The sequence below is a fragment of the Cydia pomonella genome, chromosome 20 (assembly GCF_033807575.1).
Source record: "Cydia pomonella isolate Wapato2018A chromosome 20, ilCydPomo1, whole genome shotgun sequence".
NCBI lineage: Eukaryota > Metazoa > Arthropoda > Insecta > Lepidoptera > Tortricidae > Cydia > Cydia pomonella.
Genome location: NC_084722.1, coordinates 12,793,904 through 12,865,281, shown reverse-complemented (window position 1 = coordinate 12,865,281; position 71,378 = coordinate 12,793,904). Strand labels below are relative to the sequence as shown.

General features: G+C 37.9%; 6 protein-coding genes across 9 annotated transcripts; 3 read left to right on the top strand and 3 right to left on the bottom strand.

The window, feature by feature from the left end:
- Nucleotides 1–8,288: 8,288 nt before the first annotated feature.
- Nucleotides 8,289–34,812, bottom strand: LOC133529155 (fatty acid synthase-like). Of its 2 annotated transcripts, XM_061866798.1 has the most exons (40): nt 34,717–34,812; nt 31,577–31,728; nt 31,008–31,200; nt 30,797–30,917; nt 30,513–30,716; nt 30,312–30,428; nt 29,970–30,148; nt 29,680–29,822; nt 29,290–29,493; nt 29,025–29,211; nt 28,636–28,798; nt 28,378–28,547; nt 28,148–28,299; nt 27,670–27,853; nt 27,436–27,584; nt 26,718–26,902; nt 26,523–26,642; nt 26,342–26,451; nt 25,741–25,931; nt 25,207–25,364; nt 24,807–25,064; nt 22,879–22,999; nt 22,330–22,575; nt 21,810–22,238; nt 21,557–21,706; nt 21,354–21,475; nt 20,970–21,120; nt 20,041–20,212; nt 18,943–19,055; nt 17,752–17,916; nt 16,934–17,109; nt 15,668–15,811; nt 15,370–15,588; nt 14,815–14,914; nt 13,926–14,055; nt 12,465–12,627; nt 10,992–11,139; nt 10,123–10,305; nt 9,896–9,998; nt 8,289–8,980 (listed from the first exon to the last, which is right to left on the bottom strand). In XM_061866798.1, the coding sequence occupies exons 2-40, from the start codon at nt 31,721–31,723 to the stop codon at nt 8,388–8,390; spliced, it is 6,963 nt and encodes a 2,320-aa protein (XP_061722782.1). In that variant the 5' UTR covers nt 31,724–31,728; nt 34,717–34,812; the 3' UTR covers nt 8,289–8,387. The 2 variants fall into 2 exon arrangements, with proteins under 2 accessions (XP_061722782.1, XP_061722783.1); XM_061866799.1 differs by lacking the exon at nt 34,717–34,812 and having other exon boundaries at nt 31,577–31,901.
- Nucleotides 34,813–43,996: 9,184 nt separating this feature from the next.
- On the bottom strand, nt 43,997–45,226 carry LOC133529159 (uncharacterized). The gene is made up of 3 exons (XM_061866805.1): nt 45,059–45,226; nt 44,864–44,923; nt 43,997–44,562 (listed from the first exon to the last, which is right to left on the bottom strand). The coding sequence occupies exons 1-3, from the start codon at nt 45,092–45,094 to the stop codon at nt 44,050–44,052; spliced, it is 609 nt and encodes a 202-aa protein (XP_061722789.1). The 5' UTR covers nt 45,095–45,226; the 3' UTR covers nt 43,997–44,049.
- A 2,613-nt stretch (nt 45,227–47,839) lies between these two features.
- On the bottom strand, nt 47,840–49,992 carry LOC133529158 (formin-2-like). 2 transcript variants are annotated; one of them, XM_061866804.1, is made up of 3 exons: nt 49,751–49,898; nt 48,378–48,903; nt 47,840–48,200 (listed from the first exon to the last, which is right to left on the bottom strand). In XM_061866804.1, the coding sequence occupies exons 1-3, from the start codon at nt 49,820–49,822 to the stop codon at nt 48,151–48,153; spliced, it is 648 nt and encodes a 215-aa protein (XP_061722788.1). In that variant the 5' UTR covers nt 49,823–49,898; the 3' UTR covers nt 47,840–48,150. The 2 variants fall into 2 exon arrangements, with proteins under 2 accessions (XP_061722788.1, XP_061722787.1); XM_061866803.1 differs by lacking the exon at nt 47,840–48,200 and having other exon boundaries at nt 48,208–48,903; nt 49,751–49,992.
- A 3,225-nt stretch (nt 49,993–53,217) lies between these two features.
- Nucleotides 53,218–55,718, top strand: LOC133528768 (uncharacterized). Its single transcript, XM_061866228.1, has 4 exons — nt 53,218–53,356; nt 53,738–53,787; nt 53,873–53,898; nt 54,369–55,718. Exons 1-4 carry the CDS (start codon nt 53,264–53,266, stop codon nt 55,196–55,198), a joined length of 999 nt encoding a protein of 332 aa, XP_061722212.1. The 5' UTR covers nt 53,218–53,263; the 3' UTR covers nt 55,199–55,718.
- A 148-nt stretch (nt 55,719–55,866) lies between these two features.
- LOC133528767 (uncharacterized) lies at nt 55,867–67,585 on the top strand. Of its 2 annotated transcripts, XM_061866225.1 has the most exons (10): nt 55,867–56,091; nt 56,931–57,073; nt 59,364–59,499; nt 60,230–60,420; nt 60,891–61,024; nt 61,418–61,579; nt 62,268–62,458; nt 63,372–63,586; nt 64,160–64,372; nt 67,083–67,585. In XM_061866225.1, exons 1-10 carry the CDS (start codon nt 56,010–56,012, stop codon nt 67,410–67,412), a joined length of 1,797 nt encoding a protein of 598 aa, XP_061722209.1. In that variant the 5' UTR covers nt 55,867–56,009; the 3' UTR covers nt 67,413–67,585. The 2 variants fall into 2 exon arrangements, with proteins under 2 accessions (XP_061722209.1, XP_061722210.1); XM_061866226.1 differs by lacking the exon at nt 56,931–57,073 and having other exon boundaries at nt 67,083–67,584.
- A 754-nt stretch (nt 67,586–68,339) lies between these two features.
- On the top strand, nt 68,340–69,857 carry LOC133528769 (uncharacterized). Its single transcript, XM_061866229.1, has 3 exons — nt 68,340–68,497; nt 68,848–68,896; nt 68,970–69,857. The coding sequence occupies exons 1-3, from the start codon at nt 68,414–68,416 to the stop codon at nt 69,791–69,793; spliced, it is 957 nt and encodes a 318-aa protein (XP_061722213.1). The 5' UTR covers nt 68,340–68,413; the 3' UTR covers nt 69,794–69,857.
- The last annotated feature ends 1,521 nt before the right edge of the window (nt 69,858–71,378 follow it).

The window sequence follows — 71,378 nt, the reverse complement described above, 5'->3', positions numbered from 1 at the left end:
ATAGGACAACAAACGACGGTAGTAAGTACATCAGAAATACAAAATACAATAGAACCCATTAGAATCACACAAGTAAGTACAGTAGAAATACACAATGACATAGAATCCCTTAGTACCACACAAACTACTCATGTAGAACAAGGTATACAGCAGACTCAGACAGCAGAGCAACTGATCGAAATGACATCCAACGTAAATACAAATGAAGAGCAAGACCCAATCATATTAGACTTTCTCCAAGCTCTAGCAGAAACAAAAGATACACCCATAGAATTAAGACAAAATTTGCCCAAACCCAAGTTCAATAAATGCTTTTACCAAAATTTGCAAAAACTCAATGAATTTCTACCAAACATACTAATTACAAGTCAGACCTTGCGAGAAACGAACAACGTAATATATGCCGCAGCTAGGACATTAATAGTAGCCAACAATCAAAAACCATTCTCAACACCAACAAATATAAATCCACCGATGGACCCTCCCTGGAAGCGCCGACTTAAAGTAAAAATAGACAAAATTAGAAAAGAACTAGGACAATTTACAGAAATAGGTAAAGGAGTTAGTAGCAGACATATGATTAAAATAAAAAATAAGCTTTATGATAGATACAACATATTCACTCAACAGGATCACGATAACATGGTAGAGATGCTTAAGCAGAAGCTGAAGGCAAAGGCTGGAAGGCTGAAGCGGTATGAGGATACTAATAAAAGGAAGGAGCACAATAAAATATTCAAAGAAAATCAGCACACATTTTACAGGAACTTGACTGACGGACCAAAGACAACAAATAATATACCAACAAAAGAAGCCATCGAAGAGTACTGGTCAAATATACTATCACAGCCAACACCGTTCAATCACACAGCAACATGGATCAAGGATGTAGAGGACGAGATGTCAAATATAACAGAATGCAATTTCGAAACCATTAGCATAGATCAAGTAAAGGTAGCAATAAAAAAATTGCACAACTGGAAAGCACCTGGACCTGATAAGATTCAAAATTATTACCTTAAGTATTTCACAAGCACACACGAACATATAGCAAAGCTATATACTAAAATCATAAATGGCGCAGAACCAATAGAAGAACGGTTTACTACTGGACGCGTCATATTAATACCGAAAGATGATAACACGGGAGATCCTAAGAACTGGAGACCAATTGCTTGCTTACCAACCATGTATAAAGTACTAACTTCAGTAATAGCCAACGAACTCTATATCCATTGTGACAACAATATAATAGCTCCGGAACAACGAGGCTGTCGTCGTCGCGCCAGAGGCTGCAAAGACCATCTCATGGTAAACAAGGCCATTCTTGAAGACGCGCACAAGTGCCAAAAAAACTTGAGTATGGGGTGGGTCGATTATCGGAAAGCTTTTGATAGTATTTCACACGAATGGCTTCTAAAAATTGTAGACCTGTATAAGTGCCCGAGGACTATTAGAGGCTTTCTCAAGATAATCATGCCTACTTGGAATGTTACCATGACAGCTTATGGCGCGAACGGCGCAGTCACTACAGACCCTATCTACATCCGACGCGGAATATTTCAGGGAGATTCTCTATCACCTTTACTGTTTTGCTTAGCGATAAACCCTCTCTCACAGATCTTAAATAAATATCAATCGAAAGGATACTTATTAAAAGATAGTATACACATCAATCATCTGCTGTATATGGACGACCTAAAAGTGTATGCAAACAATAAAAATAATTTAAAAGCTTTACTGGATAGTACGGAGGTATTTACAAATGACATAGGTATGAGTTTTGGACTAAATAAATGCAACATATTACACTTAACTGCAGGAAGAAGGAGTAGAACTGAAGGACAGGGACACATACTACTTAGCGGAGAAGAATTCCAGTATTTGGGAATTACAGAAAGCTACAAGTATTTGGGCATCAGTGAGTCAGGAAAAATTGATCACAGTGAACTTAGACAACAGATACAAAAAAAATACTTCAAGAGAGTGAAGCTCCTAGCTAACACCCGCCTAAATTCACGAAACCTAATTAAATCTATTAACACTTACGCAGTTCCCGTTTTGTTATACTCCTTTGGTATAGTCAACTTCAAATTAACAGACTTGAAAATAATAGATACAAAAACAAGAAAAATTTTAGCCATGAATAAAGCTCAGCAACAAAAAGCAGATGTTAGTAGACTTTACTTACCAATAGATAAGGGAGGCAGAGGATTAATGAATATGGAATATGTATACAAAACACAAATAATTAAATACAAATAATATCTACAAAATGAAAGTGACCACTTAATAAAGGCAATAGTAACACATGATAGAAACCGGAACAAATACTCAATCCAAAAGGACGCGTTAGAATTCTGTACAGAGCTGGAAATTACAGGAGATGGGAACTGGACCGATGAAGAAATCAAATCAGCTGTAGTGAAGAAGAATATTAATATATGGAAGAGCAAGCCTCTTCACGGCCAATTCCTTAAGTCAGTACTAGAAAAGACAAACATAGACGCCGAGTACTCATTCAGATGGCTAAAAAGGCAACCGATATCTCCTACACTAGAAGCATCCATATTTGCCATTCAAGATCAAGCTGTAATTACCAATCAAATCGAGAGAGACATACTTAAAAAAGACGTAGATGGTAGGTGTCGGCTTTGTCTTTCGAAAGATGAAACCGTTCAGCATATAGTTTCAGGATGCGAGAGGCTGGCTGGCTCTTATTATACCAGACGACACAACAACATTGTTCAATATGTACACTGGTCACTAGCAAGAAAGCACAAATTCAATGTCAATAGCCTTTGGTGGAAAGAAATTTTAACACAACCACAAGTAATAGAAAACGATACTGCAAAACTAATGTGGGAGATACCGGTTCAAACAGACGTAACAGTAGCTCATAATAGACCCGATATTATATACATGGATAAAATACAAAAGCACGTATACTTAATAGACGTTACTGTTCCATCAGACTACAACATAGGACCAAAAGAGGTTGAAAAACTTAGCAAATATCACCTACTAAGAACAGAAGTAACGAGATTATGGAAAATGCCTACCACAGTTATCCCGATAGTAATAGGAGCCACAGGTATTGTAGCCAAAAACATACACAGATATATAGACAAATTAGATGCACAAATAAATATACATATTATACAAAAGCAAGCAGCCATCCATACAACTACTATTCTATCTAAAGTACTGGGAAACACCATAGGTATATATTGGGGAAGCCGATGCTCCTCTTCCCTGAATGTCTCAGGGCGGGACATCGACTAAATACCGACTTTTAAAGTCGAGAAAAGACATAATAAAACTTAGTGCACTTACAAATAGACTTCGTAGATACAAGCTTACAACCCTGCGCCAAAAACAAAATAAACAATTTATTAACAATGAAAAAGTATTTTACAGAAATCTTCAGAACAACATTACAAATGAAACTGGACAAAATTCAGGCCCTGACGGTGAATCCCCAACTGCTGAAGACTTGCACCATTTCTGGTCCAAGATCTGGTCCCAGCCAGTTGAACATAGAAATGCTGAATGGATTGAGGCTGATAAAGAATCTCTCAAATCCGTTCCTGACATGGTTTTTGATCAGATTACCATCGATTTACTACAATCAGTAATAGGTAAAACGCATAACTGGAAAGCCACTGGGTCAGATAAAATTCACAACTACTGGCTAAAAAAGTTTACTTATTTGCACCCAATATTGCTCAGACAAATTAATGAATTCATTAACGCTCCAGAAACACTACCGAAATATATTACCCAAGGCGTAACATATATGTTAATTAAAGATAAATCAGACAGAACGAATCCCGCTAAATATAGACCTATTACCTGCTTACAGACCATCTACAAAATTATAACATCATGTATTAGCAAAATTATTTACCATCATGTAGAAGCACACAATATATTGGCCGATCAGCAAAAAGGATGCCGCCAAAACAGCCAAGGCTGCAAAGAACAGCTTACAATAGACGCCGTCATCTCCAAACAAGCCAAAAGTAACAAGAAAGATATCTACACTATGTACATAGATTATAAAAAGGCCTTTGACTCAGTGCCGCATACTTGGTTAATCCATATTCTTAAGCACTACAAAATACACAGCTCTATCATACTCTTCCTAGAAAATACTATGTTACATTGGTCAACTGTTTTGAAAATAATCAGCAGTACCACTAGTGTCGAAACGGAACCCATCAACATTCGCAGGGGCATTTTCCAAGGGGATGCCCTGAGTCCACTTTGGTTTTGTCTTACGCTCAACCCGCTATCCACTTTACTGAACAACAGCAAATCTGGATATAAAATCCACTACGAAGATACCTCGTACACAATATCGCATTTGATGTATATGGACGATATCAAACTCTATAGTAACAACATAGATAATATTCATAAGCTTGCTGATATCACACAATCATTTTCATCAGATATACACATGGAGTTTGGCATTGACAAGTGTAAAATCCAGTCAGTTCGAAATGGTAACATAGAACGTAATAGCTACACCCTCAACAATGGAGAAATAGTAGATCCTGTCGACGAAAAAACTGGCTACAAATACCTCGGTTACCAACAAACACAGCAAATCCACCATAAAATAACTAAAGCTTCACTTAAACACAAATTTACAGGCAGGCTCCACAAAATTCTCAACACTTACCTTAATTCACGTAACACCATCAAGGCCATTAATACATATGCAGTTCCCATTCTAACCTACTCTTTCGGTATCATACAGTGGTCACAAACAGACCTGTGTAATCTTCAACGAATAATTAACACTTTAATGACCAAATACCGAAAGCACCACCCGCGAAGCTGTATCCAAAGACTGACTCTACCAAAATCTGAAGGCGGAAGGGGCTTAATTGACATTCAAAATCTTCACAACAGACAGGTAAGCTCACTTAGGAAATTTTTCCACAATAGGTCTACCCATTCCGTAATACATCAAGCTATTGTAACCGCCGATCAAAGATATACCCCATTGAACTTAAAGGACCGTAGGACACAGAAAAGTGAGGTAATAGTAGATCACCAGCAAAAACAACAAACATGGATCCAGAAGTCACTCCACGGTAGACACCGACTCGACCTGATCAACCCTAGTGTCGACAAGCTGGCGTCCAACATGTGGCTAAAGAGAGGTGAGTTGTTTCCGGAAACCGAAGGATTTATCATAGCCATTCAAGATCAAATAATAGATACAAAGAATTACAGAAAATATATAATCCGCGACCGTAATATACAAACAGACCTGTGTCGACGCTGCCATGCTGCGTCCGAGACAATACAACACATTACAGGAGCATGCCGATCCATAGCTCAGACCGATTACAAACACCGCCATGACCAAGTTGCAGCTGTCATTCATCAATATCTTGCATTTAAATACCACCTTATTAATAACAGGTCCCCTTACTATAAATACATCCCACAAACTGTGTTAGAGTCTACCAACTACAAACTTTATTGGGACAGAACTATCATCACCGACAAAACAATACATTACAATAGACCTGACATTACCCTCCACGATAAAGCTGCAAAAACTGTGTAGATGTAGCCATACCCAACACACATAACCTCACCCCAACTCACACTGAAAAGATCAGTAAGTACACAGATTTATCAATAGAGATAAAAGCCCAATGGCGGGTGAATACCGTAAAGACTATCCCAATAATAATTTCATCGACCGGTGTTATCCCTCGTACTCTACATGCCAGCCTCAAAACCCTCGACATACATCCACTCACCTACATCCTTCTTCAGAAAGCTGTCATAATGAACACATGTAGGATAGTACGCAAATTTTTAGTTTTAGAAAATTAGGGGAAAATATATCCTTCTATATTCGTTTGGCCAAAAGCCCGCGAATATGGAAGTAAAATCACCTCCAATTGGAGAGAAAAACAAATATTGGAAAATAATAATAATAATAATATTCTTTATTGTGCACAACGAAAACATGATTAAATACAGTAATTAACATAAAAAACTAAGCAACAACAGGCGGTCTTATCGCTAAAAAGCGATCTCTTCCAGACAACCTTCAGGTAGTAGAAATTACTGTAAGGAAGAAATATGTATAAGGGTAGCAAATATAAATGGAGAACCAGAACAGAGGAAAAAAATAAAACAGCACAAATATATGTATAACATATAAATATATACATAAATATGATAAATATATATATATATATATATATATAAACATATACATACATATTTCACACAACACAGAATCAAAGAGACTGAATCGAATGATTAACGAGTTTGAGGAAGGGACAGATAGTGTATTTTGAGTTGAGCCTTAAAAATGGGGAGCGATTTAGCATGTCTTATCTCAGACGGCAGGGCATTCCATAACCGAATCGCTTTGAAGGTAAAAGAATCGTTATAGAATTTTGAAGAAGAAGAAATTTGGGCAAGCATATAATTTTGGGAGCATCTCAAAGAAGAGAGGTATTTGAAGCGCTCCTTCAAGTAGAGTGGGGTAGAGGGGTTGAATAAAATACCGTACAGGTGAGCAAGAATATGTGAATTGCGTCGCAAACGTATGGGAAGCCACTTGAGCTGCGAACGGTAATAGGAGACATGATCATATTTTCGCAAGCCATAAATGAACCGGATGCATAGATTTTGAAGACGTTCGAGTTTATTTAGTTGTTCTTCAGTAAGATCGGGATAACTGATATCCGCATAATCTAAAATGGGGAGAAGAATTTAGGATATTTAGTTAAAATAACTACCTACATAATTAGGTATTTACTTGTATTTTGTATATGCTACTGTTCTATATATACCATGATGCCATAAAAATGTGTGATAACTAAATATGTACCATGGATTGCAAGATATAAATAAATACTAAATCTAGGTACCTATTACCGCAACAGTCGTTCGTAAAGAACTAGCAAAGAATGCCTTTACTACCAGTATCATAGATGTTTTGTGCCAGCTCTTGTTAAAATATTTGCCACATTTTGGGAAAATGAAGTAGGTAAGTATCTTTTATAGAGGTTTTAGGGTTTCTTGTTGAATAAGGGAACCTTATACTAAGTTTTCGTGAGAGTCAGAATGGCGGGTGTACCTAAATAAAATTAAATGAAAACAATACCATATTTTTGTACCTAATTTGTACTATTTAGTACCTCCTTTAAAAAAAATTGTACCTCACGGTACTTAAAGTTATCACCAAAAAACAGGTCACCCGCCATCCTGACAGTCAGAATGGCGGGTGTACTTTATTACGCTATGTTCCCGTGGTTATTGATAAATTCTATAAAAGCCAAATTTTTGTACCTTTTTTGTACCTTCTTATTCAATTATAATACGAGTCATTTTATTTTTGGTTTCCAAGTTTTGAGACATGATTTTTCTGAGTTATTTGAACTTAACAGATTAAACATTAAAGGTACTAAATCCTGGCGTAATAAAAATAATTGTACCTTAGCGTTTTTTCTTAAAAATTAAATCAATAACTTGAAAAATTATAACGCCTGCTACATTGTAATAGCAAGCAAAATATAAAATGAATAAAACTTGGAAAGCACAAATAAAATGACTCATATTATAATTGAATATGAAGGTACAAAAAAGGTACAAAAATTTGGCTTTTATAGAATTTATCAATAACCACGGGAACATAGCGTAATAAAGTACACCCGCCATTCTGACTGTCAGGATGGCGGGTGACCTGTTTTTTGATCATAACTTTACGTACCGTGAGGTACAAATTTTTTTAAACGAGGTACTAAATAGTACAAATTAGGTACAAAAATATGGTATGCTTTTCATTTGATTTTATTTAGGTACACCCGCCATTCTGACTCTCACAAGTTTTCGCTATGTCGTCTCCGTCCTTTCATCCGCTGCTTAGCTTAGTGACCGTGAATACTTACAATTGTCATTAGATATATCAATGCAGTCAAGGTGGTCAAACATATCTGACCTTGCATTCATCTTGTGGAGGCTTTGTTCAGAGATTTGTGAACAAATTGGCCGCGATATTTATATCTGAAGGCGACATGCTAGAAAGCTGTAATTGAGCATAGCCTCCTGAGACCCAGAAGCACTTGTTTTGTTTTTGAATTTGGAACCCTTAGTTCCTCCATTAAAGTTCAAAATCGATTATGGAATATGTACAAAAATTTGTACCCTGCGTTTAGGAGGATTTACCTACCTATAGCACCTACCTACCTACCTATGTCTATACCTATGTGTTGACCTATTGTTAAAAAAAACACAACACATTTTCATTTCAAACTTGTCACATTTAATACCTTATCCACAACCAAAACATGTTGTAACTTCGTGAATTTTATTGAAAACTGCATTAACATTACACAAATTTAGGCCGTCATGAAGACGTCAGCATTCAGTAGATATGTTTCACAAATATTTTTATTTTCAAACTCCCGAAGAACCTCGTCGTCTAGATATTGGTTGACGATGGCCGCTACACGTAAATCATCAGTGGCGTGGACTAGCGGAGCGCGTAAGTCGTGTATCGCGAGCGGGAGACGCGTGTAGCGCTGGAGTGGATGCGGGGAGGCGGAGACTGCAGTTGGCGAGCGTAGCAACACTACGCGGGATTGAAGCGCGCGTGGCGTCGCTTGTACGCGCGCTCTAGCGTTACGCGCCTGCGACACGCGCGCGTACGCAGCCTCGATCAGCGCTTGCGCATACTGAGCTGAATATGTAACGCGTCCGCGCAGGACGCTGACGCTCACATCAACCTTCTCTCGCCAAGTGCTAGCATTGCGTAGCGCAGTCTCCAGTTGCGTAGAGGCACTACCCATGAGCGAACACATATGTCGCGCCACTGCATCCTGTAGCACTTGCTCTGAGTTCTCGCCAGCACACGCCGCATTGATCTGCTCCTCTAACGCGGTTAAGAAGTCCTCCGGACCACCTCCCAAGCAAAATACTGTACCCGTCATACCTACAATCAAAATAATAAAATGAATGACGAAACCAATAGGTTTCACGTAGTCAATAGACTGCGTAGACTTCCGTAGTACTTTTTTAACAGGGTACGGCCCGTCCGATGGTAAGCCTGGGTATTGGAACAATTAGCAATGACAATATCTTGAGATTATGTGCCCAAGTGGGTCTCAACTTGAGACCCACTGAAGTACATCATCTCTTGGGCTTGAGACTGTCAAGCTCCGTTTGCCTACATCATCAGACTGGTTAGCAAGACTTGGAAGTCGCGGTAGATGAATGGAGTCGCGCATATCTGCATATTATTTTATCATTAAAGCGTTACTTTTTATTCAGGGTTTCAAGTTAGTACTTCTTACATATATATATATATATATAGTCCTCCTCATCGATTTCGATGACGGCGACCTCAGCAATTAAGGATTACGCCGATTATGGGCCCTAATGTGGCTGGCCAGGCCGAACTTGGTCTTAAAGACTCTTTTGCAGGTGTTACAATAGAGTTGGCCAGACCCGTTGTATGTATACGTATAAGAGGGCTTCGGTCTCTCTTTACGTTGTTACACACACACTTACATACATATTAAGATTTTTAAGATGTTTACTTCTTACATATTAAGATTTTTAAGTAGGCATAATTATTACTATGCGCTGATGAACCAAAAAAAGCTACGCCGCCTCCAACCCCACACATGACCTGATCTGAGAAGATTTAAATCGCTCCTAAATTGTAGGAGGGTATTCCAATATGAGACCGGCAAGAAACTCGGCTTAAACGTGTAAACCTGTATTTGTGACCGCGGCCGGCAAAACGTCCCATTCCCGTCCCTTTATACGAATAACTTGTCAAGGCATCCTTATGGCACGTGACAAAGTGGGAGGTTTTGCCGACCCCTGTCAAATTTTTCTTTACCTTCTTCTTCAAGTATAGCTGCCATCTCTAGTGCCGTTAGTACTCCCATTTCGTAGCCTAGGAGGTAAAATCTCTTGTCTTTGTTCATCTTTTTCAACATAATCTGTAAAAAATAAGTAGAAGTATATGTAATTTCTCACTTTTGGTAATTACATTTGGTCAGTTATACTTTACTACATGTTATTTGTTTATATCGTGTCTTCGCTTGAATATAACTAACGTATTACCTTCACATATCTCGCTGCCAATTCTTCGTGAGACTCTCCAGGTCTATCGAGACCAGGCTGTAGCACGAAGGCCTGCAGCTTCAGTCGCTCGCACATCAGTCGGTAGCGATGGTAATGCCCTTCCAGTCCAGGAATCACGCACAAGAATGGCAGGGTTGCTTGGTTTTCCAACTCGTCATCCCTCTGAGAGTAAAAAGGGTAATTTTAATTTTCTATTTGGAATTGCCTGTTAATGAAGTCATCATTTTAAATTGTAGACGAACTATTCTAGTGTATTTTTTTTGAACCAAAATGTTGGGTTTATTAGATGATCCGCAAAAAATCACCGTTAAATCTACTGTAAGAAACTATTATGTTGGTATTGATTATCGAACAATTATCAATTTATCAAACTTCTGGTGTCATTTGTAAGGTTTTCTTCTCTACGGTACGTGCTAGACAGCATTGTCAAACTAGATTGCTGTGTTCATAGGCTGCAGTTCCCCTCATCAGATGGGCCATGTTTGACTGTCAGATAGAAGTGGAGCGACTTCCTCTTCTAGGTTCTAAAAAATATAGCTAACCAATCCCTGCTAAAATAACTCTGCGGTCTGTTACCTCATTACGCATAAACTGCTAAATTGAATAAGGTGAAACTTAGTATGGAGATAGTTTAAGGCCCGGGGAAGGACATGGTAGTTTGCGCGGGTGCCCCGGCGTAAGCCGGCCAGGGCTGCCGCGGGGTCTTCGCGGGGGTTCGCGAGCCCCGGACGCCAGTGTGGGATTAGTAAATAGGCTCCTCCCCTTCTTTCTCAGTGGAAATAGGCATGAGGTAGGAGTCCCACATACCCCCCAAGCAAGCGGGCAGAAGCTAGTTAGGTATAACTTACCAATTGACTGGGGTGCGAATGCGTGGGAGGTGACATCAACTCAAGAGTAGCCAGTAGTTCATCCGGGTCGACATATGTGAATAGAGCATTGAGACCTTGCTTGGGTGGATATTCGCATTCCTTTGACATTTCCTCGATGTCCCGTAATCTGCCGAATGTTAGATTCTTAAAGCATACATACATTGTGTGACCTGATATGACAGATAGTGGAGAAATACTAAGTTACATTGTGTGACCTGATATGACAGATAATGGACAGATACTAAAGATGTTACATTCTTAAAGCTAATATACATTGTGTGACCTGATATGACAGATAGTGGACAGATACTAAAGATGTTAGATTGTCCGACACTAATACACCCGATTACGATTCCTGCTTCCAACAAATCTTTCCAATATGGTCGCTGATATATATACATATCAATGTCGACTATGATACAGTTTCGGATGATATTATAGATTGTGTAATGAGGGGGGGAGTGAAATATTGTATACGAGAGTCTAGAGATTCACGACAGCCGCATGCTAGAGTGAGTTAAAGACTCGAGTTTTTTGCAATTCTTACCACAATGAGGTAAGAATTGCAATGGAGTTAACAATGTTTGTCATTAAACATGCGAAGAAAAAAGTAATTTAATGCGACATTCGTCTGTCATACTCATCAAAAAAATTACCTAGTTATATTCTTGTACCTACACAGTTTACACAATAAATATTTCTGATAACTGGAAGTTACAGCAAATGTGCATATTATTTTGATGTGTTTTAGTATGTCACAGTCACAGCCAGGGGCGTCCATTAATTATGTGGGGGATTTTTGAGGATATCATCTCCCTCCCTCCGCCTCGTGACAGTTGTCTCGACCCCCTCCCTTCCTTCCTTAATTTCACGGTAAATCTTTATAATATTGTATTTTGAGTATAAATGCGCTTGATTTGTTACATGAAACACAATTTTCTTTATTATTTTTATTAAAAGTAGTAAAAACAACGGGGAATCTTTTATATAATCAATACCAAACAATTTTACATCTGTTCATGGATACATAGAGGAAGAGTGTCAGATTGTGGCATATTTTAGCCAAGAACAAGTTTAACTTTAAATTAATCTGATTCTCTCAATTTTTTACTATATATTATGCCCGAAAAAAAACGTGGAATACCAAATATGCCAAACCAATAAATTAGAGAAAACGTAGTATTGGGCGGCGGGTTTTTAAATCCGTTTTATTATGTTTGTGATATGGCAGAAAATCAAATGAATGTTTTAAAATATTTAAGGCAGTGTCTTACCTGAGCGAATAACTCGCGAACGCGAAGCGGAGCGCGCGCGGCGTGGCGCGGCGCGGGTGAATTCAATCATTTGATCCCTATGGATACGTGGGCAATCTCCGAATGCCGTTAAGCCGCCGCGCCGCGCCGCGCATCGTCGCATTCGCGGGTCATCGCCCACGTAAGCCGTAACACTTACCTTTCTACAGTCATAAAAGGTATTTTGTCGTCATCGATACAAACATTATAAGAGTCCCTTAAAAAGATAGATACTGCTCGTGCTTTATCTGACGAAACTCCTAAATCTTGTAACGTTGCAGTACTACCATCGCCACCAACGGTGCCTATTGAAATGGGAATACCTGTAAACCAATATTGTTATAGGGAAATTTAAAAATCCGAAAAGGAAGGGTGCGAGCGTCCGCGTTTAGATAGGCCAGCGGTTAGAACTCTTACCGCCACTTGCACCATCTCACTAACACAGGGTTAATTGGTTAAACCGTTAACCCAGTGTCAAATTGTACTGGTAACCATGGAACTCCAGGTTTAACCGGTTAACCCCGGGTTAGTGGAATAGTGCAAGTGGCCCTTAGAGGATTTAACAACAGGAGTCGCCTTTAAGAGCTTACCCCTCTGTCGAAATTCTTGGCCAATGGTCATAGGTATTGTATGAACTAACGTGTATATGATAGGGTTATTTGTACGTTACGTACAAATAGCCATACATGTGACGTGCCTCGCAAAAATCGGCAGGTGGTTTTGTACTAAAAATTACACGACAAGGCGTATCCAGTTTTTAAATCCTCCAAATTAAAACTGAAACTTGACGCATTGAAATATGTACGTTGTAGAAGAAAAATATTTTTTTATGAAATTTTCTTTATATGTATACAGACAAGTTTATTATTTATAAATGCAAACAAGGAGTTTCAGTTTGAAATAAATAATTCAATAATTATTCCGGTACAATCTTACGCCTTTCGAGCTAACCCCACAGTAAGCTTAATAAGGCTTACGTTGTGAACTTGTGACTTGTTCGACCAAGACAAGTCTGCAACGATTTTGATAGCACACGTAGTGCAAGTGTTATTTTAAACGCCAAACTTCTACAAAATTATGACCTAGAAATAACGTTTGCACTGCGTGTGCTATGAAAATCGTTGATGACTTATTTTGGTCTGACTCTAGACGGCAACAAATATAAAAAATAGATAAATACTTAAATGCATATAGAAAACATGGAACTCAGGAACAAATATGTATGATGAACACACAAATAAATGCCCATACCAGGATTTCAACCCGGGCCCTCCTGCTTCGTAGGCAGGGTCACTACCGACTAGGCTAGGAGGCAGTGTTGGCCGAAACGTTAATGCCATTAACCATTTTAAATTGAACCGTAAACTGTAACCGTCCGTAACGGTTTACGTTTCAATTTTTAACACAAAATAAATGCCCATACCAGGATTTCAACCCGGGCCCTCCTGCTTTGTAGGCAGGGTCACTACCGACTAGGCTAGGAGGCAGTGTTGGCCGAAACGATAATGCCATTAACCATTTTAAATTGAACCGTAAACTGTAACCGTCCGTTAACCGGCCAACACTGCTAGGAGGCCGGTGAGTTATCAATTCAAATTCAAGTCCTTCTTAAAGTACTTACCAGATATCGCTGCAATTTGATCTAGGAGAGTTTTGCTTGTTGTAACGTCAGTGTGAGCGAATATAGCACTTTGTTGTGAACATAGACCTTGTTCTATGGCATTTGTTATAGGCCTCGCATCTGTTAATTCCTGCAGGAAAAAAAAAGTAAGTGAAAAGTCCTTAACAACAGAAATAAGTGAAATTTTAAGAAAACTTTCGTTTGATAAGTCGGCGTCAAATCCGCCAGATCATGAAATTCACAGGCATTCAAACCTCATCGTGGATGATTTGCCTAGTGACGTTTAGGCATATCGAATAATTTGGCTGTCCAAAGCTTAAATTAATTAAAATTTAGGTAAAATATTGTAATTTAACAAAATTGCGGAACTGAACTTATAGTCCATAAGAAATGCAGTGTCTCTTAAATAACAATACAATACAATACAAATACTCTTTATTGCACACCTCAATACAGAAACAGTACAAATAATACAACACATAAAGAAGAGGTAAACAACAGGCGGTCGTATCGCTAAAACTAAACTTCATTATTTTGCGTACAAAATTAATATTTTTTGTAACAACGACAATTTTCACGGAGAAAACACGGCTAACATTCTCACGCAACTACGTTACGGATACGATGTGCCTGGTATGTATCCAGGAATATGGCCAAATACATTGCTCTCATCGATTTGCCGTATATTTATAAATCACATCGATATACTTACCTGGGAAAATCATACGCATATCGTGAAAAGGCGGCGTTCCGTGATATGCCTAGGAATTTCATTATCTGGCGGATTGTACGATCGGTCGCCGTTATACCTACGCCGACATACGCAGACAAATTTTAACTTTTTAATTTATAAATAAAAGTATAAAATTTTGTTGCTGATACACCTAACCTGTGGTATTCGAAGCATCATTGCCGGCAAACGTTGACTCGCTCTTGAAAGACATACACGTTGGCCCACAAAGTTATTGATGCCAACAACAGCAAAATACCTGAAATTATTTAGTGGGCGTGATACATAATCACACAACAATTAAACAACAGTGCAAGCACTAAACTACAGCAGCCCATCAAAACTGCATTTGTTTGAATAACTATTTTTCACCTCAGCAACAAATACCTAAGCTTACTACGCTGGTAAAAAACAATGCTCAAAACCGTATGCCCACTTGGCGTAGTGAGGAAATTGTTATTCGTAAAACAGGAGTGCAAAGTTCGATATATTTTCGAGTGCTCATTTTGATTTCCGTCTAAGCAAAAGATTCCACGCTCGAAAAAAATTTCTTCACCTAAATTTTACCCGATGTAAATCTAAACATAGTGGCGCAATTGCCTGTTGCCCTAGCATTACCTCGGGGTTCTCGGGGCTTGCTATTTTAGCTTTATTGTGTAATTTAAAATATTTAAATACCACAACTATGCTGTAGAATATATTCAAAATACGTACTTCATTGTTGGACACGTTTTTCTAGCCACTAGATCCAAGTTATCCACCAAGCTTTCATACATTTTCTGTTTTTGTTTATTGAGAGCCTTCGTTATCAGCACAAATATGCCTTCTACTGGGCCCAAGCGCCAGCTTTCACTCAACAAATTACTTATATCCTTACTCCTTGTAAGTTCTTCCGTTGATATTTGTGTTTTAACGCCTAAAGTCTCCCAAGTTCTGTGAATGAAAATGATTTACTCTAGTTTTTCATTATATCACGAAAATACAGATCTGCTCAAGTAAATGCAGTACATACTTGAGTAAGTGGCTTGATGGAGGAGTTGGTAAGTGCAAATGCAGATTTCTGGCACCACGTTTTATCAGCCTGTTGCCTAGCTGAATCGCTAGTCCTTCTTCATCGCTTATCAACGTTTGACAATGGTCAGGTGAGCAGAAAAGTCTATAAACAAATTAAATATTATAAATAGTCAAGTCCCTTAATCCATAATTCCTTGCTTTTTGAGCATCCAATCTTTAAGGGAATCTCGCCACGAAAGCAGAAGTAGATTCCCTATCATTTAAAATTGCTCTTTCCATCTTATCAAATTACATCAAAATTTTAATTATATTTCATGTTTTGGATAATTTTTTGTGCATTTAATACGATAAGGTGGGTAACCCATTATCTAGCCAATGTAGCGTCAAATTAAAAAAACAAACAAACAAGGAATTTTCTTTAGAAGGAAAAACTTTAATAACTTATAAAAAATTGTAACTCTTCTCGCTGTTTAGGACGATAGTGGACGACGGTTGTCCATACTTAGTAACAAAGTCCCTATTTTCCGCCCTGAGTAGGTATTGACATTATATAAAATAGTTTTAAATATTGTATACGTACAATTAATACAATACAAATCATCTTTATTGCCCAACCTCAGAACAAATGTACATAGAAACACATATAATACATGAAGATAGAGGTAAACAATAGGCGGTCTTATCGCTACAGAGCGATCTCTTCCAGACAACCTTTAGGTAGTGGAGAAATGAAACTTTTAATTTAACTAATTACGTATACGTACATACCATAGCTATGCCCCTTCGTTAGATTTTTATGGCTTTCAATAATTTGTATGGTTTTTTTTTGGCTTTACGAGCCTCGTATAATAATTGAAAAATGGAAAAAAAATCAAACGAAGAAGAGGCATAGTTATAGTGAACATCTCATTTTATATAAACATTTTCCATACTGTCAAGTGTCAATATCCAGAGAGAAAAATGAGGAATACGTTTGTATGGAGCAGGGATCGGAAACCGGTATTTTTTGTATGGGAACGAAAACGGTATTTTTTCGTTCTTTGTTAATTATTTCATTCCTAATCGGGCCATCTAATAATACGAAGTCGTTATCTAAAAAACACAACTGAGTCCTACATTTTGAGTATAAAATAAACCGAAATATATGGTTATTTCGTTGTTTTTGCAAAAAACCGGTTCCGATCCCTGGTATGGAAAACCTGGCGTTCAATTTCCTCTTAATTACCTAATATTTAACTACTTAGACGTAGTGTTGGTAGGCTACCTGGGACATTCCGGTTGGGGAAGTGCGGGCTGCAAGCGTAGGAGTATTTTTCCACGATGACGGCTAGCGGCTAGCAAACGGAATGCACGAGTAGCCTCTTCTGGCATAAAGGACACACGGGATAGCGGGCGTACATATCCATCTTGGATACCTTTCGCTACCGTAACTTGTAATTTCTGTAAGTTAATTGGCACGTATTACTAGAGTACCTACCCGGCGATAAATATTGCACATCAGTCTTTAGAAATAGAATATGGGAGACAACGAGAAAGAAAGAGAACGCTCTGTGAAGCCGAAATTCCGATGTGCAATATTTATTGCCGGGTACTGTAATTCAGTCATTTTCATTTAGTAATGTATGTGCAACAAATCTTTTGATATTGAGGTTAATTTTGTTTATTCTTATAATTAAAAAAAAAGTTATTAACCATAATATTACATAGGTATATCGTCAGGTGACAACCGTAACTCACTCACTACCAAAATTTTACGGCTGTAAAAAAACAATGTTGATTTTTAATTATTATCTTGCAATTTATGAGCTTTGGATTGTCAACTGACGTTATAAGAACTTAATAAGTCTAGATTTTATACGGCCATTTTGTTACAAAATTTCTTTAACTTGCTCGCTCGTCATCCTTGAGCAAAAAGTTAAGAAATAGATTCGAAATAACGTAAGGAAAAAAATCACCTAAAAGTGTAGAAAAGTTAAAATATAATTTTATGTCATGATGTGTGATTCCATGAGAGTGTCTTCACTTCAGCGATTAGAATGTTTCGACATCTTTATCATTAAACCTGTTATCATTATGACCTACCTTCCATTCGTCTTTATTTGGAGATTCAAATATAGATGCGAAGTCGATGCTCTTATACGAACGTTCACCTATCATGTAGCTCATTCCAAACATGTAGTTTTCTTCACTTTTAAGTGGGCTCGTGTCTAAAGTATAACCTTTGGGTGCGCAGCATTTCAGAAAAGCCTTAGGACATAATAATAAAAAATTAATGTCCATTATACATAATTAATTTAAATTAATTTTTAACAAGTAGAAACGTCTGCAAATGATGCTATTAAGCTAAGAATAAATTTAAAAGTGGAAAAATTATGATATTGGGTGAGGCTTGAGACTAGAGTATCTATCCAGAGCCCGTGAGTTCAAGTCTCACCCAAGACAGTTTCCAATTTATTCTAAGCATAATAAATTTGTTTATCTACACACATATCATAAACCCTCTATGATGCCTTCAAAATCCGTAAATAATGGCCAACATTACGAATTACGATAAACTGTTTTGTTACAACAAATTTCTTATCTGTGATAATGTAGTTATTGCTTCATAACTACATCAAAATCAATTTGGTTATGCATTCAAATTTGGAACATCTCTGAAAAAGTGCAATTAGATTTGATCTCTATTCTAATATCAGTCGAGATGCCTTTTTATCATATTTCGGTGACGCCACCATATATCCACGAGTTCCGCCAAGAGAGCAACGATTTGGTAACGATGCCCCAACGGAGGCTGTAATTTGGGTTAGTGAATATTCCATAGAAAGTTTATAATATGTGTGTAGATAAAATAGTGTATGTAACTGTATATAATTAGGCATTAAAACACTCGTGTGATCTTTTAAAGAAACTCACTTCATTCGTTTCTTAAACCCACACTCGTGTATTTTAATGCTTTTTATTATGTAGCAGTCACATAAACTACTATTATACTTGATCTTGGTGAATTATTTTTCTTCAAGTGGCAAAAGTAATTTGACCCAAATTTGAAGTTGTTTCCTTAACCTTTCTAGTAGAATTGACTTTTAAGTTATGATTTTGAAAGATAAATATTTAATAGCGTTTATTTGAATTTGTAATGTTTTGCAGCTAGTATATTCCTCGTGTTGGTGAACCATTTTATTTTTCACTCTGTATGATTTACACCACAATATTAGCACGAGGGGTTAACCGTTAAACATCAACTTTGCACTGTATAGAAAAAAAAACTGGTACCGTTTTAATTTCACCCTGTCCACATGTTATTACGAAACTGCATCCTCTTCCCTTAGTGTGGCTCAGTACTAAGTCTGAAAAGTTTATATCCCGGGAGCATCCGATATGATCATCTGAAATTGTATCAAACATTGACTTATGTATTACTTCGTAAAGACAGGCCTTATGGTCACTAAGTATGGTGGACTGGATTTCGTTCGATACCCCCCGTCTGGGGGGTATGAGGGGCCGCTTCCGGTTGCGGCGGCTGTCGCGGGTAAGTATGGACTGGACTGGATGTCTGTCGATACCCCCCGTCAGGGGGGTATGAGGGGCCGCTACCGCCTTTCGGCTGCGGCGGCTGTCGCGGGTTAAGTATAGTGGACTGGATTTCGTTCGATACCCCCCGTCAGGGGAGGGACCGCTTCCGCCTTCCGGCTGCGGCGGCTGTCGCGGGTAAGTATGGACTGGACTGGATGTCTGTCGATACCCCCCGTCAGGGGGGTATGAGGGGCCGCTACCGCCTTTCGGCTGCGGCGGCTGTCGCGGGTCGCCGTCAAATGGCCGTCATTTGGGGGACGCTGTGTGTGGCTGGTGTGGGCCAGCTCTTCGCTACCGATCGTTATCCAACCTCACGACCCCTAACCTGGTGATACCGTTTGAGCGGGGCCGGGTTTCGGGGCCGCGGTGAAGGCGACCGGTAGCTTAGCTGGCGTTTGCGGCGTGCTGGTGAGGCTGTGTCCGAAGTGTGTTGTGCTTGCTCTGCTACTGGTGTAGGAGGGATCGGGGCAAGTCCCGAGCCCACCTCTCCGGAGGTCTGGTGTTGTGGTGCGGCGCGATGTCCCGAAGATCGTAAGTATGGTGTCAGTGAGTGTCAGTGACACCACTGTGCACGAGTGCGAACCAAGCGTGCAGTCCATCGCGCGCGTGATGCGAACTCATGAACCAATCGCCTTGTAGCATTCCACCGAGACACACAAACGAAGATGTTCGGTCGAAATTATATGAATGCCTATCTTTACTTTTTAAATCTTTGGTATCAAAGCTACAGGTGTATCTTAAATGATAAGCATAATTCATCGAGTAAAAAAATCGACATCTTTATATATTATAGGGTACCTTTTAGTTGTGGATATAGTTTCAGGAGATACTGTTTCTTTTTTATATCACTGACGGCGACAAAGACTTCGCAATTTAAATGTAATGCGATGGATATGATGGCTTGTCCCAAAGCACCAGTGCCACCATGGACGACAACACTTGATCCTTGTGTCAACTCAGTTTTAATAGACTGAAAAAATAAATGGCATGCTGAATGATCTCGCATTTTAATCTCTCGCATTAACTTTTAATTTGTTATGTCGTCAGAAACAAGAAGGCTAAATAATTCTAAGTCAACTTTCAATTTGGAGGGGCAGGTTTGAATCCTGGCTCGCAGCAATGCGTTTTTCGGGAATTATAGTTCGTTTCATCCACGATGACGCGCATATTTGTCAAATCTAATCTTTAATAACATGGCGATACGAGTCAAGTCAGGCGTCGTCGTGAATGACACGATCTGTAGGTATATATATGGAACCTTTTTTGAAATTAGCATGACAATTAAAGAAAACATCGTGAGGAAACTTGCATAGATTCCTCAACGCGCTTGAGCCAGCTAGATGTATTTAGCCGAATCCAGCTTATGCATGAGAGCCAGAAGAGGAGGCTTGTGCGTATTAGCGGTTGGACGTGTAAAGGCTATTACCTATCTTTATATTATTCATTTGTCATGCATCTAACGTTAGAACCTTGTTGAGTGAATAAGAGGCTTGCAGTTTGTTATCTAAGTTATTAATTTAGTTATGGCATCAGTTTCCTTACTTAATAAATAATAAGTTGGATTATAGGTATGGTAAAACGAATTGTTAATAAACATAAAACTTGTTAAGTTACAAATTGGATTTCGCAAAGTTCGCTAAAAACTTATTGTAAATGGGTTTTTATATATGTATGGAGTGCACTCCAAGCTTTCTTATTTCTCTATGGTTATGGCTAACTGAACTTACTAAGCAATAGAACGCGTGCGCGTAAGGCAGTGGCACGGTGGCTGCGTCCTCTAGGCTCCAATGGTCTGGTACTGGCCACATCAGTTCAGGATGCGCCAACACGCGGTCACTCACTGCGCCCCCTCGCACCACGCCCATCACACGCTGTCCGCTACAACGTATTTATTTGAAGTTTAATGTATTATATTAATTTTTTTTACGAGAATATTCAATAATAAAAATACTTTGCTATCACAAGTAATCCCAACTGCGCGAACAAGGCAAGGGTTGGCATTGGCAGCCACTTATTATATGACACGATGCAGTATTATATGTAGTATGATAAATTATTTGATAAAGTTTGAGTTATTGTATCATTAAAAATTGACAATGAAAAATATTTACGATTCAGTCATCCCACTGAAATCCATTCCATAGTAGTAGCTCTCGCTCGTATTGTTTACTTCAAATGGTATCTCACCGTAAGCTCGCTTGGCATCATTAATATTGAGTCCGGCAAAATGTACCTAAATACAAATAAATGTAGTATTTGAATTCACATAGCTTATTATATCAGACGCATTTGTGCATAATTTAATGTGATATACCTTGACCGGGACGCCGGAACCCTTGCATCCAGTCGTTTCAATCCAGCGAAGAGATTCTAAGTCACCGATTTTTGCGCTGTTCAAGGCAATACCACAATTGCTGCTTACTTTTTGCTGAAGTGGCTCATAGTATTCTCCGCCCCATTCATCCTGATAAACACAATATCATTTGTTTGTTAAAAATAAGTAGCACGTTAATGATTTACGGATTTTAATGTTGCTCTTTATTTCGTTATAAATTACTTTTACTTACATGATTAATTATATTAAAAGCTAAATCCAATTCCGGCAGTGCATCTATATGTAGATTTTCGGATGTATTTTTGAATGTAAGGAGGAATATTTGGTTGCGTTCTGATTCGCTCCTCCACTGTTTTACCAAATCCTTTAGTCCCGGTATCATAGGATATGGTGTGATCACAATCATTCTCTGACGCAGCGGTAGGTTCGATCTCGCAGTTTTTAACAGTGCAAGATCCGAGGTGGTCCTGACAGTGAATGTACTAGTTCCAGAAGTCAATGTTATTGGCCTCCACTTTACTAATTCTAGACGAGTTTTCTTAGAACTGTGAGCCGAAACAACACTGTATAATGCTGATGGTCGTATACATGTTTCCTCTAAGTCTTCAGCATTGATAACAAAACTATTGCGGTGAAACAGACGGTATAAAATTTGACATAACTAAAAACAGAAAAATATGATCGTGTTAAACTGACTTATAATTTATTTAAGTAGTTTATTCAACGGTTATGCATACGTGTCCGGCACTTACATTATCATCCCTGGATAAATTACTGACTAAAACTAAATCAGCTTCTTTTACTAAATTATCCAAAACTTCACTCTTATGCATATGGCTCATGTTTACAACAATCCCGGGAACATCTTTTAAAGTAGTATTTATTTCTTGATATACACGATCGTCGCCTCTTTTATCGTAAATTTCGACAATATTTATAATATCTTTGCCAATATTTTCGTTAACAATCTGTATGAACACTTGGAAAATATTTTGTACCTGTAACATAAAGTGACTATTTTTTTTAATAATATCAACTATATCCGTAATTAAAAGCGTTATTATCATGTATATATATATTTATCATCTTCTGTTTCAGACAAGTTGACAGTCCTTCCAATCCTTGGCCTTTAACATCAATAATATGATGAAATTAAACAGCGTTCATAAGATTGCGACACTTACACCAATGACTATAGTAAGTCCAACGCGAGAGCGGCAACCGCGACCGCATAGCTGGCAAGAGAATGTCATGCTCGGTGATGAACACAGTCCATTATAAGAACAATATTTCAAACTTACCTTTAAATCACGCACTGATTGAAACTGTGGCACAAAGTTCAACGCTTTCAATGCCAGTCTATTCTCATCAGCAGGTACAATTTCACGGAATCGTATACCTTCCAGCAATATGCCCTCGCAACTAAAATCATTCAAAGGTATATCCATAACGAATGGACGCTAGTTACAAAGTAATGTTATTAATATGGTGATTTGGAATAAATTGGAAGCGATTCGAATGGGTGTAAATGCAAATCCCCTCAACCCATTCAGCGCTAATCACGACACATCGTTTTGCCTCTAAGAAGGATTTCATCTACATACCGGGAGACCTAATATGTTATCGTTACGACGTAGCGCTACGACCATAGCTCAGCGGTAAATGTGTTAGTGGAGAGGAGATCGATATTAAGACGATCCCATTCCCTTCCTTGGATATTGACATTTTGGAAAATATTTTTACACAATTCATCCTATATTTACCATAGCTTTGCCCCTTCGTTCGACTTGTTCGATTTTTGAGATAAGAGTTTGTATGAGGTATTAGTATATAGTATAAGAGCTTTTTATATGTAAATATTTTAAAAGCTCATAAAATCTTATATAAATTAAAATTTGAAAAAAAAATCCCCTTAATAATCGTAATAGCTCTGGTTAATCGGTTAATCCGAGAGTAAGTTTGAATGAAGAAGCAGGCACATGACTTCGGCCCCTTTCCTCTTAAACATGATAATTACTGCATAAAGTGGTTCTACGTCAAACTTTATTGATAATAAATAAAACCATACATCGTGTGTACTCGTACTTTACTTTTATGCTAGCATCGGATAATTAGTTGTTGGAAGATTGCTGCGTATTCATATATTACTGGTCCGGCTTTAAGCAACTAAGGCACCGGCGCCAAAGAAGGCTCATCGTTATTTTTCTTTATGGAGTTTATTAAAGTTTACTCCTTAAGAACCGACCGGTTTGGCCTTGTGGGTAGTGACCCTGTCTACGAAGCTGATGGTCCCGGGTTCAAATCCTGGTAAGGGCATTTATTCGTGTGATGAGCATGGATATTTGTTCCTGAGTCATGGGTGTTTTCTATGTATTTAAGTATTTATAAATATTTATATATTATATATATCGTTGTCTAAGTACCCTCAACACAAGCCTTATTGAGCTTACTGTGGGACTTAGTCAATTTGTGTAATAATGTCCTGTAATATTATTTATTTTAATTATTTATTTAAGAATCGATTTTCATATGGGTACGAAAATTTATGCTTCGTGAGTGAATTATCTTGCGCATCTCCTATCAACGGCTGCATATATGGAAGGTGGAGGTAAGGAATGAAGTCTCCATGTACCAAAAAGTGTCATCAAAAAACCTTAAATAGGTGGCGCTACAATATCTAGAATACTTGAACAAAAAATAAACAAATCATAGACAGTGCACTTCACTCCGTTAATAACGCCTAGGTTCTTAGCTACTCTTGCGCTACTCTGGAGAGATTATGAACTATTATTTATAGCTGACAGCTGAACACTTTTGCAACAGTTCTACCATAAGGGATTTCACTCCTTTTAATTCCACACTCCACAGCTGCATGGAAACACTTCATTTATTCAATGTCAACAAATACTAACTGTCAATTTGCGGAGATTTGAACGTTTGATTTTAAATTTTATAATCATTCGTAAGGACACTGAACACACATTTTTTTTCTTTTGATTTATATGAATATTTTAGTTTTGTCTACGTCGTAGAATCTATGGTTCTAGGTAGCGAACATAAACGCAAAATTTTAACCTATTCACACTTGTGAAATAATCAAATTTTTAAAGTATGCAAACTTCAGAACCGATCGCGGACCTTCTTTTTGGCTCAGGTACCTTACCTATCTCTAGACGACTTATAATTTTATCTAAGTAACCAAAATTAATTACACTTTATTTGTATGTACCTGGTGCTGTCTTGAATTGCGCAAATATTCGTTTTCATAACATTTAAATCATTTATTTGTATGTTCTTCTTATTCAAGTGTCTTTTAATGTCAATGGTAATCTTCCGTATGTAGGCTGGTTGAGAGATGCCTTCATGAGGTTGCCTGAGAACATTGAGCTGCAGCATGCCGTCTATAAGGGTGACCCAGTTGCCTTCCCATAATAAGTATCCCTCGGTAAATGTAGAGTTCGTACTGCAAATGCTTTGAAACTCGCCCCTGTAAAAAAAAAGAGATAAATATCGAAGAACAAATAAAATTATTATGGTCATCGCATACTCTGATTCGTTCTTAAATAGTTAATTGCCTTGCGATATATTACGATAAAAAGAAAACCACGCTGAAATACAAACAAACTCACGCATATCTGTAGTGTCTTTCGAACAATATCTTGTAAATTTCGTCTGTCGATAACTCTAAAACTTCTTTAGTTTTCTCGGCATGGTTGAAACCTCTAGAAATGTTACTAGATACTCCATTAACATAGCCAGTAGCAACTTTTGAACTGCCGTCAGTCACCTGAAAAAACTACATTTTACATGCTCCGATATTTAGGTTTAATGATATTATGTGTCGAAAAAGGTACTCAATTATATTCGAACACACTTTAGCGCCATGGCAATAATAGAGGCGTGTTCAGATAATTGTGAGCGCCTTGGCCGATGATCATCCCGATTTAGTTTGGCGTTGGTCGATGTCCGATTGTCATAAATCCCCTGATACCTGGGGGCCTACCGCGAAAACGGAATTGCGGGGATCTTTCTCTTTGGCTCTTACTAAGACGTCATTGGAGTGACAGAGGAAAATGCCCGCAATTAACGAACTTCTATTTTCGCGGTTATAGCCCTGCTTGCGAACCACGCACATCGACATCAACAATAAGTAGTGTACTTGCCTCGAACAATCCTGTCCCTCTGTGTAGCGTGACGCTAAGGCGCAGCTGCCGTGAGTCGTGCATAAACGGCTGGGCAAACAAATGCACGTCGCGAAACTGCACTGATAACTGCTTCCGAGTCACGCCCACGGACATCGCCAGTGTGTCCCATACCGCTACCAGAGCGCCCGCGAAAGGATACACGGTTTTACCTTAAGAATAGCCATTTATTTCTTATAAATTTATCAAATTACTAATAATAATAATGAAAACTCATAACCATATTTCTTTTATTCTCTTAACTCAGATGGGTGGTACTCTAGTGGTGCTTGACACTGACAGCTTAGACATGTTGTATTTGTGATGAAAAGGGCGTAAAGCGTAAATCTATTTACTAATAATAATAACATGATTGTTCTAAAAAATCCATGCTCTGGATGGCTCTAAAACAAAACTAAATAAACACATGCCTTTGTACAGACTCCAGTACATTTAGGTTGACAAAACTATAAAATAAATTAAGAAGATATTAGTTTCTGTTAGAAAACCAATTAGAAGCTCAAGTCTTAAGGAATGTTTTTTTTCTATTAGCGAATATTAACAATTAACACTTCATGCCTACCTTGTATGACATGACCTTGCAAATAGTTATTTTCAGTGTCATGGAGAGAAATAACAAACTTGCACGCAGCTGCTTCTCTTCTACTGGCAGTGACGTACAATGGCAAAAACCTATAAAAAGTGACGTTACATTATTAAGATGCATTAGTAATAAATTAATATATATTTAGAAAGCTTCTTACCATGTTTCATTATGGGCCCACTCTACCAAATGCGATAAATGTGGGGTGCCGGTAGACACAGGAAAGTCAATCTTGGGATATAGTACTCGAATATTTGGGTAATACCCTTCCATGTACAGCCTACAAAATAAAGAACACAATACAAATACAAGTAAAATTTTACAAGTTTTAAAGACCTTGTCGTATTTCTCTTACTGGCCAATGGCTTCCAGGAGGACTTGTGCATTGTCAGAGTGACCACGTCGCGTGAGAGGCACATTAACACAAGACGATGGTAGGGACCGCTTGAGAATAGCTTGAAGAAGCCCGTGAGGTGCCACTTCTACCAGTACTGCGTTTTGCGGTATCAGTCGTGACGTCTCTTCAAATAGCACTGGATTCTGAAAGTCAAGTATGGCATATATAAAAATGTTAAATATTGGTCAGTTTGAGGAGTACAGTCAGCATCAAAAGTAGCGGATGAAACAACGCGCCAAAAGTATCTGATATTCGGGATAACTTTTCTAAATATAAATAAATTTCTAGAATTCGCGTTCTAAAGTATATCTTTTACAGTCTTTGTTGTTCTATATTAAAGACATCACTTTTTGTTAAGCTGTTGCAGAATGGTAGATACTTATGAAGCGTTATTTGATCCGCTACTTTTGATGCTGACTGTACAACCTACGGTTTCATTTATTGATCCTGTTACAGGCCACACTCGGTATATAAACGTCATGTAGGTATCGGATGATTCAGATATATAATATAATGATTTGTCTAAATATCCCCACGGTTAAATTAGTTCTGATTAAACAGAAATGAAATTCAATCGACTAATTTCTTAAGGAATTAATCGTTGCGAGTACTGATCAAAACTAAAAAGAACACCAATGAACTAAAAGAAATCATGATTATTGAAATTAATTTTTACCAGAAGGTTGTTAGTATGATATTCGGCCGAAGAATACTTTGCAGCTTCTTCGTTCCACCTGTCTTGAGGCACTGAAGTGGAAACCCAACGCGGGCTGCGAAGTTTCGGACTGCTAATGACTTCAGTCAAGTATTTCCGAAGAGCCGGTCCTACAATCATAATTATTTGAAATGTTTGACTATAGTTGTGATGACTGAAAGTCACAAAAATTAAGCAATGTATTATGACGAATACCTGCTTCCGCAATGTATCGGGAATGGTACGCAATGTTGGAACAAGGGACTTCCTTAGCGAATATACCCTTAGCAGTCAACTGAGCGACGAACTCGCTCATCGCCATAGCTGGGCCCGAAATTGTGCAGGAGTCGGGCCCATTGTGACAGGCTACCTCAATCTCCGGTGGACACATCTTTGAGATCTGTTCATATTAACACAAGGTCAAAACAGACTGATCATGAAAACTTTATTTTGTATATAAAGTGGCTATTTTAATTTCTACCTAGACAAATCGATCGATCGATTGGTGTGATAGCACTCTTATATATGATAGTCAGTTGTAACAATAAAGGTACATTTTGAATGTGGTTTTTGAGAAGTAACTTTAAATTTCGGAAAACCAATACAAGTAATGTAATGTCACAAGAAATACGAGGTTTTATGTATAAACTAGTTAACTTCGCAAAAAATAATGGGGTTCCGCAAATATACTTACTTTTTCGAATCCAATGCCAACGGCTGCCATAGAACCGCGAATGAATGGAGTCTGCACAGAAACCAGACCTCGAGAGTACGCCGACAAGATCATTTCTTCAGCCGTTAAACAACCGTCTGCATACGCACATCCTAACTCACCCACGCTGTGACCTGCAATTTGACGACATAATTACATTTTGGCTCACGAACGTATGTGCAGGAGAAATAACGATTTATAATGGTACGTACCAATTATTTTATCTGGAACCAATCCCAATTCACGCAGAATGTCAGTCAAGCCTATTTGGATAGCAGCTATTCCGACAAATGAGTTCAGTATGTTGTCGTAGATGGATTTGTCGGGTGAGGTAATGATATGGATAATGTCAACGCCTTTTGGTTCCAATACTTTACGGCAGCTGGGGATTAACATTACAATGTTCCAAATTGTAAAAAAGTGGTATTCTTTATTAACAAGGTTATATTTAAATGATAAACAACTTTTACCGTTCTATGGCATCGCTAAATATCGGTATGCGCATGAGTGCCTTGCCCATCCCAGTCCACTGTGAGCCCATTCCGCTGTACACAAACCACAGCGGTCGGTCGCTAGCATCACAGTAGCTAGATTTTTCACACAGGCTCATCGTTTTATTGTCTTTATCTGTACCTGCATAATGAGTCATCGACATTAGTCATTGGACAGAGAAAGTGGAACAATAATATTGAAATTTAATATAGAACAAGAAAGTAAAAACAAAACAAATAAACAACCAATGTAGTCTAAGTACTGCTGTGACAAATTTAATGACAGCTCAAACATTATAATTTGCTGCTAAGAGCATGGCACAGCGAGTTGAAAGACAGACGTTAAAAAGATACCGGGAACAAATTACCTAGAATAACAAATCCTCTGCCCACATGGCCGCTTATCCTAGAAGAATGAATATTATGTAACAATGCTAGTTCTTCAGGGTCAATTGATCGGGATTTCAAATCATCGATAATGCTTCTTACAGCTACATCCTGTCGTGCAGAAATTGTAACTAAACGAGGAAAGCTACATTGATAACGAGTCGGATCCTGAAACCACGGTTTAAAACAGACATAATCTTAACGTGAAAACTTCAACGTTTAAAGTTAGTAAAGTGAAAAATATACCTTCGGTTTAAAATGACCATGTAAAAGAACATGGGAATTAATACCAGTCACCGACATCCCATTAACGCCAACATAAGTGCGTTTGAATTGTTGGTGATCAGTTAAGATCTGCATACGTCCTTTTAGTATTGCTTCTACATCATTCCGAGGGGTTGTGCAGTGAAGATTGCCAGCTATTTCACCCTTATGATATCCCAGTAGAACCTATTTAAAATTATGACTAGGTACAGTAAACTGCGGAGATAACTGCCCCCCCCCCCCCCCCCCCCGCATAGCAACTTATTTGTAGGAAGGATCCGTTATCTCTGTAGCTTACACCGAACTACATAAAAAAAAGTAATTAGCAAAAAGCCGAATCATGGTGATTATTAATATATTTTGCGTATTTACCTTTGTAATTGCAGTTATGCCAGAAGCTGCTTCACAGTAACCCAAGTTAGACATAACGCTGCCAACTAGTAGTGGTTCAGTTCTATTCCTACAGAAAACTTTATCAAAAGCCTCCAATTCTTCCTTATCTGCCTCTGTATCACCTGCAAGTATTCATTGATATGAAAAAATATCAATTACTACATATTGAATTAAATGTAAATAAAACTTTTTTAAATTTTATAGAGGACTACGTTCATAGTAAACTTTGAAAATTGGTTGAATTGAGAATAACGAAAATAATAACTTACCTGATCCAAAACCTTCAACGTATTCAACTTCATTGGGCAATATTTTTGCTTCTTCATAGAATTCTTTTAGGAATCCTGACATGCTGACGGGGTCTCGATAAAAGCCATACTTAGGACCGGAATCACTTTCAACCATCTCAAGAAATTTGTTTTTCACATGTACGACATCGGCGTATATTCTAAAATATATATTGTGAATAAATAATACTATTCAGTACAAGTATTTTTAGGGTTCCGTAGCCCAATGGCAAAAAACGGAACCCGTATAGATTCGTCATATCCGTCTGTCTGTCCGTTTATTTCTTATTACATATTTATATGGCTAGTACCTAGTCAATTTACCTTAAGGCATCTTTAGCTTTTTGTAAAAACAGTACGTTAACAGCTTCAGATCTAGCGCAACCATCCGCGTTCTGATCATAGGATTTTGTTTTTCCATCCCTGCAGAGATTTATTATCCTGAAATATAAGCCAAGTATTTATTAAAATTTCTAAGAATAATTAAAGCATTACTAAAAATTCAACTAATGCAAAGAAATATACCTTCCATAATGTATAGAGCTTTGGGGGTGTAGGCACAAATTGGATCCTCCGACGATGGCTGCTTCACAGTCCCCTCGGGTCATAGCCAAGTACGCCTGCTCGAGAGCTACAGTTGAACTGCAGCAAGCGGCGTCTATTGATTGAGATGGTCCTTTTGCATTTAGCCAGTACGACACTCGATTGGCAAACATAGATTTGTTACACCTATATAAACCATTAAAAATCCATTAAGATGTAGCTTTCTAAATTAAGTTATCAGTATCGGAATTACAGAAGTCAATTACCCAGCTATACCAAAACCAGTTCTTGACGTAGCAACGTAGAAAGAGGCTTTTTCAGTTTCCGAAAAACAAGATCCGATGAACACGCCGATTTTTTTCCCCGAAAGATGCTCTGGACTTACTCCTGTCAATAATAAAGAAAACTATTACAACCTCACAACTGCCTATAAATAGTAATCTTTTTTTTGACAACTAAATATTCATAATCCCTGACCTGAATCGTAAATAGCTTGATAAGCTTGTTCCAGAATCTTCCGTGCCATTGGATCCATACTTGTACTGAGCCTGTAATGGACTTTGAAAAATTGGGCATCGAAACAATCAATCTTGGGAATAGTCCCGATAAACGGTGGCACTTCAGGGTGATTAAATTTCCAGCGGGGCTCTCCTGCCGTAACAGGATTCTCCTACGGAATGGAAAAGGTCTTTAGGGAAATTGTATACCAAGTCCTCAATTTTAAAATATGATACCGACTTGAAATATTTCGAATACAACTAAACGAAACTGTTATAAAATTCTTCTGCGATATTTAATGTGTATATTATACGTGTGAAATTTTTGACAAACTTTAGAATCCTACATAGACTATATAATATGGGCATTTTTTATTCGTTGTGGTTTTTTTAAACGGAATAAGTAGCAAACTAATCTATCCGCAAAATGTTATCAAAATCTGACGAAACAAGAAAATCGACAACAAATAAAAATGGCTCATATACTATACCCATAGACGATTTGAATTGATAATTTAATTGCACAAGTATGTTTAAAATGTTGAATACCTTGTTATAAAGTATATCTGCCAGGTCTTTGATATGATGCGACTGTGGATAGAGGCCAGAGATACCAGATATTACAACCCTGTCCTTGTCATCCATTGTTGTTTCCACAGCGGCTTCTGGCCTACGTTCTTGTGGGGAGGGCACCATATTATCTGTATAGATGGTTGAAGCAATTTACTTTTTCTCTGTTCTTTTCTATAGAAAAGTGTATTTTCATTGTTGTATGGCTCATAGTATTATTGAATGACTATTTCTTAATCCACATTGCAAATATATAAAGATCCACCGTTAGTCAGTTTAGAGTGTTGCTATTTTAAGTTTTTTTTAATGAAGACTTTTGTTAATAATAATGGGTTAAAACCGTATGTGTCTAAAAAATATGCAGAATGAAAGTATCTCTTTTATTATAATATCGTGACAAATTAAAAGAATATAAGAAGAAAATTAAATACATATGTTTTCGATCATAGATAAACAATTAATTAAGACGGGGATAACGAAAAATTTCTAAATTTAATTATTACACATTTTAATCAAGGAAAATGCAATGAATAAAATATCACTGAAACTAGTTTATATTTGCAAAGAAATAACGAAAACATGTCTTATTTTCATTGAGTACCTATTCGTTGTATATCTTTACCCTGCATAACGTACTATAGCGGTGTAATTTTAGTATAAAATCGCTAGTTATATGGCCGAGCGACGCCACTGGTTTTTAGGGTTCCGTGGCCAAATGGCAAAAAACGGAACCCTTATAGATTCGTCATGTCCGTCTGTCTGTCCGTTTATGTCACAACCACTTTTTTCCGAAACTATAAGAGCTATACTGTTCAAACTTGGTAAGTAGATATTATATTCTATGAACCGCATTAAGATTTTTACACAAAAATAGAAAAAAAAATTTTGGGGGTTCCCCATACTTGGAACTGAAACTCAAAAAATCTTTTTTCATCAAACCCATACGTGTGGGGTATCCATGGATAGGTATTCAAAAATGATATTTAGGTTTCTAATATCATTTTTTTCTAAACTGAATAGTTTGCGAGAGAGACACTTCCAAAGTGGTAAAATGTGTGTCCCCCCCCCCCCCCTGTAACTTCTAAAATAACAGAATGAAAAAAAAAATGATATATGCAAACTTCCACCGAAAATTGGTTTTGAACGAGATCTAGTAAGTAGTTTTTTTTTAATACGTAATGGAACGTAACCCTTGATGGGCGAGTCCGACTCGCACTTGGCCGCTTTTTAAACAGAAGTGCATTTTTGGAGTGATTGAGGTAAAACGTTAAAACCCGCGCGATGGACTTCCATCGCAAGTTCAGCCCGGCGCGCCTTATCTTTTGTTATCTTCTCTAATTTTTCGGCTTTACGCCCCCTCTTAACTGGCTCACATTTGTAGCATTTAGTTATTTTATTTATCGTATGGCATATGTATGTCACTGGATTAAGTACATAGATAAACTTATAATTAGAATTTCGCCCTTCCCAGGTACGCGACCGCTTCTTCTGATAGGATCTTAAAATCATCTACATGGCCTGTGTATCTAGTAAGGGGGCACTCCAGAGTGATGTGGTTGATGGTCTGGTCTGGGTGCCCGCAGTTACAGGCAGGAGAGGAGCTCCAGCCCCATTTGTACCAGTGGTGGCCGCAGTTGCCAACTCCTGTTCTTAAGCGGTTAAGAGCAGACCACACCCGGCGCGGTTCCTTGAATCCCACTGGGGATACTCGCAGGGGTAGAGCAGAGAAGGGGTTTGCTTGGTCCCTGAGGGCTTCCCATTCTGCGGTCCATGCCTCCTCCAGGGTACGGGTGGTCAGGGAGTTTTCCATCCGTAATGCAGGCGGATTTCGGGATTTAAGACGTTTTCTTCCGAAGCCCTCGAGGTCCTGGTGAATTGGTAGTTCAGGACTAAAGTGCGCTTTCACTAGTTCGCGTTGGAGGCATTTTTCTCTTCGCAGGCGCGCAGGGGCTATGTTGCTAAGAGCGGGGAGCCAGTGGATGGGTGTTGGCTTAAGGCATCCCGTTATTAGACGGAGAGTCTGGTTAAGCTGCGTGTCGATGTCTGAGGTATGAACACTATTCATCCAGACTGGAGCGCAGTACTCGGCCGTCGAGTAAACCAGTGCCAGCGCCGTGGTTCGGAGACACGAGGCAGAGGCTCCCCAAGTTGTCCCTGTTAATTTTTGCACTAGACTATTCCTGGTCTGCAGTTTAGCTGATACTTTTTGTAGGTGACACTTGTAAGTAAGACTTCTGTCTAGAGTAACTCCAAGGTACTTGGGGTGCGGATTATGTTTAAGTATTGTGCCTTTAAACTTGACGGTCAGGGTTCTTTCTGCAAGCTTATTGTTAAGATGGAAGCAGCAGACTTCCGTCTTGCTTGGGTTAGGGCAGAGGCGCCACCGGGTGAAAAAGTCATCAAGGGCTTCCAGGTCTCTTTGTAGAATTGGTTCGGTGGAATCCATTTTGTGGTGTTGAGTGATCAGAGCCAGGTCGTCGGCATATCCGAATTTACGTGACACAGTATTGGGAAGGTCATGCACGTAGATATTAAACAGGAGAGGGGCTAGGACAGAGCCCTGCGGCAGCCCGTTGTTTAGTGTTCTGACGCTGCTGGTTTCGTCACCCAGGAAAACCTGTATCGGCCTATTAGTAAGAGTGTTTTCAATAAACCTGTAGATTTTTATGCATGGGATTATTTTCAACAGTTTATATAGCAATCCCTGGCGCCAGACTGTATCATATGCGGCAGTCAGGTCGATAAAAACCGCGGATGATTTGAGGTTCTTATTAAACCCGTTTTCGACATGTGTTGTGAGAGCGAGCACCTGATCACAACAGCTACGGTTAGGTCTAAAACCAGCCTGTTCCTGGGGGATGATTGCGTTAACGGAATCATGGATGCGATTGTGGACTAGTCTCTCCAGTAATTTGTATACAACGCTTAAGAGAGCGATCGGTCTATAGCTCTCTGCTCTGTCATCAGGCTTTCCTGGTTTGAGGACAGCGATTACCCATTAGCATTTAGTTTAAAATTAGTAACGTAACACATTTGTTTCGAATTTGAATCAAAGAGATATATTAGTCGGCGATCATGTAAAAATAAGATTAAATAATTTTTAGCTTAAAATTACATACCGCTCACTTCAGTATCCTATTTGCACAAGATTCAAAGTAAACTATTTACATGTTCCTTACTCTTTTTTATATTCCCGCATAATGTCTGCAGATACCTACTCGTATTATGATAATTTTATGCACTATTGGTTTGTTTGAAACAGAAATAATTGTATTCATTGTCGGTATATTTTACCCTATACAGGGATCACCAATTATTTTTTTCAGGAGTCCGGTTTTTAAAATAAAATTACCATCGCGGTCCGTTTCTACTTGAGTTTAAAAAGCAAATTTGTACTCCGTGAATTGCATCGCTCTCTCTCGCTCATTACTTCACTCGTCCGTTGTTGAATTGTCGGCAGTATAGCCAAAGCGCTGGATATGATATACTCATTAATACAAACTACTGTTTACTTAAGGTCCGCATAAAATAGCTCATCGGTCCGGATCCGGACCGCGGTCCGCCATTTGGTGACTCCTGCCCTATAATGTAATAGCTTTATAGTGTAAAAGTTGGAATTTTGGATATTTTTCGTAATTCGAGAAAAGTATGACATTGTTAATTTCCTAACAAAACAAGTCACATCCGATAGGGTATGTCATTTCAATAAATATCTTCTTCTCAATGAAAAAATATTTTCTTTCCAATGAAAAAAAAAACTTGTTCACAGAAATAAAAATGCCTGGATATCATTATTTAGACTTTTAGACCATTATTCAAACATAATTCAACATATTTGTTTTTTTAACCGCATACGCATTTTTTTAAATTGCAAAGTATAATCACATTACAAGTATTATCAGCGGTATGTAATTTTCAAATCATATTTCCCATCGAATGCCATTTTTTTTTGTAGCCAAATAGATAAGATAAGATAAGTTTATTAAGCTTTAAAGTTTTACACCTTATACATAATTTCGTATAATATATTACATAGGATTCACTGCCCAAGAGTCTTTGGCTGATACTTAAAATAGGTATAAACCTGTGCTATAAGTACCAGTTACCTTCCATCTGTCTCTATATACTTTATACATGTATTATATCCAGACGGGAATTATTTATAATCATACTGTAAAGAAAGTTATAAATAAGCAATGTCATTATTTTCTTGATTTGGGAATCACAATAATTCGCAATATGCTATACTAAACGAAACTAAAAGAATAAGAATTGTCATTTAAAAGAAAACACCTTATTGACATTTAAAAGATATCCTGCGGCCCCACACCAGGCTATACTTGGCACGTGGCAGTCAGATTCAGTTTGAAAAAAAGTAGTTACATAAAGAAGCTAGTTACTCCGGTAACATACAGCCAAAGATAAAGTTAATTAAGAACTAAAAATATATTGACTTAAACGAGTCAACTAATTTAGAGAATAGCTACTTTGATTGCGTATAAAATGTTATTACTTTCAATAAATTAATACTGAAGGCAAGTAAATTCACTGTATGGAATATGTTTTAACAGCGACAAAACGACGTACAATAACTTATTTCTTCTGTTAAGGTGAAGTCTGATTTTATCAACATGTAAATCTCTTAAGGTTAACTGCTATTTAATACTATCGTTCTTAAATGTGATGTAACTGATGTATGTCTATATATCGATATACTAGTATAAACAAAATGTTAAAACATATCCCCTTTTTCAGAAAGATTGGTGGACCTGGTGGTGTCCACAACGGAGTAGTTATGTATGGAATGAAGAAAATGTGCCGGGATTTGCTAATCGTGGATCAAATTTGTAGGTACAGATAAGAGTACAGACGCCGTCAGCGTTAATCTGTACAACAAGAGAGCAAAGTTTGATATTTCTTCGAGTGCTTATTTTGAGTCCCGTGCAAGCGAAAGATACTATAATAGATTCACGAGCGTAGCGAGTGAATCTTATTTAGAATCTTGAGCGCAGTAATGGACTCGAAAGCGCACGAGATGTAAATAACTTTGATCTCGTGTAGTACACAAATATTATCACGAAAGCAGTGAGAACATATTTGGAAAGTAAAAATACAACCTGAAAAAATGTAATCCGTTTTCATCACTATTTCAAGGTATTCTAACAATTATGTTTAATTACCACAATAAAACAAAACGAAAGAAAATTCAATAAAATAATACGGAAATAATTTATTTATTTATTTTATTTTATTATTCAAATTAGTTACACAGCATTACAGTATTACTAAGGCACTGCGAACTACAAAACATATGAAAATACAAAGATATGAGAAAACACAAATAATAACAAAATACAATTTAAACATTGGATTTTCGGATATTTGTTCGCAATCCATGGCAGTTTTCTATGTATTTAAGCATTTAATGTATTATACATCGTTGTCTAAGTACCCACAATACAAGCCTTATTGAGCTTACTGTGGGACTTTGTCAATATTTGTCATAGTCAATTCAATATATTCTTTATTCAAATAGGCCTAGTAACAAGCACTTTTAAATTGTCAAATTTTACAAATATCATCTTAATCTAAATATCAGAGCAATTTATTGATGCAGTTATTATTGTTCTTAAAAAAAACAATGAATTATTATAGATATGTCAAACTTAATAACTAGTAGCTCTGTGAGCTGTAGACCTCGCGAGCATAACTTAAAAGTGAATAAATGTATGGGTCCACTGTTTAGAAGAATTTATAAAACTAAATTGACAAAAATAGATAATTATCGAATAGGGTAGTCCAACTTTGTGAACCTTGTATGTAAAAAAAAGTGGAATAGATTTTATCTTCACAAGGCTCCCTTTATTATTATAGTGATCTATGTGCCAAATTTAAACTCATTTGCAAATGATTTAGTGGTCGCTATGATTTTGTTTTTGGTCGCAATATCCTTATACATTAAAAAATGCAAAGTAACCTAAAAGTAAAAAAAAAGATCGCCATATTTTGAACATACCTACTCGTACTTATAACTAATAAATAAAACGTGTAAAGAGCCTTTAAAGACATTTCCAAAGCAGAATTATTGATGGGTCAATTTATTTTCATACAATTTTGTATGGCAGAATTGTTTCATTTATAGCGACCTGCTCTAATTGCTCAAAATTTTGATCCCTAGCAATTATTACGTATTTTAGAATAACCCGCATGTAAAAGGAATTGTCATTACTTTATATTTTTGGACCACCCCATTATCAAAATTCACGGAAATCGGTTTAGAAATGCGACTTGTAGAGTGGACATACGGAACCATGTTTGCCTAACAGGCCAATTAGAACGTACACTGATGTCATTAACATATAAAAGATATCATTCGGTTATCGCACATTTCGCTCGTACTCGGTACATGTATTGGCGCAAGCGAGACGCATGATAACTAAATAAAATTGTTCATATTCGCTATGTGCACGACTGTCACGCAACCTAGTGTCCGCAGTAGACTGTAAGCAGTATAGTGTCACATATTTACTTCAAAGTTCACTGTCTTCGAGATATTTGGCATCAAAGTTGAACAATTTTAGGCCAAAAAACTGGTATACTAGCCAAAACTTTTGTATTAATATGTTTAAAATTAAAATCTCTGACCAGTTTTTAGAGACGTCGAAGACGAACCCAAATGTGTAGATTTCGTACATGTAAAATCCTTCACAGCAATCAACGAAAAAAGTGTTTTTTTAGACAATGTTTAAAAAAAATATAAAAAAATAAGTGTTCATTTCTTTAAAAACCCGGCAGACCAGAATGGAGATAAGAGATTAAAGAACCGATAGCTGTTTGTCTTAGAATTCTATCTATAGTGCAAATGTAGGAGTAACGACTCAAAACTAGTCACAAATTGATGTAAACCGCGGGGAGCCCCTTAACATGTAACTTGTAAATACCATTCCCCTTTCCAGAACTTATTTACTTTCTATTAGGTACTGAGGGTTACTAAGAAGCTAAGCCACGAACATACAGACGGACGGCATTTATTGAGTAAGGGATCATAAAAATGTTTGCCTTTAACTTAATACATATTACATAAATATTTAAAGTGCACATACAATGTTAAGTATGAATATAAAAACTTACGTTTTATATACATTCGCGGTAGTCGGGTTACATTTAGGTCAGCGAATTAATTGGAATGCATTAATCGTTGTAGTTGTCTTATGGCATTTCATTTACTTCGTTTCGTATATTTTATGCATGAACACTACACGTGTAACAATTATTTCTTTTTTGGTTGTATATTTATTGCTATCCGAGTTTTATGTTATAGAGGGTTTTAACCCGTTCCATAGATTATATACTCGTTATAGTTCTTTATGACCACGGTCCGTACATGCCGTAGGCGGATAAAATGACGTATACGCTACATAGAGTATGATCCTAAATAGTCTTTTTGACTCTTTTGTTAACTGAAAATAGATACTTGACAATCAGTACAGAGACGTCTGACTTTTATCTTATTGATAATACTAAATAATAGGTTGTTAGTTTATTAAATAACACATTTTTTTAACTGTGTATTTTACGTAACAACCATTTATTTTTCTACACGTCTATAGATTAGTTAGTAATTTTTTACTCTTGTAAGGGTAAGAGAGATGTGAAATTTAAAATTAAAATAATATATTCTTTTCAATTTAAATTTCAAAGGGCATGTAAGGGCAAAGTCGATTATTAGGTCGAACCATAGTAGTCTCATTCGATATTTAATAACACCGTTAGAGTAACAAGAATAGAGATATGTATAAACAGTAAGGTAAGAGTGAGACAGCGTTTTACAAATAAAAGACACTTCCAATATGTCGTTGTTTCAATAAGTCCTTACACTCTTATAAATAGCAGCGTTTGACCGTACAATAAAACGCTTATTAAGCGAAATACCTTATTTGAAGCCTATTAATATTTGAGAGAGCGATGCTGTTTGACGTTCACGATTGGCTGACACCTACCACCATAATATTTTCATCACCAGTTTTTGATTCCCTGTTTTAATCCTCTCCACCAGCCACCGTGGCGTTCGGTCACGGGCTAGTTCATTGGTTCTTGGTTCTCAAAATATAAATAAACCGAAGTTGCCATATACCACTTACCAAAGGTTGTACTTACGAGTAGTATGCGTGTGCCAAATGGCTAAACTGTACATCGATTTGCGGTTTTTTTAATGCGTACACCTTACACTACATGCAGGACGTCAATTTGATAATAAAATATACATTAGTTGGAGACAAGAGTTGAAAAGAAGGATTGTTCAGATAATTGCCACAATTTTAATAACAAAACTTTCGTGAGACACAGACATATTAAATGTGTTACAAGTTGTAACTTACAACGGGTCACATACACGTTGTAACATATTTTATTACCAAAGTATTGTTTAGAAAGGCTTCGTTAATTAATGACTTCCCTATAGGTTTTCTGGCACATAGTCACTTAAATCACCAGATTTTTCTCAATAAATAGAGTTTACTTTTAAATTTGTCCGCATCAAAAATAACAATAAGTAACACTTTTTTTATAGGTTGTGATGTATAGGAAATAAGTACCAATGCACAAAGGGTTATATGGATAAATTGTAAACTATTCAGACTGTAAATCCAATAAGGGCGATAAATTACACCTGGCCGCGTAGCCAACGTTAGAATCGGTAACGCTCCGTAGCGTAGCGTAGTCATCTCTCTCTATCGCTCTTCCATATTAGTGCGACTCTGACAGTTGCGTTTCGTTCGCCATGGAGCGTGAACGATATGCACGTTGGCTACGCGGGCTGATAATTATAGAGTTTATCCGTGTATCCATTGTTCAAGAAGTTTTTTTTAATTACACGTAATTATGACCCCGTAAATAACTTTAATTTTTTTTTACCGAAATGACGAGACAGAACATAACACTAGGAGGTGCGGCTTTTTATAGTAACTGCCAACAAGTCAACGCTTACACGCAACGCTACTTTAAAAAGCTCGTATCTCGTAACATGTGTTGCTTTACATTGCGGGCCGAATTATTTTGTATGGTTAATACTTTTATTGTATTTTTAAGCAAATTTTATCTCAATATAGTTCTTAGGTCGTATGCCAACTACCGTTTCAATATTCGCCCGTATTGAATTTACACACTGTATGTCTTGACGACCTGTCTGGCTTAGTGAGTAGTACCCTGCCTATGACGCCGATGGTTCCGGGTTCAAATCCTGGTAGGGGCATTTATTCGTGTGATGAGCGGATATTTGTTCCTGATTCATGGGTGTTTTCTATGTATTTAATTATTTGTATATTATATATATCGCTGTCTGAGTAGCCTTAAGACAAGCCTTCTTGGCTTATCGTGGGACTAGTCAATTTGTGTACGGATGACCCTATAATATTTATTTATTTATATATCGTTGTCTAATAAGTACCCTTAACACAAGCCTTATTGAGCTTACTGTGGGACTTAGCCAATTTGTGTAATAATGACCTATAATATTTGTTATTTCCCTTATTTATCTTTCTTCTTATGTTAGGCTTTTTACAACATGAATATAAAAGTAAAATACAAAAACACGTACAAAAACAATACAAAAACATATTATAAAAAAACCTAACCTAGGGTGCCGCCAGCGGCGGGGCAGGGGCCAAGCTGCCGGTGGTCAGGGCCGCAGATAGAGAAACCGCTGGACTATCCGCGCCATATCCAAGATCACCGCCTTCTGCATCTGACCCTTGATCTAACCACCAAGCGAGTCTCTCAAGGTGTTGGTCGAGACTCTTCGCTATGAGACCGTTCGCTGACACGACTATTGGGACAATGATCGTCGAATCAACATCTCACATGGCGGTTATCTCGTGTGCCAAATCTAGGTACTTACTGGACTTGTCCTTCTCGGCTTTCACGAGATTCTCATTATGGGGGATGGTGATGTCGACGAGCACGGCCCGGCGTTGCGATCGATCTATCATCACGACATCAGGCTACAATAGTCCTGTCAGTGATAATAGATCGATCCCAATAGAGCGTGGCACGACCATTTTCGAGAACTGGCGCAGGTGAGTACTTGTAGTACGGTACTTAATATTTATTTATTATTATTTATTTATGTATGTACTAACACTGTTCAGACTTTCCGACTTATGTACCAATTGTGCAAAATCTACGGATACGAAATACACGAATTCCTTTGGAGTTGAAGTTAAATAATTGGGTAAGTACTTAAATACTTACCGAACCGAGGGGATCGTTCCCAGGAAATGCTGTGAACGAACTCTAAATCGCGGCGACGCGACGCTCCGTATTGTTTTTTGTTCGAAATTTATGAGATCCGTATATGGTTCAGAGTGCAAATAATGTATTTTCGGTGAATTGTATGTTAATAAGTAATTAACGGTAGTTGTGAATGTTATTTAATTAATTTCTTCACTAGTTTTTTCCTCATCAATTTCATTTTTTAAGTTAAAGTTTTGAAACTATTTTTTTTACAACTTCGGTCCAATTTGGGAACCGATTATGTCCATAATATCTTGCCTTGCATTAGAGTCACTGAAATATACAACCTAGTGCCTAAAAAATGTACATACCTACCTCCTTTAGAGGGATGAATAGCTTTGCGATCCTAGCTAAATAAGGGTACTTTTTCTGTGAAATTCCATTTCGGGAGAAAACGTTTTCCTCTAACTAAATCTTAACAAATCACTTTAATATTGATCTCGATCGCTTCAGCATAATATATTCTAGGTTTATAAGTTTCGCTTAAAAAAAATTGTATTGCAATTTTTGAAAAAAAGGAAAACCTATAAACCTAGTTTTTCATTATGTGAATAACATAAGATAGAAGTACTAGTGCTCGACGCTGCACTAGTTACCGACATGGGCACTTTATTTCATGGAAATATAGGTTAAATTTGAACAACGAAGATTTTTCTGTATTCGAACTTACTCCTTGTCACTTTGACATAAAGTGCCCATGTCGAATACTAGTGCAGCGTCGAGCACCTTACTAAAAAGTCATGAAGAATAGAAAATATTTAGAAGTGGACTACGTTTTCTCTTTTTGTATGGACTATCAAGTCGTATACTTTCCATTTAATTATAATTACTACTCCATTCGTGGATAGATTGGTGTTACTAATTTGAATTAGTTAATATGCGGTTAAAGTTGCATTATCATTATTAAAATATCTGCCAAGTTGAGTGAATCTCGCGCCTCAACAACACACCTACACAAAGTGCAGTCAACATAAAAAATAGCGGATCAAATAACGCTTCATACGTGTAGATACTTATGAATCGTTCCGCATTCTGTAACAAATTAACAAAAAGTGATGTTTTTAATAAAGAACAACTAAGACTGTAAAAGATGTACTTTTGAACGTGAATTTTAGAAATTTATCTATATTTGGGAAATTTGTCCGGAGTGTCAGATACTTTTGGCGCGTTATTTCATCCGCTACTATTGATGCTGATTGTACATATATTCTGTACACTCTCTCGACCTTATGGGTTTTTCTGTAAGTAATCTAGTGACAAAGAGCAATTTTCGGTTTTCTTTGTTCAAGATTTTAGGGCTTCCGCCTATTTGCTAAAATCTTTAAAGTATTTGTATGATTTTATATGACATATATATATATTTTTTTATCAATTTTCTATAAAGAAAAGTAGCTACTGTATGTAATTGCATGATTTCTATAGTAATCTAAATTGTAATTTATTTTTCTTATTTAATGCATGTTAATTATAAGATGTAATGTTTTGAAAAGATGTGTCCCGCCGAGTTTCTTGCCGGTCCACATTGGGATACCCTCCTCCAATTGAGGGGGGATTTAAAATATTTAAATCTTCTCGGGTCAGAGGTGTAGGGTTAAAGCCGGTGTCGCTTTATTTGAATAATAAAAAACTATCTTTATCTCTTTATGCCAATTCCTATAATTTTAAACTTTTCCAAAAATCGAAACGACAGAACAATTATATCTAACTGTAACTGTACAGTATGAGGTTCTTCAAAAAAGGAGTGTACAGATTTTTAAAGGGTCGGCAACGCGCATGTAACACCTCTGGAGTTGCAGGCGTCCATGGAAGCTACGGTGACTGCTTACCATCCCTATCCCTATGCCACCGTCGTGATATATATAAAAAAATAAATGAATCGTATGGAATTTTTGTGACTGCGGGAATTTACATACAGTTCGAGTTCGTGTCTCAAATTGGGATTTCGTGTTAATTTTGACCAGAATAAAGAACTCTTCAAACCTACTAAAATATTGGCCCAATTAAGTAAGTTACCTTTGAAGGGTGTTAATGAAAAATCATTGTACCGATTCCTTACGAGAGAAGCCTGACTCAGAAAATATTGGGATAGGTAAATAACAAACAACACAATTATAGCGTATAAAAATAGAAAAGATTTAATAAATTAAATTTTTAAAATAAAACTATTCTGCGAACGTTTTCGATAGCTTCTCTATTACGATCTTAGTCCTTTCTGTCAAATACTGATCAACTTGCCCAAGTATTTTTACGAAATGCAACATTTTCTGGACACCTTTCTTGAACTGCTCCATCTTTTCAGCGCTTGTTGGTTCTTCGTAAGAATCCCTGTATGTTTTGAAGATCATCTTTGATCCTAATACAGGTGGTTTTATCGGTTTATTAAGTGCTAAGTCTAGTCGTGGAACTTTGATTGCTGGAATTCTTAGTTTCGGTTTGTTGATTCTGGACAAACCTAGTTTTGGTATGTAGCCTGTAGGCGGGGCTATGGCTACGGGCGATTGTGTATCACCATATCCTTCCTGGTCCATGTCATCTTGTTCCGCCACGACGAATCTGCCGTCTTGTACTGCCTTTGGAATGGCATTGTGGATGAGGTCGCAGAATGAATTGACGTCGAAAGTTCCTTTGTTCTGAGCTAATTTAGTTCTTGAGATAGAACGGAGGATCGACGAGTCCTGGAATAATAAAACAAACTTATGATTCTTTTTTTTTCTTTGTTGGTTGAGTACGCTAAATATTTTTTAAGGAAGAAATAGTGCTTTAAAAACTAGTATCGTTGAGTAAGCGAAAACATCTTATAAAGTAAGTTTTCATTCCTCTATTTAAACTTAAGTACAAATTGCTGTTATTAAAACGGCGTGTGAATGTAAATAATATCGGTATTTCGGTAAGTCGTTTTCCTTGATTTGATTTCCAGTCGGAAACCCGTATAGTATTTGTTTTAGTAATAATAACGAGTTTATGTATTTTACTTACGCTTTCATGTGATCCACAATTAATGGTAACCCGTAGAGGCGACGCCGCTCCCCCTATCACCTGAAACACCCAACAACACGTATTACAATTATGCAACTAGCCATTATTTGTCACAAAAGGTAATCGCAAAACGTCGACAAAGCAGTTCTCTATTTTCTACCTACAGCTCGATAAATAAACAAAACATATATTAACCTCGAATAAAGCAATAACAACCGCTATTCGATACATTTCCAAACCTACACTCGGTTCATGTTAGTCTGAGGGACGGCACGTTTTCACATCTCGACGCATTGTCAGCAAATCGGAGGCTGTTCTTACGCGACCCACTTCTTGTACTCACACAAGGTCAGTTACACAACTGACAGAATCATTACAAATCATTACATTTATATCTCCTGTGTCTTATCGACTTTACGTGTCTCCTTTCCAAGTGATCCTCGTTAAATGTGTAGTAGATTTGTCGACGATGCAGTGGATAACGCGAAGCTGTTATGCCGGTAGTCTTTTGTTTTATTTGATTGCCAAGTTTTACTTTGAGAATGAACTTAGGAAAGCATCCGTTTGTGAAGCTGGTGGTGGTCATCGCGGTCGTTGCGACTGTGACAGAGGTTGGTACCTGCCGTTATTTAATTATACTTAATTACATGAAAATCGTATGCCATTTAGAACCACACGTCGTAAGAAGTGAGAGGACTAATTTGGTCGTACTGTACTGAATTCATTTTAATAAGGGACCAACCCGGAAAATTCACATTTCGACAGGTTAAATATTGTAGTTATTCGTGTTGAGATGTTTATGACGAAAACCTCGATAAATAAAATCTGCTTATACTGCACGGCGCTACCTCACTGAATGTTCTACAGAAGTAGCAACAACTACATTAAAAAAAATCAGAAAACTTGGCACATGTATATTTTGTGGAAAAAATCGCTTATACCTAGTTTTGCCCGTTAAATTATCTTATTTTTGTAGATAATATTTATATACTTATAGCTAATTCGTGTATAAGGGTACTTTGTCCTCCCTTTAATTAAATGCTAAATGAAAATGTTTACCCTTACTTACTATTCTCAGAATATATGTAGGTATATAATGGAGTCGCCATCCACGCCTTTTACGGCCTAGTCGGTAGTGACCCTGTTTATATTATAAGCAGTAGGCCTTTGGTTCGTATCTTGGTTAGGGCATTTACTTGTATATTTATCACGAAAATTTATCCTCACTTATGGATGTTTTCTATCTAAGTATATAAATAGAAAAATACTATTTAAATATGTATATCGTCGCTTAGCACTCAAAGTGCAAGCTTTGCTTAATAGGTTGATCTGTGTAAGATAATCAAAATTTGTTTAGAATAGTCTATTTATAGTTATTTAATGCCTTTTTTTCAGGGCAGTCGTCTAGTACGGGCTTCGCTGCTTAAGCCGGAGACTTGGGACTGCTTCACCAGCAGGGCGGAGGACCGGCCCTTCGCCTATCCGCTCATCGCGCAATTTGTGAAGATTAAAGACATGGCAGTGCGCGGGTTTAAGAGCATCATGGATTTCGCTAAGAACTACAAACTCGAGTGAATACGGCTTGTTAACTACCAACACCAACTGTTAAAAGTGAACAACTAAGCGTGGGTTGCACCAAACGTCTGTCACCGTTAAAGCGTTCGCAAAATTTTATTGAATGCGAAATTTCATAGTTCACTGCTGATTGTGATTACTGTTGATCAGTCCGTCAACTGTGGTGGGTGCAACTGGCCCTAAGACGAATGAAGTCAATATACCAATAGGCAGTTATGTTTGATAAATCGCCACTTCCTTAAGTTTTCAGGGATAGGGTAATAACCATTTTTTTATGATTATATTTTCGATCTCTACATAGTGCAGTGATATCCAGGATTAGGGTAAATTGAGTGCATTTTGAAAAAAATATAGATATTGTGGTCAGGCATTTCTCGTAAAAATTTAAACGATTAAAACCAAGATTTGTTTAAGGATTTATACTACAACGTATATAATTATATGTATAAACACCCACAAAGTGAGTCTAGTCTGTCTTAATTTTATTCTGTATATCACTGTACTTTTTCGTCAAATGTGAATGATATAATATTGTGAAGGCGGGTCTAATGACGTGCTTAGATCGCCCTTGTTTCCTTTAGATTACGCGCCTTGTTAGCGCAACTCATGGAAAGCTAGTACAAAGCGCGCAATGTGAATCAGACGCAGGGCGCCAGAACGGCGCATTAGTTAAACTGGAATACCTGAATGAGTCATATGAACAAAAGTTAGTTTGTAATTGAGCGTCTAAGCAATTAGGTTGATATTAATTTATACTTTTTATACCCTTCGAGACAACAATGTAATGAAGCATGCCTAATTTAAATGTACATTATAAACTACTGTAATGCTGTACGAATAAAATAAATTAAACAATGACATCGTGTTACCTAAAAAGGACCGAAGGAAAGGAAACGCACAAGGTTTGATAGAAAGTATATATACCGGGTGTTTCCTGTAACAGGAGCAATAAATTAAACTATAGGCTGTACTACTCAAACTGTCCAACATTTGTTCAGCGACTTTTAAAACTAACTTATGTTTTGATTTTTATTACAATTTAAAGTTTATTCTAAAGCGCAACGTATTGCAAATTTTGTTATGTTTAATGCCTGACAAGCAACGTCAAACACACTGATGGCAGCGTACATTGAAACTAATATTTAATTTGTATCAAAAAGACAAAATCTAAAAATTTCGTAATTTTTAAAAGTTATTAGTCAAGTTATATCGTTTGAGGAGTACAATATATGGTTTAATTATTTGCTCGTGTTACAGGAAACACCCGGTATTATGGTTTTAAAAACAAAAAATATGTTTAGTTTTATTTGGGTATCGCCTATATTATTAAAAAGTGATTATGCTAGTGTTAGATTTGGCCCTTTTGTTATTTTATTTTAAGTGTTCATTAAAAAAATTAAATTGAAAGAAAAAGGCGAAACAATTTATTGCACCATCCATCCTTATGTTATTATTATAATGGTTTATAAAACATTAAATGATGTTAAATAATAACATTACATAGGAATTAAATAAGCTTAAATAACTATTCTAAATTTGAATATAAATTTATTACTAGTCACCCTGAAACTTGACATAAATTCTTCTTTTTTTTGCGTATATTAAGTCACTTTCATTATAATCCATAATGTTAGTTTAAATGTAGGCTTGGTCCTCAAATTTGTTATAATTGCTTTTCATCCCATATCGCTGCTTTCCCAAGTAAACTTACATTACAACAAACTAAACGGTCGCCTCAGGATAGACTTACGTCGGAATATCCCTGCAAAAATAATCATTTTAATCTAAGTGAATACAAAACAAGTTCCCTACTTAAGGAATAATTTTTTAAATCTATAATATTCAGGAGTAGTCAAAGAACCTTTAATTTTTAGATCTAAAAGGTCTTTAGAAATTTTTCTTCTTATTGCTTTATCTGTGAGCGGTAGTTTAATGGTACCTAATGTTTTCTCCAGTGGAGATTTCCCGATAATCGGTAATTTAAGCGGGTGAAATGGTGACAATGTTGGCAGCCTCGGAGCTCTGAGCAACGGAGGTGGCAGGAATGGCAATAAAGTAGGCACAGGCATTATAGGTGGTATAATAGGAAGGAGTGGCAATCGAGGAATAACGGGTGGAATCAAATGAGGCAGCAAAAGTGGAGGTGGAATAAGAGGTCGCAATCGAGGAAGCGAGGCTATTAACGGAGATCTTTTCAGTTTAGAGGCCTTTAAAAGTTTAGGCGGAGGTTTTGCTGGTAACTTTGGAAAGGGTTTTGGAGGTAAAGTTGCTAAACAAGGAAGTTTCGGTGATTTTGGCACAGGATTTGGTAAGGTTGCTATACCGGGAAGTTTTGGTAATCCGGGATTAACATTAATGATGACTGGCGAGTTGTGTGATACTTTTCGAACTACTAAAGGCCCAGGTCCAGACCTCTTTAAGTCACCAGCGATCAGACCAAGATTGATGCCATGTGATGTTTGAATCTGAAAGAATAATAAGAGAATATATAATGAATGGAAAGCAAGTTTAAGGACAAGCCCCGATAAATGAACTCCACTCATGCAGTAAAAACAAATAATTATTTATTTCAATAATTTTTACACAAATAGATCAAACGCCAGTAATGTGTTCCACAATAGAAATATTTAATCTAGTTATTTTGATCGTATAATAAAATCGTATCGTAATCGTATAAGGTTAACTGGAAGAGATCCCTGAAAGGGATAAGTTCGCCTTTGTACAAATGATGTGTGTTCTTTCCTGTTTTATGTTCCTTTTTTAACCGGACTATTAAAAAACTACTTCTGCAGGCATGGGCAAAATCAAAACAAAATTATCAGTACATTGGCAGAGCAGTGTTGCTTCATTTTGTGATAGCTCTTTCTATATATGTTAATATTTTCATATAAAATAAAACTATACTATGAATCTTAAACATTATTGATTTTTTATATCTAATGCATGTTTTTGAACAAATAGGAGAACCTTAGAAAAAGCTCTGACTAGACCAGAACATATTCATCGGGGCTAGCAGTACCTACTTGATCGGGGTCTGTTCAAATATTATGAAATTAATTTATAGTTTGTGTTTTTGCACTTTTACAAATTGAAACTGAAACTAAACTAATCCTATATTAACCTATGGGGTCTGAATTATGCCTAAAAATATCCCCTTTACCGCTGCCATTTGGTAATGTGCCCATAAGCTGGCCGCGTTTCCTCGCTGGATGGCTATGCCGATGCATTGAGCGAGGAGCGAGCCAGCCCTGCGGTCACTATTGGAGCGGATGACGAGGTATTTTAATTTTTAGTTAAATAACTAATACTTACGGACATAAAGAACAAGCTCAGTAGTATTAATAATTTACAAATCCTTCTTGCGTCAAGTCTGTTAACCTCCATTTCTGTATATGACAAAGACAAATCGGACTCGATTGCTTTATAAATATTAAAATTTTCTTTTAAAAAGATTACGTTTGTTTATTATCAGATCTGTTTTCGATAAAACACGTTACACAACAACAAAGGAGTTTATTGTGCAAACGTATGCATTGGCGTATTGTATTTTCGGCGTCATCGTCATCCCATTGTTAAGAAAGTACCTACATAATTAATTATATTATTAAATTCCGATTTCTGTTGACCATGACATGACTTGACTTGAGTGATCTGTCGATATCCCCCGTCAGGGGGGTATGAGGAGCCGCTACCGCCTCACGGCTGCGGCGGCTGTTGCGGGTCGCTTCCCCACCGACTGGTGGGGTGGTCTTATGGCCGTCGTTTTGGGGACGGTGTGGGTAGCTGGTGTTGACATGACTTCAGCCCGCGTAGCCAGCATGGCGATCGTTAAAGTTCCGTAGCGAACGAAATGCAACTGTCACTGTCGCACTAATATGGAAGAGTGATCGAGAGAGATGATTACGCTACGGAGCTTTAACGATTGGCATGTTGGCTACGCGGGCAACTGGTTTTTACATATTTTACTGTCCAAATTCCATAGAAAAAGTTAAGTCACAAACCCGACGCCAAAAAGTTTAATCACGAACCCGCCTTTAAAAAGCCGCTTCCATACAATCGATGTTACGCTCTCATTTAATTTAAAACGACATGATTAAATAAGATGAAACTTGGCATAACATTTACGAAAACATATATATATGTCTGGTAATAAGTATTCGTTGCTTAAAATTGTTATACAAAGAAAATAGGGCGAGTAGAAGATTTGTAAACTTATAAATCTAATTTTTGTAAAATCATTGTAAATTTCTACTCGCTCTAATTTCTTTGTATAACAATTACTATCAACAAAACTAGGAAGTACCAGACATACATACACATAGACACAGGCTTCTCAGCAGCAGGACCCGTACATTTCGTGCCATTGAAGCAAATGACGAAATTTAACATAAGTACTGAGAGTTTTTTTTATAACACTACAAATTTTGATAACTAACCTTTTGACGCATAGAAAAATAAATACATATTACGCAAAATACACTATTTAAAAAACAGTATTATTTAATAAACTAAAAATCTATGATTTCATATTTGGGAGGGGTATACACATATAACCTACCGCGCTTATCCAATGCGTGTTGGCAGGTGAGCAGTGACTGCAGTGAGCTACGCTCCAAGACACAAATCGTCGATGTAGCTCGGAAGGCAGCCAAGCTATGGCTAACAGTGGCGGATCGTTCAAAGAACTCGATTCCCACCGGCTTGTCTAATTTCAGCCTGTTGAGTACTTTCACGACAGGTTCATGGAGAAAAGGAAAGCAAAATTAGCTCCGGATTCCCTACGAATATTTGTGACGCGCCGCCACTGATAGCTAATGGCACTGGGCTGGTCACGTCTGCCGAATGAGTTGTGGGGCAAAGTCACTACAGAGTGGGAGCCCGAAAACTCGAAGCGGGGATCTGGCAGACCTCACCGGCGATGGCGGTATGAACTGGACTCCTTGAAGGAGTGGCCAGACACAGCACTATACATCTAGAGATCAGTGGCGAGATTGGGGGGGGGGGGCTTTGGCCAGCACAGGTTCTAAGTAATAATAATCTAATATTTAGTTGAGTACGAGAGACGATTCGGTACTGATTGTCCAGTATCTATATCAGTTAACTAAAGAAGTTGCCAAATGATTAATTATTACGCAAATACTTATTGGAATCATACTCTATGTAGCGTGGCGTAATTTTTCCGTCAACGGCATGACATGTACGGGCCCTGCTCATTAGCGAAGGGTCCTTATGTTCCGTGTGCATATGGACCACCCCACACTAGCGTCTCCCGAGTCCCGAGCGTCGGCGTCAAGTATGGCTGCTGAGGGCCTCCCGCGAACCACGTTCGACGTGCTGCCTCCCTGTCATACTTACGTACGAATTTATAAGTGCGAAAGAGAGGCAACACGTCGAACGTGGTTCGCGGTAGACCCTCTGCTCGGTTAACGTTGGCGCAACTACGCAGCGACGCTATTTTCCATAGCGCTGATTAGACGCCGACGCTCAAGAGACGCTAGTGTGGGGTGGCTCTTAATGAGCTTTATAAACTAGCAGGTCAACACAGAATAGCCGAAAGAAAAAAAACGGATATTTCAAATGAAGACATTAGCTCAGCAGCGTAACAAAAAATAAACGTCTAGCCCGGGACCATTTTACCAGAGGTCAAAGGAGTATCATCAAAAATACTATATATATATATATAAAGCAGAGACGCATTCCATATAGATTTCAGTACATTTGACCCGCTTGTTCACATCTCTAATACCTACTGCTGTGAGGTTCGCACAGTGACATTGACAACCGGCATCGGCATCATGGGCGGGACAGCAATATAATTATATGCGTGCAATAGAGATAGCAACAGGCGGGCCAATTCATTGAATTCATTCATAAATTTTTGCAGCTCTCTGTTCATTACAATGTGCATATGCAAGTTTGTTATTGTCAAGTAGGCACGATCCCAGGTTGTTTAATTTAATTTTCTGAAATCACGGACTTTAATTGTTGGGCCACTTAGGGTTTACTTTATATTCGATATTTCATACCGTTAGTATTGACAACCAGTTCCTTCCCTCGTATGTTCCTTCGGATTATACTTTGTTTTTTTCTCAAAATTCATAAACAGTACCTACTAAGTTTCTTTTTATACTACGTCGATGCCAAACAAGCATACGGCCCGCCTGATGGTAAGCAGTGTCCGTAACCTACGGATTTCTGCAACTCCAGAGGTGTTACATACGAGTTGCCAGAGTTAACACCCCGCACCATCGTTAAGCTCTGGCAATCTTAATCACCGGCAGGAACACAACACTATGAGTAGAGACTAGGGACTATTGTTATTTGGCGGAGTTTTCTGTAAGTAAAGTCGAGCGAATGGATTTTTGAAATTTGAACTAGATATACGTACTGTGGAGTTCAAATTTTAAGAAAATCATGATCAGATGAGACCTATCATGATGATCGCCTCTCGAGCGAAAATATAAAAAACCTACTTAAAAATATGGAATGTTACCGAGTGCAATATAAATATGGGTATTTGTGGTATGAACCCGAGACAAGAAGTCTAGAACGTCGTGTTGTCCAACAATCGAGTGCTTACACAATAAAAACTAGGTTATTACTTCATCTGATTTTATAACTTGTTCATTTATATCAACACGTTCGATCTTATCATAGGAGAGCTTGAGCAACTTTTCCCAGGATCGAAGGCCTTTCAATACAGCCGCTATCACTTTGCTACTATCTTGTCAACATACGAAACCAACTTGGCGTATCTTTATATACGATTCTGGGGTAAGTGTTTCTTCATAATTATTTTCGGTTTGTGTTGGAGAAGTACCAAAAATGGGGGGACTCAATTTTTGGGCCTCCCTAGGGATATTTCTTCTGGCCACGAGCCATATAGAGGCCTGCTGTAGTGAGAAAGGATTGTGTTTGGTAAATAGCAAAGCACCTAGTTTTAAAATATTTACATTAAGATGGAGCTAACGCGAAATTTTTGGTTTTATATAAAAGTTTTACACGTTTTAATCGAAGAAGGCCATAGGAAATTTACTCGGAAACTAGACTATATATGTGAGGGTAGATTCTAAAAGGGGTTAAAGTTGGCTCGATACGAAAAAAAACACGAAAACATGTAAAATTTTCATTTGTTTTCGGCGCAAGTTACGGGCGGCGCGCTATAATTTTTGTTCTATTACTAATTTTCGGACTTTAAGGCCCATCTTAAGGAACACAAAAATAATCGTTTTGTGTATTTTCATTATTTATTGGTGTTGTTTTTGATAAAGACTTTTAATTTTTTCTTCATTATTTCAGCTTGAGACACTAAAAGATTTGAAAGAATGCAAGAAGTTCGCTTTGGCGTCGTAAGTATTCCGATGCGTATAAATCTTCAAAATAAAGTAAAAGCAATGATTTCATATACTTCATTCAAATATATTTTGTTTACAGGTTATTGAAGCCGAAGAAGCTTTTAGGTATGTAACATATTGTCTTGTTAAAAATTATGTTACGTTATGAAATATGTAGTTTTATCTTAAGTAGTTTTTTAGGGTTCCGTACTTCAAAAGGCAAAACGGAACCCTTATATCACTTTGTTGTCAGTCCGTCCGTCCACGTGTGTCTGTCTGTCAATATCCTTTATCTCGGGAACCCGTGAAGGTGTCGAGTTGAAATTAAAACCATGTACTCAAATCAATAGCCCTTTGAAGCTGTGAAAATATCAAGTCCGACTCGCACTTGGCCGGTTTTTTTTATACTACGTCGGCCAACAAGCATACGGAGGGTTGTTACGTAATTAATAGTTTTTGTGATCAAGTAGTTTCTCTTCAGTCCAAGTATTCCTAAATATTTATTGACAAAGAGCTTAATCAAAATTAGACGTAATTGCATAATACAAGTATTTTCATTTTGCATACGACAGAGCCTAATTATAATCTAATTTCAGATGACTGCCTTGATGCACCGCCGACCATTCTCTTGATGCCGGCGAACGCGCCACCACCACCGTCCTCACCGTTTCTCTATGCTTCGGCCCCGCCGCCGTGTTTACCTCCACCTCTTCTATTGCCTCCGCCGCCTCCACCGTCAATTGTTTTACCGGCGCCGCCCCCTTGTGCAGCGTTACCACCACCGCCTTTATACTTGCCGGCGCCCGCTCCTCCACCACTTCTACTGCCTCCCTCGCCTCCGTCATTCGTTCTGCCCGCGCCCCCATGTGCGCCTCCGCCATTAGTTCTCCCTGCGCCGTCTCTTCCACCTCTAATGCTGCCACCGCCGCCACCTCCGTGCTTACTCCCACCGCCGGTAGCACCGCCGCCGCAAGTTGTCTACGCGGCGTCTCCGCCCCCGCCTCCGCCGCAGCCGTTAATGTTGCAGGCACCGCCACCTACGCCTCCGCAGCTCCTAATGGCTCCACCACCGCAGCCTCCACAGCTCTTGCTCCAAGCTCCTCCGCCACCTCCACCGCAGATAATGTACCAGAAGCCTGCTGCGCCACCAGCTCCTTTCATGCTGCAGGCGCCGCCTCCTCAGTACGCGCTGCCGCCACCGGCCTGTGCGCCGCCACTATTTCTCCCTGCTCCCGCGCCACCGCCGATGTACTTGTCAGCTCCTCCGCCGCCGCCGGCTTACTACCCCGCGCCGGCGCCGCCGTGCGGCTGCGCGCCGCCTCCGCAGCCAATCCCCGTGAAGAGCTTCATCGTGCCTCCACCGATTCCATGCTCTCTCGAGCCCAAGCCCCTACCGCCGTGCAAGTGCAAGTGCAAATACTTTTAATACTTTCCTATAGTTTTAATCATATTTATTACAATAAACACAATTTTCATAAATTTACAATGGCGAACAGTTGATTTTAGGTTAGAGCTTCTGAATTACCTACTTGTTAGGGGACTCGGCCCCGCCTACACTATCGTTTCATCAAGTATGCACGCGATGCGATGCCTTTGTTCAGTAGGCACGAGTACTCCTATACACACAATTGCAATTCTAGAATAGTTATTGTTTAACAATTTTGCACCCTTATTAGTAGTATAGATCGTGTCATTCACGAAGACTCGTGCCTTGGTTCGTATTGTCATGCAATTAACGGTTAAATTTGCAAAATTCGCGCGTCATCGTCAATGACACGATCTATAGTTGTTATAATATTAGCTAATAAATTAATAATATTGAGACCCAAACTAGCAAAAGAGTGTTAAAGTTGTATCTAATGCACACTAGAGAATAAAATACAAACTCGCACACTGACTAAAACAATAAAGAGAGAGACAATGTGGTGTAAGATATATTTGGCATATACTCGTATTTTGTTTTCATAGACTTCATATTATTTTTCTATATCGAAGTCTGTGATTTATTTGCAGACTGCGAAATATACTAAACTACAGCAAACGTAAATTTGATTACACTTGAATTAAAATATTTAGTTAATAAATAATATAAATGACAAGTAAACGCGATTTTAAACGCTTGTGTTTCTAACAGTACAATTTGGCATTAAAAATTCCTTCTGCCATTTAGACTGCTTTAGGCAAATTTATTAGACATTAGGACACAAATGTAAGCGATTCTTGGGCATACCGTCATCATGATAATACCAGCAGTTGCTGCGTTTTTCAAGTACAAAATAGTTAGCAGTATCATTATTTTTACATGTGGAAATGAATTTGGTACGTACGAGTATATACCTAAAGTAGTAAACATTAATGCCATAAATATTGGTCCAATCATACCGCAATTTGTTTCTGTTTTTTTACCATAGTGGAATAAACTAGGTACCTATTTGTAATTATAGTCGGAGGATGGCTCGGAGCATCGAATGGATTGATTTTTGACAGTTACAAATTAAGCCTCATTTATTATGAAGCGATCTACGAGTTAAGCGCTACCGCTTCTTAGCGTCGGAATAGTATTTTATGCAACAGTTGTATAAGAAGGGTCAAAAAAGGCGAGTGGCGTGAGTTACAATGTGAGCCGGAGCCGAAGGCGTAGGCGAACATTGTAAGGGAATACGCAACGAGCATTTTTTGACCTACTTATACAACGTCGCATACAATACTTTTCCTACGAGTCCACAAAAATAAATCTTAATTTAGGTAAACAAAGCAAAAGTATATAGCCAAGACGCGCGAGCATACCTTGTTACGCGCCCGGCCCGCCACGGGCCGCGGCCGGCCGGTCAGCGACACCTCGTAACTCATGACCCTCGTAACTCGTTCGTACGTTTGCGTAAAAAAACGATGGGAAAGGATTAATTCTGTACGTAATTTAAACACTAGTATTACCGCGTGGCTGACGGCTGACACGGTCTTCATTTTCGGCACTGTCCTTTACCCTCACCACGGCCTTTTACGCGGCCTTAAACGCTGGCGACTTCGTCAACTCAAACGCAGTATATCTCGTTTGCACCACTGTCACAACAGTCACGAGGAAGATGCATTGTGAGTTATTTTAGACGGCGACTGTTTCAGTGTCAAATTCGTGGTAATGATACTTATTCCAATCGCAGAGCAAATACGCCTGGTGCGGCAGTTGTCACTTCAAGGCATGCGAGCTACGGTGTCCTGCGATCCTGGTATTCTGAATGAGGAGCATAAGACTCTGCAAGGAGTCTTGTATTTCAATCGACCTAATGACACCTTACTGGATGAGGTAGGTGAGCGTTGACTTGGCGTGGACGCAGTTAATTTATTATTCATAATCTTTGTTGATTCCAAATTTATTGCACAATAAAAATAAGTATAAATGGCGGACTTAATGAAATGCATTCTCTACCAGTCAACCATTAGGCAAAACAGAATTTCTCGAATGTGGGTGCTGTGAGAAAAATCATTCAGGAAACATAACAACTATAAGCAATTTAGGATTTTGGACATTTACAATGTCACACATATTATATAATTAATCTTTCCTTTATTTATTCATACACTTTATTTTTAGAACTTTATTTTTCTTTCATCTTAGGCTAGGATTGTATAATATGGATATAAAAGTTAAATACAAAAATAATACAAAATACATATAAACACATTATAAAAAACCTAATCTAGGGTATCGCCAGCAGCGTGGCAGGGCCCAAGCTGCTGGTGGTCAGGGCCGCAGGGAGAGGAACCGCGAGGAGAGAATAATATTTCGATTATTATTAATATTTATTTTAGTTTATGAGACTGCTTGCTGAACAGTCCAGACCAGACGCGATTTATTTATTCAGTATAAATTTTATTTTGACACTTGGTGAGACTTTACACTTCCAAATCTTATTAGTATTAGTACTCTGACATTGGGGACCTTTTACATCTCCAGATTTAATGTGTTTTTAACCATAGAGACTATACTCTATCTCTATTGTATTGTAGTAATTATTTATTTTAAGATCAAATCAAAATCAAAATCAAAAAAAATCAAAATTGTTTATTTCTTTCAAAAACCATGACAAATGTTACAATGGCTGGTGTCTCTTTGGGCTTAGGCTACATATCCTAATAATTCTTCCACCTGATCGTAATTTTTATTTTCCAACCACTTTGTTATTTTATTTTTTACATCATATTGCAGCATTGGATATATATCTAGTGCTTTGTTTAAAGTATTATATAAGTGAGATGAACGTTTGTTATACTGTCTACTAGCAAAAGTTGTGTACGTTTTAGGTAGGTGCATAGCAATATCTTTCCTCCGTCTTGTCAGAATGTTGCGGTCATAAGTTGTGGTTTTATGCTTTCTTAGGACAGCGGTTAATATATACAATTTTCTGACAGTAAGCAACTTACACATTTGATATAGCTTGTCAGTTGAGAACCACATCTTCTTAAAATACATAATTTTGAGAAGACTACGCTGAGCTCTCTCAACGTCAATAAAGCGAGTCTTAACAGCGCCACCCCAAACAGGCAAACAATAGGTTAACACGGATTGAACTAATGATGTGTAGATCTCTTTTAAAAGATCTCTACCGTGACCAAGGGCACCCGGAACGACTCTTGGCACCACATGTCTTAAATTTTTAAAAATCCAATTAAGCTTTCGTAGACGTAATATAACATATTCGAGATGTTGGTACCAAGAGAGCCCCCGATCCACAAAGACTCCCAGATATTTTGTGCTATCAACTTTAAGTATAGCGGGACAGGTTTGCTGGGAACAGTTCAGTAGATTGTTACAACAGCTATGTATTTTAATGTCGAAACTATTAACAGGTTGTGTATTACTGTATATACTGTGATATATATAATTTGTTTGAGCGGTATTTAACGTAAGAATATTGTTCTTAAGCCATACATTAATAATTTCAAGTCCATTTTCCGCGAATTTCTGTACATCTTCCCATGAAGTACCAATGAAGTACCAGATAGATTATTACAATGTAATGTTTACCCAGGTATTGGCTGTTGTATTTATAAATGTTGTTATTTATTTTTCATGTCACTATATGATGTTACTATAAATGTTGTATTGACTTGTAAAAGAGCCCTTGAGGCCTACTTGCAGAATAATTTTTTGAATAATGATTTTTGAATTTAGTAGCAGGTTTAAATTAAGTGTTATTACTTTTTTATACTACGTCGGTTGCAATGGTAAGCGTTCACCGTAGCCTATGAATGCCTGCAACTCCAGAGGAGTTACATGCGTGTTGCCGACCCTAACACTCCGTACCTTGGTTGAGCTCTGGCAACTTTACTCACCGGCAGGAACACAACACCACCATGTCTCTTGATTACGAGTAGTGTTGGTTAAGACTCGAGTTCTTTGAGTCCTCTGCTTTAAGACTCGACTCAGTATAAACGTAAAATAGTATTCAATTGCATAAATATTTTAGCAAGTCCGTCATTATCATTAAATTAATTATAATATGTAAATTGTATCTTCTGTTGGTGATCCTAATGAATAAATAAATAAATTACAATGAATCTGAAACTGATTTGTTTTTGAATTTCTTAAACAGACAAGCCGGGAGCACTTCTCGATGTGGTATAAATGGCTTATTATAGGAAATGAGGTCCCTTCGCGCTTAAACCACACGACGCGATACGATGCCGACATCACCCTCCTCGGTCCTCGGCAGCTTGGAGCTATCGATGGTAAGGGACCGATTGCAATAATTGTTATTTAAGTCGCCCGTATCACTAACTACTATAATTAAACTCAAAGGCAATCGACATGTGATATACTAAAATACTAGGCAATTTTGTCATATTTGATTGTTCTTTTTAGGGTGCCGTAGGCAACCCTTATACAGTTCCGCCATATCCGTCTGTCTGTCCGTCTGTCCATCCGCATAGAAAGCTGAAATTGGCATGGATATATAAATCAGTTACGCCGCAACGTCGTACAATAAAGCTAGAGAAAAAAATTAAACCCTATCGTGCGGGGTGTCGTTGGATAGGTAGGACTTTCAAAACGAAAATGGGTCTTCATCTCCAAAAACCATTTTGAATAAGTATAAGTAAGTACATAATAGTTCCGGAAGTAATCACTCTGAAAGAAAAACAATTATGTCGCCCTCTTAACTTTTAAACCATGGGTCCAAAAAATATGAAAAAAATCGTGAAAGTAAAGCTTAGTCAATACTTTCATGCGAAGCTATAGTGTACATGATCGGTTAAGCCGTTTTTGAGTTTTTGCAAAAAGTCTATTTTGACATACGGTTAACTACGGAACCCTACACTGAGCATAGCCCGACATGCTCTTGGCTGATTGGCTGATTTTTAAGTTTCTATTGGCTCGGATTATAAATAGGTATTATGGTAGCCAAAAAATAACATGTAAAATATAATGGTGAAATACCTGTCTGTATTTCGTTTTCATCAGCGATCGGCAACTCCTCAGTGGCATACCACGAGTCAATATTATTTGAAGACCTATACGTGCATCTCCGAGATGGAGTGTCTCGGCACCCTTGGGCGGTGTGGACTCCTGCTGGTTTTCAGCCGCTGTATGAGCTTGAACGTATTCGGCGACGCCACGACTTGAAACGGTACACTATGAGGATACCTACGCCGGTGCGTTTAATTTTTTTGGTCTAAAATTACACAAATTGCATAGTTCAAGCAGTGATGTAAAATGAGTACGTTGCTAATAGTATAGGTATTTAACACATACACAGCAAGTTTAGTGTGCTTCCACTTTGAAGTTGTGAACCCATAGTGGAAGCTCGGACTCCTTAAAAAAGCTTCATGACCCCACATAAGGGCCACCCGGACAAGGGACGTGTTAATTTCTATGGCAAGATAGTTTATGCATTGTTATATCATATATAAAACTGAACCAAAGAACTTATAGACCACTTATGGGATGAATTTTTAATTCCTAACCGATTGCGTTATTGAACATAATTTATTGATACACTTTACCTTCGCGCTTGGAACTTAAATTTGGAATTCCTTGTCATATGGTGCAGCGCCCACTTTAAGATAAATCAAATGCATAGAATACGGATTTCGAAGTTCAACATATTATATATGACACCCAGGTGGGTCACTACGACGACTCGTACGAAGGCACGTTTGCTGATTACGTCATGGACAACTCGCAGCCGGGGCGCGATTCAGCCATCCGCTGCGGATACGGGACCTCCTCGCTTATCCTGGAATGGCTTCAGGCTAAGTAACACACATATAACACACATTACTTATTCTATCTGAGTTAAGACTGTTTAGAGACTTGAACGATAGCTATTGTCGGCTAAACTCTCCTGTTCATACATCCTATATCCTTCGAATAGAGTTAACAAAATTTGTAACTGAGTTAAAGACTGTTTAGAGACTTGAACGATAGCTATTGCGGCTAAACTAACCTCGTATTTGTAAACGCGACCGCAATGCAGGCGATACAAACATTCGAGATATACTCTGCCACTAAAATGCCACGAATTGCTACGATGTGATTAAGTAGTCATATTAACATGAACCAAAAAAACAGTGTCATTATGATTAGATACGCAAAGGAAAATATTGGTTGTCATGCAATAAAAAAAAAACTACTAGTATTATTTTACAGAGAAGTTATACTACAAATGGAGCAATGGAGCACAGATGCAGGCAACAAAAGTATGTTCACGAGGCTTGCTCAAGGGACATCCGAGCTCAGCGGCGGGATCCTGAGGATGCAGCACAAACGTCTGCTAAAACTTGACTACGTCATACCTTTATGGATTTTTAAGTAAGTATAATACTCGTAGCTATAAGTAGTTAAAAAGAGCATGGCGAGGCTCGCTGGCGGGATATTAGGTATAATTAAACATTCTCATACCTCTATTGCTGCACGTTTCACTCGTCATGCAGCAACCCGCGAGACTTTATATACATCAAGTACAACTTGACACATGAACTCGCGTATGTCTTCCTAAACGTTTGTCTTGTATCTTAAATTCTGGATATTAATAATAATAACTGACAATTATGTACAAATTAAAACGATAACTTTAACTATTATATTATCGTAATTGAGCTGGCATGGTCTGTAGCAACCAACAACATGTTCTTGATGTAAATGTAGGTAGAAGACACTTATATAAGGTGTGGTTACCTATAATTAGATAAGCATCAGTGCTGATTGTCATATAGATTTAAGAGCATGTAAGATGTATTATCTGTTGGTAATCCTAAATAAATAAAATAAAATAAAAATAAATAAATTAGACTTCTCTTTTCTAGTTCTACCGTTTAACTCAGGGATAGTTGTGCGGTGAGCTTCTAGCAGATATGCTTGCTTAATGCGGGACTAAATCTAGTTTAAGTACCATGTTTATACTTACCGAGTACAAATTAGTCGCCACCAACTATAATAACTTCTTCTTAAATTTTCTAAGTTAAATGGTAGACCTACAATTCATTCTGGCCTTATGCAGGGTGGGTTTTACATACGTAGCGGAGCGTGAGAGCAGCAGCAACATGTTCGTGATCCCGTTCACGGGCACGACATGGGCGGCGTGCGCGGTGGTCACACTCGTCCTTGCGATAGCGCAGCGCGCGACTGCCAAGCAGGAGTCGGAGAAGGAGGGCGCCTTTGTTGCTGTTATGGCCACGTGGCTACAGCAAGGTACTTGATGGGTTTTATAATTCAAGTAGACTGCAAATATTGAGCCTAGCAATGGGGAATAAGATAACAGGTGATAGGTATAGCTAAATTAGATTTAAGTAGAACATCTGAATGTTACATAAAAGTTCTTAATTCGGACACTAACCAATGAGAAGGATCGGCTATCCAGGTTGTATATTAAAGTTTCAATGAGATCTTTCCGTTTTAAAAATTTTCAATCCATTACATTTTTTTCACCTCAGCAGCACGAACAAGCCTACTTTCGTCACTCCAGGGAGTGAGACAAAGTTGCTTTTTAATTTAGTGAAGGCCATGAATACAGGAATATTTCTAGAAGCTTTCTTCATGATGATGATGCCTTTTATTGATGAATGTAAATAAATGTGGTTAACTTTACTTGATGTTGAATTTTTTTAACCTGTTCTCACTACTGATGTGAAAAGTTGTATGTGTCACACGAGAGCAAAGTTATTTTACATCTCGTGTTTTTGAGTCCCTCATTACGCTCAAGATTCTAACATAGAATCACTCGTTTCGCTCGTGATTCAATTATAGAATCTTTCGCTTACTTACTCAGGACTCAAAATCAACACTCGCAAGTCAAACCAACTTTCCCCTCTTGTTGCACAAATAACTATTGCTTTTAGGAAAATACAAAGAATGACAATAATTTTAAATGACAATAAGTCTTCATATTCTGATCTTTTCATTAGATTTAGTTTGGCTGCATATATTCCTTGATCTTATCACCTACAAGGCAAACAAATTCGATAGCTTCTGCCAATGGTATCCACAAATGACGCTCTCTTGGCGTCATCTCCTTGCTGGTTCTATTGTCCCTCTCCGTTGAATATGGGCGAATATAACATTGGTCGTGGATAGCAAGAGATTAAAACTTAACAAATGCATACAGATGCCAGTGCAGTCCCGGAGGGTGCATCCGGCCGCATTACCTTCATGGTGCTCTCCGTATGCTCGATGCTGGTGTACGCGTACTACTCGTCAGCTATCGTGTCTGCCCTCATGAGTGCCGGCAGCAGCGGCCCGACAACGCTGCGGGCGCTTGGTGACTCACGCTACCGCCTCGCGTCTGAAGACTACGAATGGATACGGGCTCAAATGTTTGATGTTAGTGTTAAGATTGTACTATAAACACAAAATTTATAGAGATGCATAAAAAAAAATCCAAAAATGGAATTAGTTTCCTCATGATCGTTCGTTCATATGTCGTAAGCAATTTCACTTGAAAAGTATGTAGGAACGTCTTGTTAATTAAATTTAGAATACTTATGTGTATTTTTTAAGCAGCTCCTTAGATATTTAAGTTAGTTACAATTTTTACATCTTACAAGTGATTTCAGGACAAAAGTTATTAGTAATTGCGAGGGAGACCCATCAGATACATTTGCCATATAGATCTGACAGAAACATGTTCGTATATCCTTAGCTCTACTTTATCAAATTAATCTGAGCGTAGTCGTGGACTGGTAAATTTGTATATTTGAATAAGTACGTCATTAAACAGCACTACCGGTTAATAGTTGTAAGTACTTAACTCTCCTGCAACCCAAAGGTTGTCTGAAAGAGATCGCTTTTTAACTATAAGACCACGTGTTGTTACCTAATCTTAGTTTTCTGTGTATTTTTTAACTTTATGGACTTAATGGTGCACAATAAAGAATATTTACTTACTTTAAACAGGTTTATATTCCAAATTGGCCTGAGATGGAGTACCTGAAGCGGAAGAAGCTACAGTCCATGGCAAACTTCTACCTGGACTGGCAGGCGGGCATGCAGTTAGTCAAGTCCGGTACCACGGCGTACCACGCCGAGTACAACCACGTGTACCCGCTTATGAGTGTCCTCAGCGATGACCAGGTCTGCAAGCTGCAGTACGTGGACACTGTGCCGCCGGTGAGAAATCATTGTCATCTCCGTACTTTAATGATTAAGTGTCCGGGTCGAGTCTGGTACCACGCCACGTACAACCACGTGTAGCCGCTTATGAGTGTCCTCAACGACGACCAGGTCTGCAAGCTGCAGTACGTGGACACTGTGCCGCCGGTGAGTAATCATTGTCATCTCCGTACTTTAATAACTTAGTGTCCGGGTCAAGTCTGGTACCACGCCGAGTACAACCACGTGTACCCGCTCATGAGTATTCTCAGCGACGACCAGGTCTGCAAGCTGCAGTACGTGAACACTGTGCCGCCGGTGAGAATTTATTGTCATCTCCGTACTTTAATGATTAAGTGTCCGGGTCGAGTCTGGTACCACGCCGAGTACAACCACATGTAACAGCTCATGAGTGTCCTCAGCAACGATCAGGTCTGCAAACTGCAGTACTTGGACACTATGCCGCCGGTGAGGAACCGTTGTCATCTCCGTCCTTTAGTGACTTAGTGCCCGGGTCAAGTTTGGTACCTCGCCGAGTACAACCACATGTACCGGCTCATGAGTATCCTCAGCGACGACCAGGTCTGAAAGCTGTAGTACGTGCGCACCGTGCCTTCGGTGAGTAATCATTGTCATCTCAAAGGGTCTAGCAAGCTAAGCTAAGAAGATTGGCCCCCGCAAGGGATTTGGTTGTAATTTGAGGTGCAGTAGTGGCAGGTCCTAAGAACACTGTATGCGTAATATCAGCCTTCGATCTTCTTTTGTTTCAGACTTATCCACGAAAATGTCAAAAAATCAAGGTAATTTTTAAACTTTTATTGCAGCTAAACCGAGCAAGCGAGAGCAACCAAATAAATTCAGAATTAAGGAGCATAAAATGGGGTTCATAATGCATATTTTTACAGACATTCATTTCCTTGAACTTGGATGAAAAAAATAATGTAATTTTTTTCTGCTCCATTTTTTTCCCATTTTTCGCGGAGACACAACTATCAAAAAAATTACGTGATAAGCCACATTTGTTAACTACGTATCCATTTAAAAACATTTTGATAAATCATGGTGCGTCATATTAAAAAAAAAAAAACAATTACGAACATAAAGTCGAAAATATTTGGGCCCCACATACCAGTGCAAATGTCTAAGGAGCTCTTTCTGAAATCCTTACCAGACGTTGACATTTCTCTTACGGACGAAAATATTGCCCGTAAGAGAAAATGTGAATATTGTAGAATCGAATTTAGTTATACTTGGGACGATGAAGAGTATGACTGTAAAAATGGAAGAATTGTATTGTTCTGTTTGCTGTACCGAGTTATTTGTTAATATGGAATGGTAATAAAAAATGTTTTTGTCAATGACTTTACATCCAATACTTTTATGTACCGTTTCTTATTTGCATAAATTAAAAAAAAAAATTAAATAATACCTAAAGCAATCAATTTTTGCAGCGTTCTTTATAATTTTTTTAGTTCCATTTGTTTTGCGTAAACATATATTACAACATTTACACCTTCTTTCAGACATTATTAAAATTGCATAAGAAATAGCTAGAAAATGTGTCCTTTAATTATTTCATAATGAAGGAAAGAGGAAGTTATACTACAGACACATTATACTACAGGTACTACTCTATTGATATAATATGATATAGTAAACATATCTTCGTAATTGTTTTTTTTTTGACATGACGCACCATGATTTTTCAAAATGTTTTTAAATGGACACGTAGTTAACAATTGTCGCTTATCAAGTAATTTTTTTGATAGTTGTGTCTCCGCGAGAAGTGGCAAAAAAATGGAGCAGAAAAAAATTACATTATTTTTTTCATCCAAGTTCAAGGAAATGAATGTCTGTAAAAATATGTATTATGAACCCCATTTTATGCTCTTTAATTCTGAATTTGTTTGGTTGCTCTCGCTTGCTTGGTTTAGCTGTAATAACAGTTTAAAAATTACTTTGATTTTTTTGACATTTTCGTGGATAAATCTGAAACAAAAGAAGATCGAAGGCTGATATTACGCATACAGTGTACTTAGGACCTGCCACTATTGCACCTCAAATTACAACCAAATCCCTTGCGGGGGCCAATCTTCTTAGCTTAGCTTGCTAGACCCTTTGTCATCAAAACGGAACTTTAAATCTATTTTTTTCGTAATATTTGTCAAATTTTCAAGCCACACTTTCAAGTGGTTGTTGGCTCAGTTTCTGTTCGCCTATACTGAAGTACTCTGATATCTCAAACTACCATTAATTTTAGAATTCCATTTATGTAGACAGAATTTAAAACTTTATCAAGAACAAAACAAAATTTTATGAAAATACCCAAACAAATAAGAATTCTGAGTATACACGACTTATCTCATTCACGGAAGAATTAATAATTATTATTTAATTTTTCGAAGCATTGTTGACCTTTATTAAATGCCTATCTGGTGCAATATACATCCAGGTTTGCCCACTCGAGTTGTTCCGATACTCGGATTCTGCACGGTTTCCCTAATAGCAAACTTCTATTCGGGCTAAATGTAGCAGCCAATGTTGTTCCCTACGACAAGATATGTTTTTCCTAGGATCAATATTTCATATGCATATGTCAACACAAGTTTTTACACTAACATAAGCATATGCCTAATTTCACGCTAAGTCCTACGTCAAGTATTGTAACTGACAGGTGGGTGCAGACTTCCGAGACGGACTGAACCAACCCTGTTTCATTTTCCTACAGATAATGTCCTGGCTGGTAACAACAAGACGCGGACAGTGGACTAACCTACTCCGCATTGGAGGCGACTGGCTTCACGAGACAGGGCTGGTCAAACGAATGCTGTCCCGTTGGCAACTCAAACCCCCTCCTTGCCGAGCGGCGTTACTCGCTGAGCGAGTCAGTTACGGCGATGTGGCACCCCTGATTATACTAACAGTTGTTGGCCTTTTAACCTCCGTCGCTGTTTTGTTTGTAGAAAGAGCTGTAGCTAAATGGCGGGCTAAGAAGACAGATAAGTCTAGTAGTGATAAAATTCAAGATGAAGAAATTATTGATACAGTAATGTCGTAACTAGTAGATTATAGTAACGCACGTAATCATACATATTTTTTTAGGTGTTGTAGTGACCGTTGCCGTATTGTTTCTAGAAAAAAGTGTAGTTCAATGAAGCATATGGCTAGTAGCGATATAAATCTAGAGACCCAGTAATATAAAGTAGATGACATTTTAATTTTACAATAAATGGTTTCTTATTCTTATTCTTATTTTAGTGTGACCTGGAGTTTAGGCTTATTTAACGCTTTGGTTGTTACTTGTTACCATAACTTAATATTATATAAAAACTGCAGCTGTTCTAGTTAATATGCAATAAAATTAAAAAAAGTTAATAAACAGTTGTTTATTTTTACAAATCAAATCCTATTTAGCTCTATTTGGCATCTACATCTACAGGACAAATCCACCTCATTTCGTTTTACCATTTCTTCAATTTCCGCAAACCATATTGTCACAAAATAAAGGGTTTACGTTGTCCTACGAGTATATACATATTATACTACTCTTTGGTGTACGTTTGTCCCCGCGGTGGCGGTCTCGTTGGGCGGGGACAAATGGGAATCAACCAAATAAAGGCAATCAATAAAAATAAGTTAATCTAAACTTTCCGCGCCTTCAATTTTTAAATTTCTAACGTTTTTCTGGTGATGGAAATGGCTGCCCATAATAAGTAGATACACTAGGTACCATTTCCCAGTCATTAATATTTCTCATGCGATCGACATATACTATTTCTGCTGTATTTCACCGATAAGTATGAATGGAAAATGAACTTCATACACTTATCAAACTTTACATAACCATACGTGCGACAGGCTTCCTCACCAAATCTTAATTATTATCAAATCTTGTCTTATCACTGTATCAGTTCTTACGCCTTACTTCCTATCTCAGTGCCTGAGATCACGTCTCAGACTTTATTAGTCAATAACCTCTATTTATAATCAAAGAACACTGATCGATGGAAACAATGTGACAGATGAACTTAAGAGAGTTAACATAATAATTACATAAATATGATTCTATTCTTGATAGGGCTAAGTACGTTTAGCATAGGACTAAGTCATGCTTCAACTTGTCATAGCTTACAGCAATCACAGGTAAGATTTTTTATTCAATTATAATTAATAACATCGAACTATTTATGTAAAGATAATACCCAGATTCAATTTCAATTATGTTAACGGATCAGTCATCTTACGGACTTATATCGGACGCGCCACAACGCAAGCCATGGTAAGCGGTAAGGCCAAGGATAGAATAGAATCTTAATTGGTCCGTTCGGGAGATGACGGTCCATAGTTACGGGGTTGAATTCCAAGTCTAGGAACTCCTAATGATACTTAATTTGCCCTACATGAGATTAAGCTTTGAATTAAAAGTTAAATAGGATTGTTGTATTTACAAAATTAACAAGAAAATTTTTACTCATTCGCCTTTTATGTTCCAGCTGGCATCGCTCAATGAGCGAATGAATCAGATGATCAACGCGCTATACCGTAAGTAACACTTAAATAGCTAATTCATCAAACGTTTCGAATGCTTAGTAATTTAAACTGTTTTGCTTTACAGCATTCTCCAAGGCCAAGTCGTCTGGGGTATCGTATCAAAGTTCAACACCCGCGCCGCCCAGTGAATACTCAACAGTACCTCCATACGAACCGTCTTGCTACCAGTACCCACCCTCAGGATACCAAGTGCCCTCACAGGGGTACCAAGCGCCCTCACAGGGATACCAAGCACCGTCGTCACAGGTCATCTACATGTCACAGCCGCAGTCTTCGTCAACAGTAGCCATATCTCCGCCTTCACCTGGAAACCCGCCTACAGTTACAATATCGACTACTCGATCATGTTACCCTTCATATGAACAGGAGTACGCTTATGAAGCACCTAAATATCCGCCCCAGTATTATGAGTACACGTACCCTCAGTACGCGCCGCCGCCGCCGTACTCAGCTTCGCAGTACACACAGCCAGAATGCAGCTGCCAGCAGGAGTACCCTCCACAGCAAGCTTGTCCTCACAGGCAACCTGCGCCGTCGATGCCCCCGCAACCAGAGTATCAAAACTGCCCGCCAGCGCCTCCGTGCTCGCCACCGCCACCATATCAGCCCCCTAATTACCCGCCGCCGCCATCATCCCCATACACGCCGCCATACGCGCCGCCCACGCCAGCATCTTACTCACCAGTGCCACAATCGTGCACGCCGCCGCAGTCTTACCCAGCCCCACCACAGTCTTACCCACCACCGCCACAGTCTTACCCGCCGCCGCCACAATCTTACCCACCACCGCCGTATACCTACGGACCACCTGCATACCCCCAAAATAACTTACAGTACTCACCTATTCCGACAAGCCCTCGAGACCTGATTCAGATGCCACAGTTTTAAGTAACTTAGTTTTAATAATTTATTTAATGTTTTATACTAAAACTGTAATAAATGCTGAGACTTACCTACTGTATTATTTACAATCCACCTGTATTCCATTGTTTACATTAAGGCCTAAATTCTAGCCACGATACAAATTTATGTCTGCACGTAATGATGCATACATTTAGTATTGATAGGGTTGCAAAACAGATTGGAATGCAAAATAGGTACACGACAACTACCTGTACGACTTTTTCTGATGAAATCCTATCTTAACCTCAAAGTTTAACATAATGTACATATTTACCTACTTATTATGTTGTTAGATGATTTCAATAAAATTAAAGGGCCTGGCTTCAATGCCATAATGAAATCGCCCCTGGCTTAAAATAAAGATTTTCTTATGCACGTTTAAATAAATAAATATTATAGGACTAAATAAACAATAATGGCATGAAGAAACATCGAATAATCCCTTTATTACACAAATTGACCAAATCCCACAGTAAGCTTAGGCTTGTGTTATGGGTACTTAGGTAACGATATATATTTATAATATATACATAAGTACTTAAATTTTTTGACGACCGATTTGGCCTAGTGGGTCACTACCCACCCTGCCTACGAAGCTGATGGTCCCGGGTTCAAATCCTGTGGTAAGGGTATTTGTTCGTGTGATGAGCATGGATATTTATTTTGTTCCTGAGTCATGGGTGTTTTCTATGTATTTAAATATTTATATATTATATATATCGTTGTCTAAGTAACCTCAACACAAGCCTTATTGAGCTTACTGTGGGACTTAGTCAATTTGTGTAATAATGTCGTATAATATTTATTTATTTATTCATTAAATACATGGAAAACTCATGCATGACTCAAGATCACACGAATAAATGCCCTTTACTATTACCAGGATTTGAAGCCGGGACCATCGGCTTCATAGGCAGGGTCACTACCCCCTAGGCCACACAGGTCGTCATAACGACCAACACACACCGTCCGTCCGGCGTCAGGACGTTTATTTGTATTATTATTAGATATAATTTTACTGAATATTATACCCGAAATTCGTACTGTTTACGAAATAAATAAAAAAGATAAATCAGCTTTTAATTTTTATTTGCCAAACTATGTACCTAATCGACTTCGGATATTTTATACATGATATTTTTGCTTAAAAACATTTGCATAAAAGTAGGTATACCTACCTAATGAGAAATTACAGATTTTGCGAATTTATAAGTGTCTTTTTATTTCGCTTAAGCTATAATGCGCAAGAGAGTAGCCTCCCTGATGTCTCGTGTCAGGTACAGCCCCAACAGCCTTCTGAATACTGTTATTGTTAGTTTGGATTGTCCAATAGTTAAGAGGAATTCCTAGTTGCGATTTTTCCATACAAACGCTCTCGACTGATTCCTCCCTGGATTTTTAACCTAGAGCAGTGATTTTTTCAAATAAGATCAATATCATCAATATCTGTGCCGCTATGTTTTGCTTTTTTGGATTATTTTATTTTGAAGAAAGATACAGCGCCTCGAAAATCGCAAAAACGGCTAAATTGAATTGGCTGTAAAAAAAGGCACAGTATACAAATATGACA

Bases quoted from the DNA above. Each gene is read 5' to 3' on its own strand.
- LOC133528768 (XM_061866228.1), top strand. From the start codon at position 53,264: ATGGGGGGACTCAATTTTTGGGCCTCCCTAGGGATATTTCTTCTGGCC. The intron at 53,357-53,737 runs GTAAATAGCAAA...TCATTATTTCAG, and splicing joins GTGAGAAAGGATTGTGTTTG to CTTGAGACACTAAAAGATTT. The intron at 53,899-54,368 runs GTATGTAACATA...ATCTAATTTCAG, and splicing joins GAAGCCGAAGAAGCTTTTAG to ATGACTGCCTTGATGCACCG.
- LOC133528767 (XM_061866225.1), top strand. From the start codon at position 56,010: ATGATAATACCAGCAGTTGCTGCGTTTTTCAAGTACAAAATAGTTAGC. The intron at 57,074-59,363 runs GTAGGTGAGCGT...TTTCTTAAACAG, and splicing joins ATGACACCTTACTGGATGAG to ACAAGCCGGGAGCACTTCTC. The intron at 64,373-67,082 runs GTGAGAAATCAT...ATTTTCCTACAG, and splicing joins ACGTGGACACTGTGCCGCCG to ATAATGTCCTGGCTGGTAAC.
- LOC133529159 (XM_061866805.1), bottom strand. From the start codon at position 45,094: ATGTATCGAATAGCGGTTGTTATTGCTTTATTCGAG. The intron at 44,924-45,058 runs GTTAATATATGT...TGGGTGTTTCAG, and splicing joins TTGTTATTGCTTTATTCGAG to GTGATAGGGGGAGCGGCGTC. The intron at 44,563-44,863 runs GTAAGTAAAATA...TTATTATTCCAG, and splicing joins ATTGTGGATCACATGAAAGC to GACTCGTCGATCCTCCGTTC.
- LOC133528769 (XM_061866229.1), top strand. From the start codon at position 68,414: ATGATTCTATTCTTGATAGGGCTAAGTACGTTTAGCATAGGACTAAGT. The intron at 68,498-68,847 runs GTAAGATTTTTT...TTTATGTTCCAG, and splicing joins ATAGCTTACAGCAATCACAG to CTGGCATCGCTCAATGAGCG. The intron at 68,897-68,969 runs GTAAGTAACACT...TTTGCTTTACAG, and splicing joins GATGATCAACGCGCTATACC to CATTCTCCAAGGCCAAGTCG.
- LOC133529155 (XM_061866798.1), bottom strand. From the start codon at position 31,723: ATGGTGCCCTCCCCACAAGAACGTAGGCCAGAAGCCGCTGTGGAAACA. The intron at 27,585-27,669 runs GTATTCGTCATA...TTATGATTGTAG, and splicing joins CCGATACATTGCGGAAGCAG to GACCGGCTCTTCGGAAATAC. The intron at 25,365-25,740 runs GCAAGTACACTA...TAGTTTTTTCAG, and splicing joins GAGGGACAGGATTGTTCGAG to GTGACTGACGGCAGTTCAAA.
- LOC133529158 (XM_061866803.1), bottom strand. From the start codon at position 49,822: ATGGAGGTTAACAGACTTGACGCAAGAAGGATTTGTAAATTATTAATA. The intron at 48,904-49,750 runs GTAAGTATTAGT...TTATTCTTTCAG, and splicing joins TGAGCTTGTTCTTTATGTCC to ATTCAAACATCACATGGCAT.